Raw genomic sequence first — 72,089 nt, forward strand, 5'->3', positions numbered from 1 at the left:
ATGATTGTGGCAGAATAACCTAAAAATCATAAAATTACATACAATCGGCAAATTTATGCAGCTGGAATCACTTCCGGAATTTTAAAAAATACCGGAGTAACATTGATCAGCGGGGCTACATTGATCGTTATGACCCTTCTCGAAAAAAGTTCAAATCATCATTTATCGATGGAACATTTTCAAAGCATGAATGGTGCTGCTCTTTCTTACATACATGAGCTATTAAATATTGAGGTTTTTGTGAAAATCGCATTCAGTTCAGGCCTACATTTGTCAACTTTTTGAATCAACGATTTTTATCATTATGGATGGCACTAGTAAAGATTCATGTCCCACATGAGTTCTGCAAATAGTATGAGCAAGGAAATTTGATTGATACTAAAATTGGCATCGCCGATAACGATTCCGTTGTCAAATCTTTTGTAAGTTTGTCCAATTAAGCTACATTAACGAATTACTATTAGTAATGCAGAATTTGCTTAGGAAATTGCTTACCTTTAGGCGTATTCCGTGGCGCAAAGAGTTTTTATTTTTGATATAACTCAAAAAGTAAATTATTTGTAAGAGTTTGGTCTTCATATTTGGCTTCAGGGGCCATGATTTAAGTAAGTAACGACATTTCCAATATGATTGAACGTTGTTTACATGGGTGATCAATGTTACCCCATATCAAAAAATGCTATATAGTCACGAGCGCTGGGTGCCAGTACTTGTTTCAAAAATATAAAACTTGCGACATTTGCATTTTCAAATGAAAAATTTAAGAAATATCTCAAAAACTGATCAATGTTACCCCGGATTACGGTACTTCAAATTTATTTTAAAGTCGATTTCAGAAAGGTACTTTTTGTATGAGCCTGAAGAACATTAGAGTTTACATTTTTTTCTGTATTAAAGAGCTTATAGTTCAAAAGCATATTTTTTTACAACTGTTAAAATATATCACTGAAAATTCAATGGAACGACTCCTACTTACTTCTATCAGCACTGTCGATAACGATTTTTGTTTTGAAAATATAATTATGATGGGAATGAAGCGAATTGAAGAGGGATTGGATTGACACAAATAAAATGACTAATATATAACGATGAAACAACTTGTCAACACATGGTGTTTTGGTTTGTTTTGATAAGCGCACGAATTTTCTAATATCTGTACTACACGCTCAAAACATATGTTCACATCATGGCCTACTTGATTCGGTTGAATATGAACGTTGATTTTTTGACTTTTGTCCAAGGAACGAAGCACTGTGCAACACGTCCACGGTGTATTATGAGTCTCTGTACGTGCCATAAATTCTTTTGTTCTTTTTACTTTTACTGTGCGCCGTGTGTTGGTGCTGTCTCCACGGATAGAAATCTGATTCCCACACCATGATTTACAAGTCATGAAATTCATAAATTGATTAGGCCATGATATCAGGACGACAAATCATGGTTCCTGGAGTCATAATCATGATTCTTCATAAACGTAAAACATCATTCATCACTATAGATTGGTACTGTGGTAAGGAACGTAGCTCTCAATCAGAAGGTTCTTGATTCGAATCTTGCTACAGTAAATTTGTTTGTTTTTTTGTTTTCATTTTATCGGGTTTACTGACAAAAATATAAATAGATCCGAAAAGGATGCGCGAATCATGATTTTCGAGCATTCGATGCATGATTTCGAGCACTCAGCTGCAACTTGTGTCGCGTTACGACAATCTGACTCATGATATCGTGAGTCCAAATCATGGTGTATTTTCATAAGATGAAAACAAGCTGGAATCATGATATCCGGGTGCATAATCATGATTTTGGATTCTGATTTCTACCTGTGTCGCTCTCTCTCTCACTTGAAAACTTGTGCTGTTGGGCAAAAGTCAAACGTTTTAAAGTACGCATAATTTCATGTTGGAAAGGTGATATATTCCGAAAATTGACAGCTACTGGGCGACGTCATTCCTATCCATCTCGATCAAATGTGTAAAAAAAATGATCTAGTGGTCCGGACGGTATATGGACCAATGCACGAATTCATTAATTTGACGTTTGAGCAGTGCCGAATTCACTCGTTACCATGGTCACGTAAATAACACGGCACAGCTCAAACGTCAACGAGTGAACGGGTGCATTGGTCCATGGTACGATACGAGTGACGTCAAATGTTTACAACCAAATTCGATGTTTACATCAGTAAAGAGTCTGCCTTGTTAATTTTTATGCCGTGAACGCGTCAACTTTTGCAACACAATGTGGTGAAATGAACTGTAACCTGTTGCATTTATAGACGAAAATGTATAACTCAAAGTGGCATATTCACATCAAAATTGCAAGAAAACGAGTAGAGATAGTAAAGAACGAATAAGAGCAGAGCAGAGTAGAGCAGCTTTTTGAAGATGTTGGCTTAAAATTCATTTTTTGTATTGTAATTGACCAAACCATACTGTGAGATTCAGGTTCCGTGGGGGCGAACGTGTAAAACGGATTTGTGAAAATAACCTACGAGTCCATTCAGCACTTTACGACAAAAAAAAGGTTGATGAAAATTTTCAACCATTATAACATAATAATGCAAAAGATTGTTAAACTAACCAATACGACTTGGTATTGGTAAGTTAATGGCAATCTTATTTCGTTATTTTGTGTGGAAAAATATTGCGAGAAATAATTTTCTTTACTACATATTAGTAAACCTCCCTAACAATTGTAAAATGAAGTTAAAAAATTGTAGAACTAATTCGATGTGGACTTCAAAAAAGGTAAATTGAAACACCATCAATTTCCTAAACACGTGAGGTAAGTTAAAAATTTCTTATTAGTAATTGAATTTGTGTTTGCTTTTTTAATTGCTAAATGGTTCACAATTGTCATAGAAAAACAGAACATGCTGAATTTTCAAAATAAAACCCTGTACTCGCTCGAAGCTTTGAAGGCTAATAAAAAATAGAACTTCTCAAAAGATGTCACCGAACTTTACGATATTACATTATCTATTTTGAACAGCCGATTAAAAGGACGACGTAGTTCAAAAAGTTTCACTCTAAAATACCGCATGGAAATCCTGTGAAATGTAAATGTAAAGTAAATTTGATTGAAGGATTCCGATTCGAAGAATTATTTCTCCTGAGAGTTTATCCACCGTCACATCCGACTTTCTTGAAAACGAATTACCACCAATTCACAACATATCTGGCAATCCAGACAACCAGCAGTCACATAACAGTTTACGAACAAAGTCGTTTATTTATACAATCCATCACACCCGCACTAAATGGTGGATGATGTCGTTTGATCGATGAGTTTTTTTTCCATAAAACGCTATTTTATGCAGCCCTGTCGTCGTTAAATTTAGGCTTCTTCGTCGTCCCTTTTTGAGGGGGGCGTTGCTATAGCCCAGAGGGCGCTTCTATTCCCAGGTGCTAATGATGTCGTCTCATAAGAAATATCACAAACATTTTTTTTTAATTTCTTTATTAGTATTATTTCAAACATTACATTCATTATTTCTTATATCTAGGTGTTCTGTGTTATTAGGCATCACTATCATCATAATTTGGTAAAACAAATCTAAGATTTTATTAACATTTTGTTAACAACATATTACATTTCATTTGCCGTAGCAGTTCAGATTTTTTACAGGTGAGTTGATTTCACCTGCTTATAAGAGAAAAAAAACGTTTTCAATATACTTAACCTAACTTAACCTAAACATATAACGCATTAATCGTGGCAATAGAAGATTGTAACGATTTTTGCCTGAAATTATTGATTATTTTATTTGACATTTGTTCCAATGTTTCAACATTGGATATTCTATGTAACTCATTGGTACTATACCAGGGAGGAAGCCTCAGGATCATTTTCAAAATTTTATTTTGAATCCTCTGCAGAGCTTTCTTCCTGGTATTACAACAGCTAGTCCATATTGGTACAGCATACAACATGGCTGGCCTGAAAATTTGTTTGAATATCAAAAGCTTGTTCTTAAGACAAAGTTTTGATTTTCTATTAATAAGTGGATAGAGACATTTTACATATTTGTTAGATTTGGCTTGAATGCCCCCAATGTGATTTTTGAAAGTTAAATTCTTATCTAGCATGAGCCCTAGATACTTAACTTCATCTGACCAATTTATTGGAACACCTCTCATCGTGACAACATGTCTACTTGAAGGTTTCAAATAAAGAGCTTTTGGTTTATGTGGGAATATTATTAGTTGAGTTTTGGAAGCATTAGGAGAAATCTTCCATTTTTGCAAGTATGAAGAATAAATATCCAAACTTTTTTGCAATCGACTACAGATGACACGCAGGCTTCGTCCTTTGGCGGAGAGGCCTGTGTCATCCGCAAACAAAGAATTTTGACATCCCTGAGGTAACTCAGGTAAGTCAGATATGAAAATATTGTATAATATTGGTCCCAAAATGCTGCCTTGGGGAACACCAGCTCTTACAGGAAGTCTTTCAGATCTGGAGTTCTGATAATTAACCTGAAGTGTACGATTTGACAGATAACTTTGAATTATTCTAACAATGTATGTTGGAAAATTAAAGTTTTTCAATTTAACGATCAAACCTTCATGCCAAACACTGTCGAATGCTTTTTCTATGTCTAGAAGAGCAAGACCAGTAGAATAGCCTTCAGATTTGTTTGAACGGATCAAATTTGTTACACGTAAGAGTTGATGAGTGGTCGAATGTCCATGGCGGAATCCGAACTGTTCATTGGCAAAAATTGAATTTTCGTTGATGTGGGCCATCATTCTGTTCAAAATAACCTTTTCAAAAAGTTTACTGATGGAGGAAAGCAAACTGATTAGACGATAGCTAGAAGCTTCTGCTGGATTTTTGTCTGGTTTTAAAACTGGAACAACCTTAGCATTTTTCCATTTGTCAGGAAAATATGCTAATTGAAAACATTTGTTGAATATATCAACTAAAAATGATAAGCTACTTTCTGGAAGTTTCTTGATGAGAATGTAGAAAATTCCATCATCGCCAGGAGCTTTCATATCTTTGAATTTTTTAATAATAGTTCTCACTTCTTCCAAATCAGTCTCCCAGGCATTTTCGAAAACGTTCTCTTGATTGAGAATATTTTCGAAGTCCTGAGTAACTTGATTTTCAATTGGACTAGTAAGTCCTAAATTAAAATTGTGCGCACTTTCAAACTGCGTAGCAAGTTTTTGAGCTTTTTCGCAATTAGTTAGTAATAATTTGTTTTCCTCTTTCAATGCCGGTATTGGCTTCTGAGGTTTTTTCAAGATTTTAGATAATTTCCAAAAGGGCTTAGAGCCAGGGTTCAATTGAGAAATTTTTTTTTCAAAATTTTTGTTTCTTAAATCTGCAAAACGTTTCTTAATTTTTTTCTGCAAATCCTGCCATATAATTTTCATAGCAGGATCACGAGTGATCTCCTCACGTTTTTAAGACGGATCAAGAGTTTAAGATCATCGTCTATAATCACGGATTCAAATTTTACTTCACATTTTGGAATTGCAATGCTTCTGGCTTCAACAATGGAATTTGTTAAAGTATCAAGAGCATTGTCAATCACAAACATTTTAATCTATAGGGATCAATTGTGATGAAGGTTATGTTGCAATGGGGTTTCGACTTTCAGTCTATATAGAGCATAAACGAAAATCCGAAAGCTCTTAGCAACATTTTAATATATTAAAATTACAAATATCACAAAAACTTTAATATACATTCCTAACGAACGAAAACCAATATGCATTTGCACGTATTTAGTTTGTGTTCCATTTCTACTGAAATTTGGCACGAAGAGATCCAGTTCATTTAGTTATATGGCATATCAAGTTCATTTAGTAAATATGGCACGAAGAGATCAAGTTATTTAGTTGAAAAATTTGCTAATGTTAAAAGTGAATGTTATGTTGTCCTTGTATCAATTGAAACTACCCTAACAATGCGTACTGTATATGCTATTTGACTATTTCCTAGAGTCATACACCTAATACTTTTACGATGTTTCCTCTAAATAGGAATCCATGAAATAAACTCAGTCTTGTAGAACCTATCGCTCCGTGTAAAACGAATCATCTAGTGCCAATCTAAAAACTGCATAGAACCGTTTTTGTGTCTCTCTCAAATTTCAAATTTTTTCTCATGTTCAGCATTTCGTTTTTAAAACAATATATTGTTATAGCAGTTTATGTTTCTGGTACTATTCTGCCCGTATAAAGCTTTTCAAAAAAGCATAATATTGACAATACAACTGAATAGTATTATTTTTTTATTACTTGATATTGCATTTCTTTTTGTTTGATAAATTGACTAAGAACAAAATGACATTGTTTAAAAAATGATGTTTGCATTTAATAAGAAAATCGTTCATTCGGTATATATTGTTGTACAGTTTTTTTCTATGCTCTTTGATGCTGATCTCAGAATTCAGGTGAATCACGTTTTCCTGATAAAATTCAAGATGGAGCCAAATTCAAAATGGTCGCCAATTTTTTTTTTTAATTAGACTGCAATTTTCCTCCATGCGATGTCCCTAAGATTGCTTTATGTTTCAGGGAATATATGAGAAGAATATACGTGAATAAATACATAGAATTTTTCAAAACATGAGCTGTCAAGCTAAGGTCCAGCAATTTGAGTCAACCAAAATGCTTCTCCTGTAGTTTTATAAAATTCAAGCCAAATTCGACGCAAATTGTAATTCTTACTATATATGCCGATGGTAACCGCGTTTCAGCGATTTTTACTCAACCATAACTCGGAACAATTTTAAACGAAATATTATGCGTATTCTCAGTCATGTCAGACCAGAAAAAATGTAGACTTGACTAGACCAACAATTTCTTCAACAATACCGAATATTAGCGTTACCTGATTTTCATAGAATGAGGTCAAATTACTCCAGCGCGTTGATATTGGTCAGAATGCATGCACATTTTAACATGCAATTGATGTTCTACAAAGCGTTAATATGATCTACATGAAACAAGATCAATTACTATACAGCTTGACAATGACATGACAATGACAGGTCATTAAGATGCACCTGATTAATGTGAAATAAGGTCAAATTACTCAAGGGCATTAATACAGCTTGGAATTTTCGATTCATGCCCCACATCGTTATGTTGCACCTGATCGACATAGAATAAGGCCAAATTACTCCAGGGCGGTAATACAGTTTGGAATATTCAATTGATGTCCTAAAGGGCTTAAAGATGCATCTGACCTACATAAGATAAGTCTGAATTATTCCAGGTCGTTGAAAAGACTAGAATCTCCAATTGATGTCCTAGACGACCATAAGATGTACCTAATGTACGTGAAAGTGGAAAAAAATGATCCAGGGCATTGATACATCTTGACAATTTCGATGACATCCATCAGAGAGTTAAGATGCACCTGATCTTCATAGGATGAAGTCAAATTACTCCAGGACGTTGATACTGCTAAGATATTGCAATTGATTTTCAACAGGGCGTAAATATGCTGCAGACCTCGCAAAGATCAATATGGAATAAATTCAAATTACTTCAGACCGTTGATATAGCTCAGGCCTTCCCAACCTTTTCGGCTCTTTTTTGACATAATTGGTTGGTGCGTTAGCAAGAATAGACCAATATGAACAAAATTAGTCTCCAATGAAAGTTTTGTAATATCTGTCTAATCCATACAGACAATTTTAAATTTCTATCAAACTCTTCGCTAGCGATGCAAATAAAGGTAAAAATCAGGATCAATTTTTGGACTTAATTGCATCGGTAGCAAAGACGTTGATATAAATTTAAAATTTGCAGCATGGATTAGGCAGATATGCTACAAAGCTTTCATTTGAGACTAATTGTGTTCATATTGGTCTGTTCTTGCGAATACACTAACCAATTATGTTGAAAAAGAGCCAAAAAGGTTGGGCAGGCCTGATATAGCTTGATCGATTGCTGTTAGACAAAGCGTTAAGATGTTTCTGAACTAAATGAAATAAGGCCAAACTACTCCAGGGCGTTGCTAAAGCTAGGACTTTTAATTAATGTCCTACAGGGCGTTGAGATATACATGATTTACATAGAATGAGGTCAAATAACTCCAGGGCGTTGATACAGCTTGGAATTTTCAATGGAAACAGAGCATCAAGTTGCACATGATCTACGTAAGACAAGGTAATTGGACAAAGTCAAAAGTCAAGGATAATAGATAAGCATTGAATAGAGCGTTAATAAAAAGTTGATTTACATGACACGAGACCAAATTACTTTAGGACGTTATTACAGCATGAAATTTTCAATTGATGTCCAACAGGGCGTTAATATGCAGCTGATCTAAGATTTACGTGAGACAAGGTCAATTTAATAATCTTCGAGCTGTTAAGTAGAATACCTGTAAGTAGATGAAAACCGAATTTAGTACTATACCATTTAATTCCACTAGAGTTTGTATCCTAGTCGAGTCTAGTATACGACACTGAAGACGGCCTTACAGTTGAGGTCGAAATACGCGTATCTGTCAAAGGATACAAACTCTAGTGGAATTTAATGGTATAGTACTAAATTCGATTTTTCATCTACTTAAGGTCAAATTACTCCAGGGCGTCAATACAGATTGGAATTTTCAATCGATACAGGGCATTGAGGTGCACCTGATCTACGTAAGACAAAGTCAAATTAGTGGAGGGCGTTTATACATCTTGACATTTGTTTCTCAGGTCAACGCCCTGCAACTTATTTACATGGAACAAGGTCAAATCACTCCAGGGCGTTATTAAATCTTGGAATATTCGATTGATGTCCTACAGGGCGTAAAGATGCACTTGGTCTACGTAAAATGAGTTCATATTACTTCAGGGCGCTGATAAAGCTTGAATTGTTAATTGATGTCCTACAGGGCGTTGAGATGTATTTGATCGATATGGGATTAGGTCAAATTACTCCTGGGCGTTGATAGAGCTTGGAGTTTCTATCGATGTCATTCAGGGCGTCAAGATGCACTTGATTTGCATGGGATGAAGTCAAATTAATCCAAAGCGCTTATGCAGCTGGATTTTTTTAAATGATGTCCTGCAGGGCGTTAAGATGCAGCTGATCTATATGAGACAAGTTCAAATTACTCTAGGGCGTTAATACAGATTGGAGTTTTCAATCGATGCAGGGCATTGAGGTGCATCAGATCTACGTAAGACAAGGTCAAATTAGTCAAGTGCATTTATACAAATGTCAAGATGTCCCTTAGGGCGTTAAGATGCAACTGATGGCATGACAATTACTCCAGGGCGTTGATAATGCTTGGAACATTCAAGTGATGTGGAGCGTAAAGATGCACATGGTCTACATAAGATGAGGTCAAGTTACTTCAAGGCGTTGATAAAGCTTGAACTTTTAATTGATGTCATACAGGGCGTTAGGATGCCACGGATCTATATGGGACAAATTACTTCAGGGCGTTGATACTGCTTGGGGTTTTCGATTTTGATCTACATGAAATAATGTCAAATTACTCTAGGGCATTGATAATGCCTGGAATTTTTAATCGATGTTCTACAGGCCGATAGATATGGTGAAATGAGTCAAGGGCGTTGATACAGCTCGTAAATTTCGATTGATTTTCTACAGGATGGTAATATGCCCTTTTTTATATATGAAATTCTAGCAAATAGGTTTGAATAACTTCAGAGCGCTGGTAGGTACAGGTTGTAATTTCGATTGATATCTTATGGAGCGTTAGATTGTTGTTGATTTCGGACATTATTTTTTATGTCTTCGGGTGAAAAACTCTAAAAAAATCTGGGAATAGCTTCTTAGTCGTCGACTAAGCGCGACTAAGCAGGACGACAGGGCTGATTTTATGCATTTCGTTTCGTCTCGTATACACGTACAAAGTAAGGCCGTAGCAGCTGTCAAATCAACTCTGTTATCACAAATTAAATCGCATAAGAGTACAAACTAGTTCGAAATAAAATGTACACACTCGTATTGCATGTTATTTTTCATCATATAAAATATGCACGCATATCGCCTCCACTTTTGTACATATAAGGCCTCTTCGCAACATCTTATACCTGAAACTTAGCGCATATAAGCATCGCAGAACGTAAAAAGTGATATCGTTATACGTTCATTCTGGTTGTCTGGGAAATCAATAACAATGAGGAAATAACCAGTGAAATCCTCAAGTGCAATCTTTAATCCCAATTGGAGGAAAAATATACTCAATCTTAAATCTTCAAACCCCTTTGAATACCACACATTCCTCCTACATTGCCCTTCTACGCCTACTTGTCCCATGTTCTATGCAAACCTTATGGACTGCGGACAAATATGCGTAGAACGGCAGTAGCAATAGTCTTTGCTATTTCCTTCTTAAATAAATATTATTGAGTTTTACCTAAAACGTACTAGATAGTGTCAGTATCGCCAAATTCAATAAGCCTGTCATCGAAATTATTTTGAATATCGTCTGTTACTATACGCCATCCATGTGGACATTTAGATTTCAGTTTCGTTCACCATGTTTGCCTTGTTTATTTGTTTGTTTGCAGTATTGTCGTTCGCTTTCGCCGTGTTTTGTTTTCGATTTCAGAATTGGTCCATAACTTTCGTGATCAAAAACACTGACGTTATCGAAAACACGAACTAATTAGCAGTGTTGTTTTGCAAAAAGTGATGTTACGTCTTCTACAAATTGCGTTTTTAAATAGTTAAATTATCTGAAGGGGTAAAATAAAGAGGCAGTGACCAAACAGTTATGCTACAACTTCGTCGTTATATTTTCTTGAACTGTATACATTTTGTCAAATAAGCCATGTACGCGAGTTTATCTCGAAGTGCTGAAGTAACAATAAAAATGTTTGAATTATAATGTTGTTGATTGACTGATTTGAACAAACATGACTGAACTGAAGAAAATTGAATTGTCAAAAATAAAATGTTAAGGAAGTTACGATTTATTAAAATAATGTACATAAAGTCGTATGGAAAAAAAAATCGTTTGAAATCATTATTGTTCATAACATTTTACTAAAATTTTTAACATTTTTCATTTCTTCTACAAAGTTGTAGGATATCTTAAAACGCGTGTTTTTGCCGAACATCGCACCTCTCTATCTCTTGAAGTAAAGGAATTATCGGTAGACATCGTTTTAATAAGGCTTGTTTGTTCAATAGTAAGAACACACGAAAAGATGCTTATAGACAAATGTTATTATCATCTGCCGAAAGGGAATATATGGTACTTTTATGAGTTGTAAGAGTTGTCTGCGCCATTTTGCGCCGAAAGCAGGTAAAGGGGTCTATGCTACCCCTTGAAAAAAAGAGTAATTCATACATAACTTTGTTACTACAAAAGGAAGCGTGATGATATGTTCAGCAAAAACATGTTTTTTTATGACAAAAAACTTTGTAGAAATCACAAAAAATGTCAAAATTCTTGGAAAAAAGTTATGATTAAAAATATGATATTCAGGGGCCATTCACATACAACGGCATATATCTCAAAAAGTATAAGAGATAGAAAAATTATGTCTTCGACAAAGTTGTTTCAAATAGCCAATTCTACAACTTTGCCGAAGACACCATATGTCCATCTAAATGTTTTGAAAAAATAGTTTTTGTATCTCACTGCTAGGTGGATTGATCACAACACTTTTTTCGTCAGAAGATGCGCTCTAATATACCAAGAAACTTCTCCGAACAAACTACATCACTAAAATCAACGGTTTGGGCGCTATTCAAAAAGCGCATGAAATCGATGAAATGAATCTCAGTGCTTTGGTCATATGGATAACAGATCAGCAACACCGGATTACATTTCAGAGCTCTATCTTCGTCGATATTTCTCAAAATCAAACCAATTACTAAGGGCCATCGTGCTCGTTTATTTTCTTCGGGATGGTCATTGTTCATGCATTCACAACGTTTCATTAAGTCAGTAATATTAACCAGCATCTTCTTAAACTAGAGACGAACATTTATTTTTCTCAGGAATTCATATTGTATGACCAGCCTACTTGAGTCTGTAAGTAGGTGATACACCAAAACAAACTCTTTTCTGCAGATTTGAAACAGCTAGTTTGAACAAAGCGCAAGCACTGTCACTGTCATGTAATCTATACACAGTGTGCATTAGGGTGACCCATATCCCATATCTTTCTTACCATCCTTACCATAAAAATAGTGTTCTGTGAAATTTTCAGCTTTCTTGGTGGTGATTTAAAGATGGCCCAAAAACAAAGTAGGTTCATATGGAAATGACTATGGAGAAATTTTGGAAAATGTTCCAAACATGTTAGCACTGAAATGTAAGTACAAATTTATCATCCCATCGTAAAAACTCATGCTTCCCATTTTAATAAAGGATGTTGCTCAAGAAACAAATCTCTTTCAAGCTAATTTTGTTTAGAATTTTTGTACATATTTGCAGGGCTATAATTCCATATTGAGCTAAATAATAGCAAACAAACTCATGAATATCCAAAGGATAGTGGGTTGAATTGCTCTCATCAGCAAATTTCTTTAGTATGGTTTTAAGAATGAGTTTTTATTATGGGCTGATAAATTTGTACTTGCATTTCAGTACTAATGTGTTTGAAACATTTTTTGATATTATTCCATAGTTTTTTTTTTCATATAAACCTACTTTGTTTTTGGGCCACCTCTAAATCACCACCAAGAAAGCTGAAAATTTCACAGAACACTTTTTATGGTAAGGATGGTAAGAAAGATATGAGAGATAGGATTTTCAAACTTTTTCAAAATGCGAACCACCCTAGTGTGCATGTTTCATTATATTTTATATTATTTTCTGGAATTCCAATGCGCCATTTACCATCGCCCCTATGACAAATGCCAATATGGTGCAAGCTGCACACTATTCCTAGTAATATCATTGAAACGTGCGATGCATACGATTGGGAGTATTTTTATTATTATTTTAACAGTTTAAAAATTTATTAGAGCAATGTTCCCTATTTGTTAGACATTTTTAAAGAGACAATCCTACATTTTATACAAGATTTTCAACCAAAGATGCGGGTCCCATTAAAAAATCAAAATGTTCCTCACGAGCTTGATCTATGAGTTTCCGAGCTGCACCCTGAACAATCCTTGGGGCATGACAGATCTTTCAAAGGATTTTTGAGGATGTCTGGACATTCCTAGCCGACACTGGGAGGTTCTTGTGAGATCCTGAGAATGTATAAATGGTTATTGGGGATGCTGAGCAAAATATAATTCATAATAAACTCTAAAGATTTCCTCATTCTGTGAATTCCTAGCGGGACACTGTGGATTTTAGTGGTATTTTGAAAATATTAGTGGTATAACTGGTATTTTGAGCTCCTGTAGTTCTTGCGGTTTCATAGTAGGATCCTATAGATTTCCGATGATTTTATAATGTAGGTTTATAACATAATTTAAGTTCAACTTCTTAATCCAATGAAAACTCATTTCGAATAAGAAATATAAAAAGCTTATTTGTGTATTATACGAAAAAACGGCCCATATTTAGTTGTTTATGTTTGCCCTTTTGACTGCAGTCAATTCGTTATAAGATGCTTTACTTACCGTATTTTATAAAATTTTACGCGAGGGCCTTGAAGATAAGCTGATTTTTGAAGTTCAAATGATTAAAAAACTCATTCAGTTTCGTATAACCAAGAGTATGTTTTGTAAATACGTTCTTGTAAAAATACAGTAACCGATTCATTTTTGTTCTTTCATATTTTTACACATCGTTAAAGAAATGTGCAGTTAATGCATAATGGTCACTTGTGCGATTATTAATTTTACATGGCAAATACATACTAATAGTGTGCATAAAAATCATTGCAGCCATTTAAGCGATACGAACATATATGGAATGTATTTCACAGTTAACATCACGGGGCTATAGATTCATTGTATTGTCCAACCCAACGGAAATCGGCTTTGAAGTGCACTGCCCATAACTGCATATTTGTAACATTCAACAAAAGTAGGCATTGAGTAAATGGAATACTAAGTGCGCATTTTATGGCAATATGGGAGGAAACTAAAATTTCTAAAAATTACCAGGAAATCTCAAATGCTTATTTAAGATTGATATTTTGAGCAACTCATATCGCATACTAGGTGAATTGCCAGAAAATAATTCTGATAGAAATTTCATTACTGTCACATTACGAGACTCATTTATAATCTCAATGTGACTGTTATGCGGTTATAACTACCAATGTGACAAAACAACTTGGTATTTATTTCGAATTTTCCAGAACAATCTCACGGATTTCAGTAAGTTGATCGAAAGTATTTATCATTTGATGACTCTCCATGGTATTAACTCTATTTTGTCAAAAATGTCGAATGTGACTGTTTTGCTGTTATGGACAGTGCACCGCTTCGTAGTTCCGAAATCATAAGATTTATTTTAACCAATAGTTGAAAAATAAAATTAAAAATGGGTTGATTTTGGCAAATTAAAATTTCGACTTTGTTGCCTAAAACGGAATCCCACTGTAATGATGCAGGGATTTTTGCAGAGAATTTTCAAAGAAATCGTGATTTTATACGTTTGAATGGTTTATTGATTTGAAATTAAACAACTGATAGATCAAACCAAATAATTCATGATTTTATCAGAATATTTCAGCTATATTCCCTAAAGTGCTCCACTAATGTTATAAGAATTCATATCAATCTGCTAAGTCATTTGCTACCCCCCATATGAATTACCGAAATAAATCTGTATGTAACCTTTAAAAACTATGCGTAGTAAAATAATAAAACAATTTGTGAACCAGTTTTATTATGGCGGCCATAGAACTTCCCTTATAACATTGATTAAGATTTCCTTGTGCAGCATACCGAACCGATCTGTTTAGTGGTAGTGACTTGCTTTGCTGCGGTTATGAACCATACCAGGCCAAACCACTGCTGAACCGCTTCGTCGCCGCAACACCTGTTGATCGCTGTTTGCCGCGCATTTTAATTTCTATGGTCCGTGCCACCACTGCATCGCCATCGATCGCACAGAGAGACATACCAGCTGCGTCGCCCAAGCCAGGAATTGGAGAGCCCCATATCTGAGAGAGTACGACTAGAGTTAGTCGGTGTCCCTCTGTATTAGTTCCCCGTATAAAAGCAACTGTCCATTCTCTGCGTGCGAGCTGTTAGTAAACAAACCTTTATCGTTGTCGACCATTCATTATTTGGTTCTTCGGATTCGAGTTGAACAGTGCTCGACTTAACTCGATCCGGATCCACTTTGGGTGCAAAGCGAAAGAACAGATTGTCCTTAGTTTCGAAAACGCGCGCGCGACGACATTCGAGACGAGCCAGAAGTTCTGCGTTGGCAAAGTGATCTAATCAGTGATATTTTATACACGTTCTATCTGAAAAAAGGAAAAAAAGTCGAAGAAAAGTGCCCTCAATAGCATCGTCATCGCCTGCCCACCAACAGTTCGTGGAAAAGGCACAGGAAGGAAAACTCGAATCTCATCGGGCACTCATCATCATTCATCTCGGCGGCCGTTCGCTAATCGTTTGTTGATTGTTTCTCTTTGATTTAATTAAATCAGCAGACCGAAAAATGAACACTTTGGTAAGTACCCATAATGGTTACGAAACGTTTTATGTATACTAAGAAAAGTGTGCGATGATTTGTGGCGCTAGTGATGAAAATCCTTGAGTGAAAATAACGCTTGATATCCAACGAGCCTTCCATAACCTAGTGGTAATACCCACAGGTAACCATGCTGAGGGTGTTCGACTTCCGGTCGGTCCAATATCTTTACGTTATGGAAATTTTCTTAATTTCTCTAGGAATGAACTATCATCAAATCTGCCTCACGATATACGGATATCAATTTGGTAACATTGGCAAAGAAAATTCTTCTGGGAGTGCTCTTAGAGCACTTAGCTGAGATCCAGGCCCATTCTCAGCGGGGACGTAATGCCAAGAAGAAGTGTCCAACGTTGAGAATGGCTTGAATCCTTCTGTAAAGCATCGTTCATACTTTTGCTTGAGTTTGTGTCCTATGTGTCATGCCGTTTCTTTCTGTGGCTCATCACAAATCCAAACCGAAGAGGTGCTCTGTAAGGTGCAGTAGAGTGGAAAAGTTTACTTGGACACAAGCGAGGAAAGGAAGACTGGAAGAGCATTTAAGTTAGGTTTTTTTTTTTTTTTTTTTTTTTTTTTTTTTTTTTTTTTTTTTTTTTTTTTTTTTTTTTAATTTCTTTATTAGTATTATTCCAAACATTACATTCATTATTTCTTATATCTAGGTGTTCTGTGTTATTAGACAACACTATCATCCTAATTTGGTAAAACAAATCTAAGATTTTATTAACATTTTGTTAACAACATATTACATTTCATTTGCCGTAGCAGTTCAGATTTTTTACAGGTGAGTTGATTTCACCTGCTTATAAGAGAAAGAAAAAAGTTTTTAATATACTTAACCTAACTTAACCTAAACATATAACGCACTAATCGTGGCAATAGAAGATTGTAACGATTTTTGCCTGAAATTATTGATTATTTTATTTGACATTTGTTCCAATGTTTCAACATTGGATATCCTATGTAACTCATTGGTACTATACCAGGGAGGAAGCCTCAGAATCATTTTCAAAATTTTATTTTGAATTCTCTGCAGAGCTTTCTTCCTGGTATTACAACAGCTAGTCCATATTGGTACAGCATACAACATGGCTGGCCTGAAAATTTGTTTGAATATCAAAAGCTTGTTCTTAAGACAAAGTTTTGATTTTCTATTAATAAGGGGATAGAGACATTTTACATATTTGTTACATTTGGCTTGAATGCCCTCAATGTGATTTTTGAAAGTTAAATTCTTATCTAGCATGAGTCCTAGATACTTAACTTCATCTGACCAATTTATTGGAACCCCTCTCATCGTGACAACATGTCTACTTGAAGGTTTCAAATAAAGAGCTTTTGGTTTATGTGGGAATATTATTAGTTGAGTTTTGGAAGCATTAGGAGAAATCTTCCATTTTTGCAAGTATGAAGAAAAAATATCCAAACTTTTTTGCAATCGACTACAGATGACACGCAGGCTTCGTCCTTTTGCGGAGAGGCCTGTGTCATCCGCAAACAAAGATTTTTGACATCCCTGAGGTAACTCAGGTAAGTCAGATGTGAAAATATTGTATAATATTGGTCCCAAAATGCTGCCTTGGGGAACACCAGCTCTTACAGGAAGTCTTTCAGATCTGGAGTTCTGATAATTAACCTGAAGTGTACGATTTGACAGATAACTTTGAATTATTCTAACAATGTATGTTGGAAAATTAAAATTTTTCAATTTTACAATCAAACCTTCATGCCAAACACTGTCGAATGCTTTTTCTATGTCTAGAAGAGCAAGACCAGTAGAGTAGCCTTCAGATTTGTTGGAACGGATCAAATTTGTTACACGTAAAAGTTGATGAGTGGTCGAATGTCCATGGCGGAATCCGAACTGTTCATTGGCAAAAATTGAATTCTCGTTGATGTGGGCCATCATTCTGTTCAAAATAACCTTTTCAAAAAGTTTACTGATGGAGGAAAGCAAACTGATTGGACGATAGCTAGAAGCTTCTGCAGGATTTTTGTCTGGTTTTAAAATTGGAACAACCTTAGCATTTTTCCATATGTCAGGAAAATATGTTAATTGAAAACATTTGTTAAATATATCAACTAAAAATGATAAGCTACTTTCTGGAAGTTTCTTGATGAGGATGTAGAAAATTCCATCATCGCCAGGAGCTTTCATATTTTTGAATTTTTTAATAATAGTTCTCACTTTTTCCAAATCAGTCTCCCAGGCATTTTCGAAAACGTTCTCTTGATTGAGAATATTTTCGAACTCCTGAGTAACTTCATTTTCAATTGGACTAGTAAGTCCTAAATTAAAATTGTGCGCACTTTCAAACTGCATAGCAAGTTTTTGAGCTTTTTCGCAATTAGTTAGTAATAATTTGTTTTCCTCTTTCAATGCCGGTATAGGCTTCTGAGGTTTTTTCAAGATTTTAGATAATTTCCAAAAGGGCTTAGAGCCGGGGTCCAATTGAGAAATTTTATTTTCAAAATTTTTGTTTCTTAAATCTGCAAAACGTTTCTTGATTTCTTTCTGCAAATCCTGCCATATAATTTTCATAGCAGGATCACGAGTGCGTTGAAATTGCCTTCTCCTCACGTTTTAAAGACGGATCAAGAGTTTAAGATCATCGTCTATAATCACGGATTCAAATTTTACTTCACATTTTGGAATTGCAATGTTTCTGGCTTCAACAATGGAATTTGTTAAAGTTTCAAGAGCATTGTCAATATCAATTTTAGTTTCTAAAGAAATGTTAACATCAAGATTAGAGTCAACATACGTTTCATATATATTCCAGTCGGCTCGTAAATAATTGAAAGTGGAGCTGATAGGATTGAGAATCGCTTCATGCGATATTTGAAATGTAACAGGGACATGATCAGAATCAAAATCAGCATGAGTAACTAATTGGCTACAAAGATGACTAGAGTCGGTTAAGACCAAGTCAATCGTAGATGGATTTCTAGAAGAGGAAAAACATGTAGGGCTATCAGGGTATTGAATTGAGAAATATCCTGAAGAGCACTCATCAAATAAAATTCTGCCGTTGGAATTACTTTGAGAATTATTCCATGACCGATGTTTGGCATTAAAGTCACCAATGACAAAAAATTTTGACTTATTGCGAGTTAATTTTCGCAAGTCAGTTTGAAGCCAATTAACTTGCTGTCCAGAGCATTGAAAAGGCAAATAGGCAGCTATGAAAGTATATTTACCAAACTGTGTTTCAACAGAAACACCTAAAGTTTCAAAAACTTTAGTTTCAAATGATGAAAACAGTTGATGTTTTATACGCCTATGAATGATGATTGCAACTCCCCCACATGCCCCATCAAGTCGATCATTGCGATAAACAAAAAAGTTAGGATCCGTTTTGAGTTTAGATCCAGGTTATAAATACGTTTCGGTAATAACTGCTATTCGCGTTATTAACTGAAAGAAAATCAAACAGCTCGTCCTCTTTTCCATTCGAAGAACGAGCATTCCAATTTAAAAAAAAATAATTATTTGGACTTATTAAAAAAAACGTAATCCAATAACAATTTGATTTGTAAATTTAAAACCAACTTGGACTGCTTCAGTCATAGTGGTGGTTTTGAACATTGCATCAATCATTAGATTCAATTGTTCAGTTAGAAAATTAAAATCTGAGGCAGACATATCACTTGTACTGGTAACATTATCTGATGATGACCCGTTAGAATTATCGGTAGACGAAGAAGCGGAGTACTAGTTACCAGTGGCGGTAGGATTTTTCCATTTGATTTGAAACAAATAGAATGAGTACTCATAGTACGAATAGGGGAGGAGTTTAAATCACCTGCTACGATATCGGCAAAGGATTTACCGTTGGTAGATACATTCGAAATTGAACGAACGGCTACCCGACGGATAAAAAATTAGTTTGCTAATGAGCATGATTATGATCTTCTTGATGGGTATGATTCATGATCAAGCGATTGTTTACTGAAAAATGAGCATTGTTCGATACTCTACCAGGCAAATTCGGGAACCGACCGTTACCGTAACAGATATTATCTTTCATCAGCCTGGCACGAGCCTCAACGACTCTCTTGCGCGAAGGGCAAGACCAAAAATTTGAGTTATGATTACCCTTGCAATTGGCGCATAAGAACTTATCGGTATCTTCTTTCACTGGACAGACGTCCTTGGAGTGAGAAAAACCTCCTCAAATCATGCATTTAGCATCCATGCGACAATTTTGTGTTCCATGACTCCACTTCTGGCACCGACGGCACTGAGTGGGGTTCTGGTAACTTCCTCTAGGTTTCTGGAAATGTTCCCACGTCACACGGACATCGAACATAAGTTTTGCTTTTTCTTAAGCTTTAATATTATTTAGTTCTTTTTTGTTAAAGTGAACCAAATAATATTCTTGAGAAAGCCCTTTCAAAACAATGCCAGATTGGATTCTCTTTTTCATAATGATTACTTGGACTGGGGAAAATCCAAGTAAATCAATTAATCCATTTTCGATCTCTTCAGGTGACATATAGTCACTTGAGAGTCCTTTCAAGACGACTTTGAACAAACGTTCAGTTTTGTCATCATAAGTAAAACATTTGTGCTTCTTCTCTTCAAGATGTTTGAGAAGAAGTTCGTGATCTTCAAGAGTTTCCGGCAAAACGCGAAAGTCTCCTTTCTTTGCGATTTGGAAACCTCGAAACCTCGATTCCCCTAATGGAGTTCAAGATCTCCTGCCTGCTGGTAAGGATGGTAAGGATGGTATCGGAGCTGAACTCATAAAGATGGGTCCGGAAAGGCTGGCTGGTGGGGCCGAGCGCGACAGGGCTCGCCTAGGTAGCAGTGTTACGATAGACGGGGATACGTTCGAGGTGGTCAACGAGTTCGTCTACCTTAGATCCTTGCTGACGGCTGACAATAACGTTAGCCGTGAAATACGGAGGCGCATCATCAGTGGAAGTCGGGCCTACTATGGCCTCCAGAAGAAGCTGCGGTCAAAAAAGATTCACGCCCGCACCAAATGTACCATGTACAAAACGCTCATAAGGACGGTAGTCCTCTACGGGCATGAAACGTGGACGATGTTCGAGGAGAACCTGCAAGCACTTGGAGTCTTCGAACGTCGGGTGCTTAGGACAATCTTCGGCGGTGTGCAGGAGAACGGTGTGTGGCGGCGAAGGATGAACCACGAGCTCGCCTAACTCTACGGCGAACCCAGTATCCAGAAGGTGGCCAAGTCTGGAAGGATACGATGGGCAGGGCATGTTGGAAGAATGCCGGACAGCAACCCTGCAAAGATGGTATTCGCTTCGGATCCGGTTGGTACAAAAAGGCGTGGAGCGCACCGAGCTAGGTGGGCGGATCAAGTGCGTATCGATTTGGCGAGCGTGGGGCAGAACCGAGGATGGAGAGATGCGGCTACGAACCGAGTATTGTGGCGTGAAATTGTTGATTCAGTGTTATCTGTGTAGATGTTAACTAAATATATGAATGAATCTCCTGCCTAAATCCCCCAAATTTGGAACAACTGACCACGATATGCGGCACTCTTTGCTTTCTCACTTGAATCAAAGAGCCTGGGCTAGAGGCTGCTTCGATTTGGTGTTCGGAAAATTTGTCTAGAGCATCGAACTGATTGCTCATTTCGATACAATTATCAACATTATTCATTTCACCCTTGGAAGAAAGTTCGCATTCCTGAGAAACGTCCTTTCTTCCATTCTTGCCTCGTTTAGTGACAGTTTTAAATCCCACTTCTTTGAAGGAAGTTGTGAATTCAGAGATTCACCCTTCCTTTTGTATGTTGTTGCAACCATGTTTAGTGAATAAACTAAAGAAGACGTGACCTTCGAGAGGTTTCAAGGATCGTACAGAGATCAATAGTAGAAAAAATAGTAGGGTAACCGTCCTATTATGGAGGACTTAAGCACGGTGTTGAAATTTAAATCGTATTTCAGTGTCCAAAACCTAAATATTATAGTATATTGCAATGTGAAGTGTTAAAACTATCCTTTATCTGGAGTATAGTGAAGAAAAAGAGTAAATTTTCGAATCAATCGTATATTTTTTAACATAAATCTGAAGCGCTTCATATGTCCTGTTATTGCGGTATTTCATCCTATTATTACGGTAGTGCCGTCCTATTATTGCGGTAAACCAAAAATCATAGATTTTATTGTATTCAGTATACATTCAATGCCACACAATGTTTTAGCATTGAAATTATGCACCCTCCATGTTAATGACACTGCACGGTACTGTCAGTTTGTTTGATTTTGGACATATCTGTAAAGAAAACTATTTCATTACTTTATGTCACGATTCGACGACAAATCAATAGAATCGAATGATTTTCTGCCGGTTTCGTCTCCTCTTCCGTCGTAGCTGGACAATGTTAGCGTAAAACGACAAGGTTCTTCCATCTGAGACCACTAGTCGCTGTATAAAGAATGATTTTATTATTAGTATAATCACAATGTTGATGCTTTTAAAAATTTGTTTCACTAGTTTTCATTAATCCAATGCAATTTCAAAAGATTGTTTTCTTGCGATCATCTTGTATATTAGTTTTTCAACGCATTTTTGGCATGTGTTCAGATTTTCAATCTGTATACGTGATTTTTTGGTAAAACATTTTGTATATAGGGAATACCGCAATAATGGGCAAATTACCCTACTGAAAAATACTGTTTCAGTAGCACTGAAAAGTACCGTTTTTAGTTTTAGCACTGAAAAGTACTGTTTTTGTAGCACTGAAAAGTACTGTTTTATTGCATTAGGAAATTTTTAAGAAAACTTCCAAGAGCAGAGAGAATTCGTGTACGCACAGCACGAAGAAACGATGCGCATTGGTAGACGATATTGTCTTATAAGAGGTTAAGAGGTGAAACCAATAACAGCTATTGTGATATTAAAGCTATAAAATAGTTTTCCTAAATTATATTCTGCTCACGCAATGAATCAAAAAGTGACGAATTGCCTTGGTAAAAATATAGCTCTAGGAGCGTTAATATAGATTTATAAGGACTTGTTACCTTTGATAAAAAGTAAGCCTTAGAGATGTTATTTTTATTGGTTTTCTACCAAATGCACCATTATGAAGAGGATTTCCGTCAGAAAATTGTTCAATTTCACCTGCATCATTTTTTCTCCATTCTGTCATTATTATCATTACACCCAACAGATAACATTTAGACTTTGCGAGAAAATTGAAATTTACAAAAAATATCTGCTAATTTATGCCTATCAGATGCATTTGAAGTCACCGTTGGTCTTAAGTGTTCGGAATATGAGTAAAAACGATATCTTCAACGTTCAAGAATCTGGAAGGATTCGTAACTGCAATAAATTAAATTATGTAAATTTCCATGATTTTGATCGAAAACACTACTTTTGGAAATTATGAAAGCAATGATGGATCCTGCTCCCTCAATTCAAATAATTAGAATATTTAGTGCGTAAAAAATCATGTGCAAAACTTTAGAACTGAAAACCTGTTTTCCCACACTGGAGTTGCGTAATATTTACCGCTGCTTCCAAATGTCGACTGATTATAACATCTTCCATTCCATTTGTTTTACAGAAACAATGCAAGTCAACTTTCGAGTATACCTCCGGTGCCGTACCCGCTATCATTTGTAGTGGTAGTATACATAGTTTGACGTCAAAAGTCTGCTGCTACAATTGCTTTTAGGGAATGCGAGCATCGGAGAAGCTGCCATGCAGGGCTGGTTGTCCTCTGTCTTAACTTTTTTTTAACATTTGTGGACAACAGATAAGATTTATACTGAAAGGCTCTAATTTCAAACCAAAATTAAGTTAGAGATTGAATTCTTCTTGGATAAAGGCAATCAATGTATGTATCCCTGAAGATTACGTTTAATACTTATAATGAGTGTCACACTAGGGTGCGGAATTTTTGTTTTGGCTCGTCGGAATTCTAATCATATTAAGGAAGTTATCTCAAAACTCAAACATAAAACATTAAACTTTAGAGGTTCCGCAAGTGATTTGAGGATGATTTTTCAAGTGAGTAATGTTTTCGTTATTTGGTATCATTTCAAATTATTTATGAAAGTTTGTTGAATTTCAAGTTTGTCTAAAACTATTACTTATATTAGTAAAAGGTAGTTTTCTCCATATTTTTCTTTATTTTACAAAAAAAAACAAGAACTTTGTTTGACCAGATGTCAATGAATACTTAAAAATGTTAACATGTTTTAGAAGATAAAGAATGTGAATGAATTGAGTTAAACAATCTACTTTTTAAAATAAGAAATGAATTTGATTTTTATGCTTCGCTAAACGGTTCTTAAGGTCTTAGCTATGACTTTCAACTCATGTTGCAACAAAAATATTCTTCATACAAAATAAGGAAGAATAGGGGCCCAGATAGCCGTAGCGGTAAACGCGCAGCTATTCAGCATGACCATGCTGAGGGTCTTGGGTTCGAATCCCGCTGGTCGATGATCTTTTCGTAATGGAAATTTTCTCGATTCCTTGGGCATAGAGTATAATCGTACCTGCCACACGATATACACATGCAAAAATGGTCAATCGGCAAAGAAAGCTCTCAGTTAATAACTGTGGAAGTGCTCATAAGAACACTAATCTGAAAATCAGGCTTTGTCCCAGTTGGGACGTAACGCCAGAAAGAAGAAGAAGAAGAAGAAGGAAGAATATATGTACTCTTCAACTCGTATTTATTATAATATACCTCAAAAACTTTGTTTTAGTAGTAAAAACGTAATTTCTGACAAAAAAAAGAAAAGGTTACAAATGTATTGTCCAATACTGTGCAAAAAACGCCACAGATCTTAGATTTCTTAAATGGTGCAAGTAAATCCCACTCCCCACTAGGTGGGTTGTCTCCGGGTTTCCCAGTTGTTCGTCGTCGTTCCAACATCCGGCAGTCAGACAATGATGATGAAATTCAAAGCTGAAAATAATATTTTTACGAGCGTAATTGTGGCCTTTGTCTGTGACCTCGCACACCGTTGTTGGCTTTCTCTAATGAGCGACAGGATTTACCATTCGGGAGAAACAAGCAAGCGCAGGGAGATGGCCCAAGTAACACCAAATACTTCTTCATCAACCGCAGTGTTTGAGCTTGTTATACAAGAGCTCTATTGGTGAAATCTATAACTACATGTGTAATATAAATGCTAAAAAATAGTTTTTGAAAAACATGTTTTGTCAAAGTATTAGATCGCAATTTAACACCATTCTGAGGTATTATTATTGCTATATTAATGTTAATATAACTTCATATTGGAACCTCTTCAGTAAACAATGTTAAAATTTAAGGTCAAAACATGTATTTTTAATGTTTTTTTCAACTACGTTCAAACATTAGTAAAGGCCCCCTACTTCTGATAATTTTATCTGTATTTTGCGAGGAAGAAGCTGGTACAAGCTCTATAAAATGAATCTTTTTGAAACACTCAAATCTCTGCAGGGTTTTTATTGTGTTGTCAGCTCTGCTAGAGGATCACAAATTTGCATGCATGTCAAATCCAAGATCCTGATTGGAGAAGTATAACAGAAGTATGTTCGTTTACGCGGATACCTGGACATAGTCAGACTAAAATCGAGATAGAAAATGCACTACTGACCTTTGCTCGGTGATCGATGAATGCATTTTTTTCAGAGCCATCGGTAATCGGTGAACAGGCGATTGGCGTTTGTCCATACAATCTTGATCGTTTTATTTCGGCTCCAGACGTGAAATACCTGTGTCTTCATTGATTTAATGACTTGCTTATTCCAATCGCTAAAGTATCAAACAATCGCTTTGAATATAATTTTAAACAAATTATAGATCTACTGTGCTAGTACGCCCGTCATTATAATTGCAATATTTATAAACAACTAATATTTTGACGTTTAGAAAGGTTTTGATTTGCAAAAACAAGAAGCTGTAATGAAGTTATTTTTGTGTTATATTAGTAATCGCAAAACAAAATAATAGCTTATTTGAGAGCAAATTGTGAGTATGCTCTAAAGATGTTTTTTAAACGTATATTAGAAATATTTTCAAAACCTACTATTGTTGTTGAACTGCAAGCCGTATAGATTACAGTACCGGCCAAGATTATTAAATAATCATAATTTCAGAGATGAATACCCTACTTTTTTGGTTGGAGATCTTCATTCAATTTGGTGATGCTGTGAAAATATGTGATATTTAAAATGGATCAAAAGTATGAGTCAGAATCAATGTGGCCGATTATTGCAAATTATTTAAACGTATTTTCTCATATATGTATTACTTTTAAATTATTTTAAGATTTCATCACAAGCTTCTGCTTGAATCGTAAGCCCTTTCATCAATTTATGAACGGCACTGTATACTTCGCATAGAATCCGCCATATTATTCATCCACAACATCACAACAAATCTTATAAAATAGGAAAACTTTGTTGTTTCTATGTATCGTCTTTCATTTGCATTACTGGCGCATGAATTTTAGTGAAATATAATTAGCAGTTTCACGATAAATCTTTCACCGCAATGAACATATAACTACTGGTATGGATTGAAATTTATTGTAATGAATTGTTTATAGGAATAACAATTGTGGTAATTTATTTCACCACTTGTGAATAATTTATCGGGTCAATGTAGCCATATGATTCTAGGCATATAGTAAATTTGTCAGTTTTCTATGAGACTCTGTATAAAGTATAAAATTGTATTGTCAAATGATAAGTTTGTAATACATGAGTATTTTGTGGGTTAAATCACTTGCAAATAGCTACATTTCAACCAATACAACTGACTGCATTATATATTGATGAGATAGTGGTATAACTGCATTTTACAAGTTATATCACTTATGATCTGCTTGATTTCAACAAATAAATGCCGATGAGTTATACAAGTTTTTTGCAAGTGCAAATAGCTACCAAATAACTTGATTATAACTTATAATTATTTCTGATTCAATGAATGCTTACATTATGTTGATAATACGTTAATGAATCGTCCATTGAAACGGTCTTGCAAAATCTTCGAGATGTTATATAAGGCGCCATTTTTTGCGCTTTTTCAGCTATATAGGTGTACGATATTAACTAAATAATACTAAAAAAATACAACCGAATAAGTATAAAACGTTAATTTTAAACTATTATATGACAAGCTGTGTTACTTGGGCGGTTTTAATCAGGGAAAAGTGGGTGGTAGTTGCCTGCAGTCTGTTTTTCACCTTGCTTTAATTTACGCGTTTTATGCCTTGATGAACGAAATCGCGGCTTGGATGGAAGAGGAAAATTGAATTTATTGTGCCGAGCGGGACAATATTGTGTATGACCCTCATTTAAGAATTTATTTGCCCCAAGTGATTGCACTGTGCGTGTTAAACTAACGCGTACAACATTTATCGTGTCGCTTCCCAAGTGAGATAAGCCGAAACTGGAAAACATATTTGAATGCGAAACTTTATATCCTGATCCGAAACCTGATGACTTTTTCGTGATTTTTCCATTGAATTGTGTGAAAATTGTGAAATTCCTCTTATTTGTTCCTGTCGGTGTGTTCAAACTGGATAAAGCCTGCTTATTAGCTTAGTGTTAAACGATCACGTTTTCTACTTGAGATGTTTCTTTTTCAAATGACTATTTTTGATTTTTTTTTTCATCAATTAGTCTACATAAAGGAAACCTATTCCAATCATCTATTTATTTTCTGCTTGCAACTTTATGTTTTTTCTAAAGTTCAACTCCAAATTCTCAAAAAATTGCATCGGATAATTCCTCTATAATTCATGAACGAATTACAATCGAAATTCCTCTTAAAAATTATTCAAGGATATTATCATGCATTCCAGGAAACAATTCAAGATTTTTTCAGCGAATTCTTGGTAAAGATGCCGGGGCTCTGGCATTAGATTTTCATGGATTCCATAGAAAAACTAAGAATTTCTTTCAGACTACCAATATTCCTACATTTTAACATTATACAATTACTTCACGGATTTATTTAGAAACTGCTGTAATATATGGCTCCACGCTTTCTTGTGCCAACCGGATTCGAAGCGAACACCATTTTTGCAGGGTTGCTGTTCGGCATTCTTGCAACATGGCCTGCCCATCGTATCCTTCCAGCTTTGGCCACCTACAGGATACTGGGTTCGCCGTAGAGTTAGGCGAGCTCGTGGTTCATCCTTCGTCGCCACACACCGTTCTCCTGCACACCGCCAAAGATCGTCCTTAGCACCCGACGTTCGAAGACTCCAAGTGCTTGCAAGTCCTCCTCGAGCATCACCCACATTGCATGCCCGTAGAGGGCTACCGGCCTTATAAGCGTTTTGTACATGGTACATTTGGTACGGGTGTGAATCTTTTTTGATCGCATCTTCTTTCGAAGGCCATAGTAGGCCCGACTTCCACTGATGATGCGCTTCCGTATTTCACGGCTAACGTTATTGTCAGCCCTCAGCAAGGACCCAAGGTAAACGAACTCATCAGCCATCTCGAACGTATCCGCGTCTATCGTAACACTGCTATCTAGGCGAGTCCTGTCGCGCTCGGCCCCACCAGCTAGCATGTACTTTGTCTTGGTTGCATTCACTACCGTTCCAACTTTTGCTGCCTCGCGTTTTAGGTGGGTGTACAGGTCTGCCATATTTTCAAATTTTCGGCCGACAATGTTCATATCATCCGCGAAGCAAACAAATTGACTGAATCTCGTAAAAATCGTACCCTGACTGTTAGGCCCGGCTCTCCGCATAACACCTTCTAGCGCATGCAATTTTGCACACCCTCCATCGTCTCTCTTATCAGTCTCGTGTGCTTCGCGGGAAAGCTATTCTCAACCACGATTTTCCATAGCTCTACAAGGTCGATACTATCGTATGCCGCCTTGAAATTGTTGCAAAGGTGATGCGTTGGCCCCTGGTTTCCGCGACATTTTTTGAAGATTTGCCGTACAGTAAAGATCTGATCCATAGTCGATCGGCCGTCATCAAAGCCGGCTTGATAACATCCCACGAACTCGTTTACTACAGGTGATAGACGACGGAAGAAGATCTGGGATAATACTTTGTTGGTCGCATTTAGAATGGTGATCGCTCGCAAGGTCTCATAATCTAACTTGACGCCTTTTTGTAGATAGGCCATATTACCCCTTCTTTCCACTCCTCCGGTAGCTGTTCTGTTTCCCAGATTGTGCCTATCAGCCGTTAGAGACAAAAAGCCAGCCTCTCCGGGCTTAGCTCCTATACCAGCCTTACCAGCAGCTCCATTGTTCTTTAGCTGGTGAATGGCATCCTTAACCTCACTCAAAGTGGGGGCTGGTTGGTTTCCATCGCCCGCAGTACTGACGAAGGCATTTCCTCCGTTGTCCCATCCTTCATTGCCTGTGCTATCAGCGCCATTCAGGTGTTCGTCGAAGTGCTGCTTCCACTTTTCGATCACCTCATGCTCGTCCGTCAAGATGCTCCCATCCTTATCCCTGTACATCTCAGCTCGCGGCACGAAGCCGTTGAGATGCGTTTAGCTTCTGATAGAACTTACGTGTTTATTGAGACCGGCACAGCTGTTCCAAATCACCGCACTCCGTCTCCCACAGGCGCTGTTTTTTCTCCCGAAAGAGGTGGGTCTGCAGTTGCAGTTTCCGTGTATATTGTTCCACGTTCTGCCAGGTCCCTTGCTGCAGCATGACCGCCCGCGCTGCATTTTTATCCTCCAGAATCAGGCTACATTTCTCGTCGAACCAATCGTCCCACGTACCCGACGTTGCTCTCAGCTGCATCGTTGATGGCTGCTTTTACTGTTCTCCAGCAGTCCTCAAGAGGGGCTTCATCGTTTTCCGGCTTCGAGGTGCTGCGCGTACGCAGTTGCGACATCCGGTTGCTTAAGCCGCTCTAGGTCATACCGCTCTAGGCCGTCGATACCGTACGTTTTTAACGACGGAGAGTTTTGTGCGCAGTTTAACCATCACCAGATAGTGGTCGATGTTAGCGCCATGATAAGTCCTGACGTCGATTATGTTGGAGAAGCAGTGTTGAAAAACTCACACTCAATTCTCAATCAATACACTCTCCCGTGAGAGTAAACTTATTAAAGATCTGCTGCGCAAATCTCATGCTTGAGATTTTGATGCAAAATCACTCAAGCAACTCAAACCGTAAAAAATGATTCAGTCGCAAAACTCGTGAAACTCGAATGTTGTTGTTTACGTTAGAAAGGATTACTACAATTTTACCAGACTAACAAGAAATTATTGCCGTGTGTGAATAAACTGTGGAAATATGAGACAATGAGCCAAAAAGGTGAGCCAACTTATCCATGATTTTTGACTGCTGATTTGCGTGATTGACGACTCACGCATGAAAAAAAAAACAAGCGTGAGTTATGAGACATTTACACTACACGACGCGAGACTGGACACAACACTTATTGTTCTTACAAACATAAAAAGGAATTAAAATATACCTTTTTCGTCGACCGGTTTCGGGTTCGATGTTGCCCATCTACAGGACGATGTCCACGATGTTTTGGACATCGTCCTGTAGATGGGCAACATCGTGGCCGAAACCGGTCAACGGAAAAGGTATATTTTAAATCCTTTTTAGAAATTGAGTTTTTCACAACACTGCGGAGAAGTGCCGTCCATCAATCAGAACGTGGTCGATTTGTGATTTTTCTGCTGTGGTGATCTCCAGGTGTATTGGTAAGGAAGGCTGTGCTGGAAGTAGGTGGTACGAATGGTCATGTGATATAAATTATTGGCCTATTTATTGGGGCGAATTATTGGTGGAATTTCAATGAATTATCCTGTGAGTTTTGGTAGAACTGTTGATACATTCCATGAAGCCTTGTGTTTTGAAGAATGTCTGGCATAAATCCTGGAGTAATTATTGACGAAATCCTTGCCAAATTGCAAGAAATCATCAAGAAAACTCGTAGGAGGAATTCTTGAGGAATATGTAGAGTTATATCTTTTTCATTTTTTTGACATGCTCTTCGATGAATTCCTGGATGGATTCGTTTTAAGATAACTTGTCAGATTTTTTTGAGTTCCATAGAATATTAAGGACAGATTGCTCCTAAGATATATTGCAGATTGTTGATAATATTGTCGAATGTTTCTGGTACGATCTTGGACAGACTGTTTGGTGAAGTCAAAGAATTCTTCAAGAAGTGAATCAGAACTCGATTATTTTTGAAATATGAATGCTGGGACAATTTTCGAGAAAAACAAGATCAATTTCCATGGCACAAATGTTTCCAAGGCGAATTTTCTGAATGTTATCTGTGGAAGATTTTAGATTACCAAAAAAAGAAACGCAACTTTTAAAAATGTGAATGCTGAAAATAATCTTCTCCTTAGATATCAAGATATTAGCTTATAATACTTTCATAGCCCACTAGTTGATCTATATTTTTTCCCGCCGGCCAGGAGGGGACCCGAACATTCCGATTTTGCCAATGAACAGTTCAGAAGCTCCACACCACTCACCTACTTAAATGTATAGAAAAAGAAGTGTAGAAGGTGTGGAGAAGAAGGCCATGAGACGCAAGACTGCCAGAAAACACCGAACTGTCTGATCTGTGCCAACAACGAGGACAACAAACAGGAGGCCTAAGATTTCCGGCGTTTAAAAAAGTGTCTGCAAACATGTCACAGTGGAGATAGTGCAAATAAACTTGAACCACTGTGAGGTTGCACAGAATCTGCTGTGGCAGCTGGAACACTAGAAAACGAAACAATCGTTACTGTCGAAGTTCGGGATGACAATCAGATGGTTTTAATTTATTCCAAATAAATCGGATATGAAAAGTAATTTTTTTTTATCAAAGATAAAGCTATTTGACAATATGATGCCAAGGAATATTACATGTCTTACAATATTAAACCTTAAATGATGGATATTTATTAATTGGTTTCAGTTTCATAATGTGCTTAAAATGTAAGACAATACAGCTTTTTAAAGAGTGTTTCAAAAAGGTATTTATACCTGCTCTTTTGGTCATCATAGCCCGGAAATTATCCATTCAACACAGTTTCACCTGATCGCGTGTAAATTAATGCGCCACAGGCGCGTCCTTTTCCCCATCACCGGTGTTTCTTCTTTTATCTTTCTGGGCATCAAAAGCCCAACACCCTACTAATTATGAAAGGTGTGCCTGCAGAGAAAAATATAGGGGGGGCTGGGGGCAAGAAGGACACCTTAAGATATATAGGTTCAAATCATGGTTGATTAGCACGATTTTTGAAGATTATTCCAGTGTAGGGGCAAGCTCACCTCTTGTTCTAAATGATGATATCGATAGATTTCAAAAATATAAGAAACACATGATGATTTGAGATTTTTGAAAATGTCCCTTCTTATGGGGTTTTTAAACGAGGCACGGGGCAAGAGTGCCACTCGTATGGGGCAAGAAGACCACCAGAGCAAAATGCCACAAATTTTGTATATTATTATTTCCCCGCCTAAACGATAATTTCTAGAGTAAGTAAAGATAAAAACTGAGGGATAAAAGTTGACTTATAGTTAAAAAGTAATTTTACGAAATTAATTTAGTTTTCATCTTATTTGACTGTAACAATAATAGTAAAAATTTTCAGAAACCATTTTGAATGTCCAAGATGGTTTATTTTGATTTTATTTTGTAGAAAACGTTGATTGAATGCAATATTAAACAAGAAAAATAAAAGTTCATTTGATTTTATATGAGAAAATTGCGGTGTCCCTCTTGCCCCATAAGACATACTATTATTATATATGTAAAATTTAATGTCAAAAGTACTTTTTCGAAAAAATTTCCTCACAGCTATATTAAACAATTGAAAATCATCAATACTGTGCGGAAAAATCAATATGTTTTGCATTTATTGGGAGTTAAACCTTGTTTTCCAGTCCTACAGTCTTATAATATTTCGCATATTTTGCGTTGGTGAGTTAAAAACATTTTTCTAATTTTTTGTACTAAACATTTTTAACTGTAATATTTACACAACCCTCAATTAATACTCAATTTATACTTATCCTGCGTTAAACATCAAAAAATTGATTTGAACTACGTGAAATTAGAGGTGGCACTATTGCCCCGGGTGTCCTTCTTGCCCCATGTCCCCCTACTGCTCGTTGCTTTTCAGGGACGTTTAATTCGAAGTAAAACAAAGAATATCCCACTTGAATACACAATTAATTTTCGGGATCTAAGAGAACAGTGTCGTCATTGAGAATTTCTTATCTGAGGGAAAACCTCAGCCCCAGATAAGCGAAAAGCATTTATATGCTAGTAATATGAAAAATCAAATGTAATAGAATGATTTTATTTAAGAATCAATCAATTACTACACAATGATAACGTAGCTTTAATTTACCAGTTTAATTATGAATTTTCAATGCCATAAATAAAAGGGGACCAAATTTTAATATCTTCCAGGGATGTGAATTTAACAAATAATTAGCAAAGAAAGCTCTCAATCAATAACTGTGGATTTGAGCATAAGAACATTTAGCTGAAAAGAAGGCTCTGTCTCAGTTGGAACATAAATCATAATAGAAAGCGATATATGAGGCAGACAAAAAATCATGCGTAGCACATTCATCCCCATTGCAATTGTTACACGCGTAGGTAGTGGTAGGTAGGTAGAGTGGTAATGACATTACAATTATGTTTGCATTACATAGTCTTCCACTGAGAAATACACAGTTGGCTCATATATGAAATTTGTTTATCATCATGAGTTCAGCGGAACCGCCTTTCCCAGACGTGCAAAAATTTTGACGGGAATATAATTTGCAAGCTCAGAACACCCAATTGCGGGAGGAAAAATTCTCCAAATGAAACGCGGTTCACTTTTTTTTCTTATTGAAAGAAGTGAACGATGATTGATGTTGACACATTTCCCGCCCGGCGAAGCATGAAAGCGACGAAAAAGCGTTGGAAAAGTTCATATTACGGTGCGGATTTAATCGGATTGTTTCGGCTTTGTTTTATCGACGGGTTGTGTTGTTGCAATAAAATTAACTTCCGTTAAGCCTCTTGTTTGAGTTTTGTTTGGACTTCATGAACTTTGTTGGTGGATTAATTATAATTGTAATCTGAGAAAAACTTTACAATTTGGAATCAGAGTATAATTCAGAAATCCTATATGCAAAAGTTTACCGGGCGATAAATTATAAGCATTTATAAACGCAATATATAACAAGAGAATTACATGCAGCACATGGGGCCTTCCTTAGCCGAGTGGTTAGAGTCCGTGGCTATAAAGCAAAGCCATGCTGAAGATATCTGGGTTCGATTCCCGGTCGGTCCAGGATCTTTTCGTAATTGAAATTTCCTTGGCTGCCCTGGGCATAGAAAATGGCAACTTTGACAAAGAAAGATCTCAGTTGATAACTGTGGAAGTGCTTATAAAAACACTAAGCTGAGAAGCAAACTTTGTCCCAGTGAGGACGTTAATGTCAAGAAGAAGAAGCGGATGCTCAATACAGCTTAACACACAAAAAACATGCAATTTTCATACCGAACGCTTTCCAAGTAAATGCCTGCAGCAAATAGGGCTAAGTTGGGGCCCAATTATCTGTGGCGGTAAGGTGCAGCTATTCAGCATGTCCATGTAGAGAAAAAAAGGTTCGAGGCGAGGCTCACCGATCGAGGATTTTTTCAGGATAAACATTTTTGGTCCCCGAAGGAAGTGAGGCATTCTCCACAAGCTTCATGTTTCAAGCAGGTGCATACGTCTGAAATTTTTACAAATCTTCAACTGGCACTGTTTTCATATATCATTTACGGAACAAACAAATTGAATGGATCTGTTGAAATTTTTTCCTCGGCTAGGCTATTAGATGGTGTATTGGGATAAGAAAGTTTGTCTTATAGAAAAGATCAGATACGATATCCGCGAAGCTGATTTAAAAACTTCTAATGAACTCGAAACATGATTTGGAAAAATATTTTATAGGCCGCCTTTAGAATGGAAATAACTCTAAAGCTCATACAATCCGATTTGTCCCCCTGAAATGAGGCACATAACCCCCTTCTTCCACTCCTTCGGTAGCTGATCTGTTTCCAAGACAATTGGTCAGCATCTTCAGACCCATCTTAAGGAGTTCTGTTCTGTCGGGTACCCTACTGCAGCAATCTCCCCATTGACTCCATCCCAGGTACACGACGTTGCTTTCAGATGCATCGTTGATGGCTGCTGGAGTACAAACAATTCATTAGCTGTACTTCATAAAGCTTACCCTATTCCAGTTATGGAGCCTCTAGTTGCTTCTTGACGTTAAAATATAATGTCGGAGAAGGATCGGCCAACTAACAGTGCGTAGTAATATGTGATTTGGTCTGCTGTGATGATCTCTATTATATAGGAGATGTCGAAGTCTATCAGGCATCGAATTTATTTTTATTAATGTATTCGAATCCTCTGAGCAGAATCTCAATAGAGAAACTTAAAAGTAGATGGAGTACCGTGTATCTTTTAATTCCGCTCCTAAATGCTTATATTTGACAGATACGCGTATTTCGACTGCCACTTGCAGTCTTATTCAGTGTCAGTTACTCGTATCCACTAAACGTGTATCGAGCCCTTTTGGGCAAAGAGCTGCAAAGAGACAACGAAGAGCTCGCTGGAAGAAGAGCTCTTCCCCGAACTAAGAAAGGAAACAAACAATCTTTTTCTTTCTAAAGCACTGAGGTTGTCAAAAAAACCCTTTGAAACCGTGGGAATGAAAATAAGCAAACATAAGCGTGTAAACTCTTCATCCCGCAGAGTGCGTACGCTCAGTTTGTGTGTGTGTGGGTAAAATCGCTTCTTTTATGTAGTTGATCATTGAAAGGGGAAAAAAGAGGCTAGGTCAAAAGCATGGAAGAAGCCTGCTCACAAATTAGAACCTCACACGTCCATGGGCCAAACAATGACAAAGACCACCAGCTAAGGGTTGCGTACTTAGCTGGTAGTGCAGCCTGGGCATTGTTGTCCTTCTGACATCAGCTAGATGGAGGAGGTACGTCTCGAGCGTCTGTTCACCAGGAGGTACGGCTCAAACAGCGTCTGTTCTTGTTTCCAGCAGCTGAGTGAGAAATGCTGCATCGCACACAGTCAAATCCAAGGAAGTAGTACCATCGTCTTAGTGTTAGTTGGGGCGTTAAACAGAGCTGGCACGATGGCGCTCCGGCGAGGCAGAAGTGTTGGCGTAGGCCCAATAAGCCACCCACAAAAATGCCTTATTGCGAATAGGGGGGCTGGGGGCAAGAAAGACACCTTAAGATATATAGGTTCAAATCATGGTTGATAAGCACAATTTTTTAAGATTATTCCAGTGTATGGGCAAGCTCAGCTCTTGTTCTAAATGATGTTATTGATAGATTTCAAAAATATAAGAAACACATGATGATTTGAGATTTTTGAAAATGTCCCTTCTTATGAGGTTTTTAAACGAGGTACGGGGCAAGAGTGCCACTCGTATGGGGCAAGAAGACCACCAGAGCAAAATGCCACAAATTGTGTATATTATTATTTCCCCGCCTAAACGATAAATTCTAGAGTAAGTAAAGATAAAAACTAAGGGGTGAAAGTTGACTTAAAGTTAAAAAGTAATTTTAAACTTAATTTAGCTTTTATCTTATTTGACTGTAACAATAATAGTAAAAAATTTCAGAAACCATTTTTAATGTCCAAGATGGTTTATTTTGATTTTATTTAGTAGGAAACATTGATTGAATGCAATATTAGACAAGAAAAATAAAAGTTCATTTGATTTTATATGAGAAAATTGCGGTGTCCCTCTTGCCCCATAAGACATACTGTTATTATACATGTAAAATTTAATGTCAAAAGGACTTTTTCGAAAAAAAATCCTCACAGCTATATTAAACAATTGAAAATCGTCAATACTGTTCGGAAAAAATCAATATTTTTTGTATTTATTGGGAGTCAAACCTTGTTTTCCAGTCTTACATTCTTATAATATTTCGCATATTTTGCGTTGGAGAGTTAAAGACATTTTTCTAATTTTTTGTACTAAACATTTTTAACTGTAATATTTACACAACCCTCAATTAGTACTCAATTTATACTTATCCTGCGTTAAACATCAAAAAATTGATTTGAACTACGTGAAATTAGAGGTGGCACTTTTGCCCCGAATGTCCTTCTTGCCCCATGTCCCCCTAACTACCCGGAACAATCGGCAAAGACCCACACGACAAAATAAGGATAACGATTGGAAACTTGGAACGTGGAACTGCAAGTCATTTGGTTTTGCAGGTTGCGACAGGTTGATCAATGACGAACTACATGCCCATAACTTCGATACCGTAGCGCTACAGGAACTTTGTTGAACTGAACAGAAGGTGTGGAAAAGCGGGCACCGCGCGGCTACCTTCTACCAAAGTTGTTGCTTCATAGTATTGGGCAAGAAGCGGCAACACGTTATTGGGTAGCAGCCGATCAACGCAAGGATGTGCAAGATTAAGAGTCCAGACAACAAGAAGAAGCCGTTTTACGCACTGCTGGAGCAAATATATGATGGATGCTCGTTGCGTGATAAGGGTATGCGAAATACCGAATGATTCCGTCAAACACGCTTCGAAATGAAATTCCGCGGAATTCCACGGAACTCATACAAGCGGAATTTTTATTTTACGATTTCGTTTCATTTCGCGAAATTTCGTGTTAAATTTCGAACAAAAACGACATAGTACACGCTTCTACTCCTATGTAGTATATCACCCTCACATATGTAAAAAAACCTATTTACAATAATTGCGGGGCAAGAGTCCTCAATGTTCAGCTTGATCATGAGCGGTCATCTGTACAATTCGTAGTTTCTATTTCGTGATTGACCAGAACAATCGAAGGTGCACACAGATTTAAGGAATGGGGCTTGGGATTAGCTTATCATTCTCAATGTGCACATATAGAGCTCAATTTTTAAAAGTCAATAAGGGAGCCGGCCACGTTCTTACGGCCTTCGGGGAAGGGATGAATCTATGATTTATCTGGTCTGCATAATTTTCAAATAAATTTTTAAAATACTTTCGAGGCTCAGTAGTCATTTTTAAATTAAGAATCTTAAATGAAAAAACCTCAAAACACCTCAAAAACTCAATTCTTACTGGAATCGTCTAGGAATTCCTTCACAAATATTTGAATACGACCGTTTCTACATTATATGCTGCCAAAAATATAAGAAGTCACCCAATGTGCATGTGTACCAAAATTCGCGGAATATTCGTTCGAGATTTCGTGTCGTTTCAAAACATTCCGTGAGGATTTAATTTCGTATCGGTTTACGGAATATTTCAATTATTCGTTTCGTTTTGCTAAGAATCATTTTAAAAATTCCGCATATCGTTTCGCTTTGTATCGTCATGAAAAATACTCATATCGCATACCTTTATTGCGTGACGTGAAATAATTGTTGGTGACATAAACGCACAGGTAGGACGAGAGGAGATATACTGACGGCAGATCGGGCGGAACAGCCTGCATGTCGTATCGAAAGACAACAACCAACGATGCGTCAACATTGCAACTTCTCGTGGTATAGTAGTACGATGCACCTTCTTCTCTGCCAACTGGAGATCACCAGATAATCACATCGATGTATGTTTGCACATACCGCAGTACGAATAAAGATTCAGTAGCCCGAAAATCTAGTCGCTGTATGTCAACTCGCGTCAAAGCCGAACGCCGCCGTGGATCAACATCGAGCGGCTATGGGACCCAGACGTAGCCCAAGAATACCCACAGCAGTTGAAGGGGGCCTACCAACGAAAGAGCAGCTTGGTGCCGCCACTCTTGAAGATGGCTGGAAGCATATCCGAACCGATAGATAGCACCGCAGCAGCATCATTAGATTCAGCGGCTCCGAATCGGGAAAACGATTGATACAACGGCGAATGCGAGCAGTTGAAACATGAGAAGAATGCAGGAGAGCGAACGAGGCACGGTATAAATAAGTATGGAACAGACAGATCTCGACTTTCCGGATAAATAAGAACTAACAAGAAGAGCAAGATTGAGAAACACTGCAAGAAATGTACCGCCCTAAAGACACACGTAAGTTTTACGAGAAGTTGAACCGTTCGCACAAAGGCTTTTGCCATAAGCTGAAACTTTGCCAGCACGTGCGGATGATGAAAGACTTCTGCCTCCAGATCTTCAAGAGATAAAAAACGGAGAATGGACGGTTGAAAAACAACAAAGCCGCTGTAGTGGGTCAACTACCGAGCCAGCTGCTAAAATAGGTTGTGATGCACTGGCAAGAGTGCTGTACTGTGGTTATTTCTAAGATTTGGGAGAAGAGATAATTGCCGGAGGAATGGATAAATGGTGTCAAGTTGGATTGCAACAATTATCGTGTGATCACAATTGTGAGCGTCGCCTACAAGGGACGCTCTCAAATTTTATGCCGCTGTCTATCACCAATTGGTAGAGAATTTGTTGGGCAATATCAGCGAGGATTTATGGGCGAACGAGCTTCAATGGACCAGACATTCGCCACACGTCAAGTGTTTCAGAAATGCCAACATCATTTGTTCATCATCGATTTAAATCGACATATAATACAATCGGTCGAGATCATCTATGGCAGATTATGCACGAATACGGTCTCCCGGACAAACTGATAGGATTGATCAAGTCGACGATGGAGCGAGTGATGTGCGTAGTCCGAGTATCAGGGACACTCTCAAGTCCCTTCGAATCTCCCAGAGGATTACGTCAAGCTGGTGGCCTTTCGTGTTTACTGTTCAACATTTTGTTAGAGGGTGTGATAAGAAGAGCGGGGATAGTGGTCCGAAAGTCCGTTCAGCAACTAGGTATCACCGACGACATTGATATTTGGGTTAATTCTACGAGCTGCGTGAGGTGGCAATTGCCGGTGTCGTATAGCGAGGTGACAATTCTCGACTCGAGTGAAGTGACTCGCCGTGCAAATCAACTGGAGAGTCACTTCACTCGAGTCGAAAATTGTTACTTTGCTATACGACACCGACAATTTTCACCTCAGGCCACTCGTAGAATAAACCCAATTGTAACACGGAAATTTGAAACGATGGCGAATACGCACATCCGACTAAGGGCTGAAGGTAGGCGAATCCAGCTGAACATCAATGTGTCTTTGACGAAGTACATGATAGCGAGGGGCTCAAGAGAAGACACGGCACGCCCCCCACCTCGAGTTCATATTGACGGTGATGAAATCGAGGTTGTCAAAGAATTCATGTACTTGGATTCACTGGTGACCGCCGAAAACAATACCAGCGGAGAAATCCAGAGAAGCATCGCGGTTGGAACTTTTGACTTCGCAGAGCAGTTCGATCGAGTAAAGTTCGCCATCGCACGAAGTCAACAAGACGCTGATTAGACCGGTACTCTTCTATGGGTACAAAATATGGACCCTGTGTGCAGAGGATCAACGTGCCCTTGGTGTTTTCGAACGTGGATAAGGATCATCTTCAGCGGAGTGCAGATGGAAAACGGTACTTAAAGAAGGCGGACGAACCATGAATTGCACCAGGTGCTGGCTGAACCAACCATCGTCCACATCGAAAAAATTGGGAGGCTACGGAAGACCAGGTATGTCACCAGAATTTCAGGTAACAACACGGTGAAAATGGTTCTCTAAAACAATTCGACCGGCCCAAGACGCCTGGTGCGCAGCGGGTTCTAGATTTCTTGTGGATCATTCCTTTAAACCTTTTTAAGGGCCATAGTTTAGCTTACATAACTTCGTTGGCACTCGGAAGATGATCGGACGCCTCTAACGATGTTTTTAATGCTTTTTGACATGGATATCAAACGCTCTAGGTTTGTAGCTACTAACATCCTCTTCCCTGTGAGCATACGACCAAAGCTCCCACCGTGGATACCCGATCTTCCCTAAGGTTGCCCATACACGGCCAGTGCGGTGAGGAGGTAGGGATAGGAGTTGCTCTGCAGAATGATGAGAAACACACAAGGGGGTCTATTTCATTCCTTCAGGTATGTGAAATACAAATGATACGTTATACCCAATATTTACCAGCATTGTATTGCTTCCATGCTGAGGAAAGTTCCTCTCACCGTTCAGAAAGGCAAAGTTAGCTCTGAACAGGAAGTCAAGAATCGGAAAAAGAAATGTTTCAGGGTGGTAATAACTAAGACTAGAGGTGCCACAGTGCCCCACGTGAAGTCACCAAAGTTGCTGCAATCGATGATCGATATACCCTTGCAGCATTACGTCACGATACCAAGCTACCAGCATCGTTATGTACTCTGCATGCGTCCAGATATCTGAGGTGACGGAAGAGTATTCGTTACTGCGCGGTTGTCACTCAATACCGCATGCTAATGCGCGGTTGTGGGTCAATACCGCAGACTAATGCGATCGGTAGCACATGTATTTTACCGCCTCATAGTTACAGAGCATTTCTGTAAGCTCGTTAAAAGCTATTTTTGCCGGAAAGCATCAGAATTCTTGAGGAAGTGTAGAAAACTCAACGGCTTCATAACGTTCAACGCTCCGTCATCGTAATCATCGTCATCATCAAAAGCAGTTTTTCTGTTCGAAACTAAAAATTATTCGATGAAAATGTATTCACTGTGTTTCGGTTGGAGAATAGAATACAGTGAACACATTTTCCTGCAAATTTTATTAATTTTGAACGAAAAAACTGTTTTTGAAAATTTTAGAATCAATGACGGATCCTGCCCCTCAAAAGCAAGTAACATCGTCAACACTTCCTTCCCGTCCCCAAATTAACCTGCATTTGGCCTCAGTGGGTGCCATTATTTTTTGTTATTATAATGAGAGCACCAGGACTTACACATTGACGATGCTAATTCCCTATGCAATTACAGCTGTTCTTGCAATAACGGAGCAGCAACTGCGGGCGGTCTATCATGCTCATTTTCATGCTCAGTCCTGGGACTTGTATTATAGTTTATTCAAATATGTGATAATCTTGTGAATTCGATTTCAGAGAGATACGAATTTTGGGTTAAATTAGCAAAGATATGCTATTGAAACCCAAAAATAAATCTATTTGAACAACTTCCTGTACAAAATCACAATATGATGCATTTACCTATCCCATTTCTTTTGAAGATATGCTTCTCACATATGACGTTCCATATGAATAAATAAAAAATAAGACATTTATTTATTAAAATGCAAATTGTATAGTAACGAGAACAAAGGATTTGACTTATTCTTTGTTTTATCCATACCATCAAAATCCAAAATGTATTCCTGGATCTGTGTGCATTCGCGTCGATTAATTACAAATGAATAAACACAGAATCCTAACGTGACCCCTCATAACAATTTCGACAGTAACAATGCCCAAATTGGATCGAAAAACGAGTGTGATTCGGGTTCATGAAATACTTAATTTATTCTTGGAAGTACTTAACTTTCCTCAACAGTTAGCCGCACTCACTTGTCTCCTGGAAGCATACTTCACCAGAGAACCAAATTAAAAGCAAACACCTATCTACGAACCGAGTCAGTCCGGGAGGAATATCACGGCGCCCAAGTCAAATAGTTGTCGACTTAATTGAGAGCTCGCCTAATCCTGGTTGTTTTTTCTCATTCTCCCTCTCTCTCTTTAACAATCCAACAGCTCATATTGTCCGCACTTGTGACAGTCATCGCAGCACAGAGGGATTACACTACGCCGGTGCCCATCCTGAAGCAGATCAACCGACACAACGAGGATGGAAGCTACAGCTATGGCTACGAGGCGGCGGACGGGTCTTTCAAAATCGAAACCAAATATCCAACCGGGGAGGTGCAGGGGAAGTACGGTTATGTTGACGACAGCGGAAAGCTACGTGAGATAGAATACGGTGCCAGCAAACGAGGATTTGAACCAGCCGGTATGAAAAAAATAGTAAACTTTTCTTTCAAGATTTCAACTTACAGTTCGTTCCCCTTTTAGGTACCGACATCAACGTACCACCACCAACTCTGACCAACACCAACTACCCACCTTTGGGACCAAACGAAGAGGACGATGGCCAATACCGTGAAGATCCAAGCGTCTACTACAAAGACGCACGATACAACTCCAAGCCAGCATCGGCCCCTGCTTACCAGCCACGACCTGCTCCAGTTCAGTATAACCCAGCTCCTCAGCAGTACTACCAGAACAACGTAACTCCAGCCCCTGCCCCAGCTGCTCCAGTTTACCAACAGCCTCAGCATCGATTCCAGCCTCAGCCACAGTACTACCAACCAGCTCCTCAACAGCAACGTTCTGAATATTGGCATCCGAACGCCAGGGTGGACATCAACACTGGGTCGTACTCGCTAAGCTATACCGGTTAATTCATCCATACTACCATTTATTCATAAGTGTATGTGTATGTGCGTGTGTCCCTAAGTCAACTTTCCGTGTATGCCAAGCGCTTTCCTTGTAAAATTAATCAACGAAGACAGGCACTGAGGTATCGTTTACAATGTATGTCAGTTTGCGGTACACAGATGTTTCTCCATAAGCTGAGATGAGTTTTCAGGGTACGTCCTTATCAGGATAGAATAAAACGACTTTTACAATTAAAACATGCGTTTTAATGTCTTATTAATTGTAGCGTGTTGCTTCGAATCGCCGGACACTTCGAAAGCCGGGCACTTGCCTTTGTGACGGTATTTTTGGAATAAATTGCAATTGTTTCGCCTAGGATCAACATACGCCTAGGATTTGCTAAGAGGGGGTGGGACATTTTGCATAAAGACGTTTCGCATAATTTTATGGGTGGACGTTTTGCATAATGGTCGTTTGGCATAAAGAGCATCATAATCTTTAAAATGCTACCTGTTGTAATACGCAATAGCTTTATGCGAAACGTATTTATGCGAAATGGGTCACCCCCAGAGTAATTTAATTTTTCGTCGATATTTAAATTCACTACAAAACCTTGCCTTACCATCTAACCAAAGCCTTTGCAACTTGCCCCGATGTAGTGCTTGGAGTCCGCGGCTACAAAACAAAGCCATGCTGAAGGTGTCTGGATTCGATTTCCGGTGGGTCCAGAATCTTTTCGTAATGATTTTTTCCTTGACTTTCCTGGGCATAGAGTATAATCGTACCTGCCACACGATGTACGAATGTAACAATGACAACTTTGGCAAAGAAAGCTCTCAGTTAATAACTGTGAAAGTGCTCCTAAAGAACACTAAGCTGAGAAGCAGGATCTGTCCCAGTGAAGACATTAACACCAAGAAAAAGAAGACAATTTTACTTCTTTGTCGCATAAATAATATCCCACAGACTATTGTTTACAAGCTAATCTTCATCTTAACACCTTTTTAAACAAATTGAAATCAAACAAGTGGCAAACATGATTGAAACACTGACAACAAACATCTAGAGGATTATGCAGGCTAGATTGAGTCCGATGCACGGCCTGTCGGAAGAAATCGAATCTACTAATCGACCGTCCTAAGGCGTTTATACGCAGTCTTGCTAAGAGCTCAAAGTAATCTATACTATTGTTCAGTAGGTAAAAGATCAACAGTCGGTTTAGTAGTTCCAGTCTTTTTTGTAGAGTTGGCTATTTTATAAGTGCACATTGGTGTAAACAAGACGGAGGCAGGGGAAGCCTGAACCCCGCTTTTCTCTATCCTCGACTGCGACCACGCTCTCCAGGTCCTGGTGCACCTTGTCAATCCACCTAGCTCGCTGCGCCTCACGTCTTCTTTTTTTGACCGGATTCAAAGCGAACACCATCTTTACAAGGCTGTTGTCCGGTATTCTTGCAACATGCCCTGCCCATCGTATTCTTCCAGTTTTAGACATCTTCAAGATACTGGGTTAACCGTAAAGTTGGGCAAGCTCGTGATTCATTCATCACTGTTTTTTTTCTGTTTGGATGCGCCACTGCGACCAGTATTTAGATCTATTGTGGCATTTTCATCACTGTTACACATCGCCAAAGATCATCCATAGCACTCGGCGTTCAAAAACTTCAAGAGCTGCAGTGGAGTTTTCGAGGCCCGGTGCAGAGACATATACGGAGGCCCTTTAAAATAGGGGTGTTTGCTGCTAACATACAATTGACATGTTACTATAGTCAAGTAATCGAAATCATAATATCCTTTCAATCAATATTAATATTTGCGTTTGAAAATAATAGAACTTGTGTTTTTCTAATTGTTGAAGAAATGTCAATTAATGAAGAGTAGCATGACACTACACGCAAACAAATTTTGTTGTATAATTTACCGAATCCATGGTAAAATTAAGAACTGCACCAACGTTTTTCAACCGAATACAAAAATCTGTTAAGTTTACTATAATCTAGTACAAATCACAGAGCAGTGCAGTAACCATGCCCATAGTAGCATCCACTACAAAGCATTGTATTTCAATCAGTGACACCCACCGTACAACACAGTGTGGTCAAAAGTAGAATGCCAAAGTTGTCAAATCAAGAATGTTTCTAGTCATAAATACTGAAACTGTGGTTGAATAAACGGAATATATTTTCTAGTGTGGTGATGTTGACTATGTTTTGGTAGAATTAACAGATAAATGTAGTTGGTTGAAATGCGTTGGTGCAGTTCTTAATTTTACCATGGATTCAGTAGTTTCTACAATAAAATTAAGTTCAGTATGTGACCACTTCAGGGCTGATAGCGGCTAAGTGTCTTAAAATATGCACTCTAAAGTCCTCATGTCAGAAAAACGTGACCAAAAGGTGGCTAAACAAGAACCACGTTTTAATAAGGATTTTTCAGAGAATTCTACACAACATCTCTCAAAGGAACTAAATATTTCTGGAAGAATTTTTCGTGACGTTACGCTATATATTAGTACACGTATTTTATTTTCCAAAATTTCATCAGAATGTAATTTAAGAATTTGATGGAAGTTTCGTTCAGCTATTTATTCAAACATTTCTTCAGGAGTTTGTTAAGTGATTCATTCACAAATGTTTAAGGAATTTTTTCCAGATTTTTTTTCGTGATACGTTTAAGAATTCATCCAGAAATTCTTCCAAGAATACACTCAGAAATTAATCGAAGGATTTCATCAAAAATTTGTTCCAAAATTTGTCAAACAATTGATATTTCTCGGAAGTCATCCACCGATTCTTCCATAGATTTAAGAAATTACTCTAGAGATTTTCTCGTTCTTTTTTTAAATTCTACTCTTATGTTTATTCAGTTTTTTTTTTATATTCCAACTAGAAATTTGTCCAAAGCTACCTTGAGTGATTTCTTCCAAATTTAATTTAGGAATTCTTCAACAAGCTGTTATTTTCAGATAATTCAAGGAGATACTCTGGATTTTTTTTCAGAAATAATGTGGGAAATTTCTGAATAAGAGATAAATCTTTTGAAATTTTTAAGAGTCCAGAACTCTTGGGAAAGGGGCCCAGATAGCCGTAACGGTAAACGCGCAGCTATTCAGCAAGACCATGCTGAGGGTCATGGGTTCGAATCCCATCGGTCGAGGATCTTTTCGGGTTGGAAATTTTCTCGACTTCCCAGGGCATAGAGTATCTTCGTACCTGCCACACGATATACACATGCAAAAATGGTTATTGGCATAGTAAGCTCTCAGTTAATAACTGTGGAAGTGCTCATAAAAACACTAAGCTGAGAAGCAGGCTCTGTCCCAGTGGGGACGTAACGCCAGAAAGAAGAAGAACTCTTGGGAAAGTCTTGGATAAGTCTCACGAAAAACTGAAGAATCCAATGAGAATTTACTTCAAAAATCATTCAATTAATCTTTGAAAAAAATCCTAAATTCAGGAGAAAATTATGAGAAATTTTGTTATGAAAATTATGGAAGATTTCATAATAGATATTGTGAAATGATCCCTAATAGAATTTATGGAGCCATGCCAAAGATAATCACTGGGGTAATTTTTGAAGGAGCAGTTCTAAAAAGACTGAAGGCATTACTGAAAAAAACGACATCACAGCTTTTCGAGGAATTCCTAAATGATTCGTCTGAAAAATTTCTACATGAATTTCTTCAACCCTAAAATAAACCTTTGTGATTTTTCCTGGAAGCAGTCCTGTAGTAATATTTATATATTTATTATTCTGAGAAAGTAAAGACGGGGTTGGTGGTCCAGTTGCTACCGCTTCGTAAGCAGAAGGTCATGTGTTCAATCCCAGACCCGTCTCTTTCCTCGTACTTTGTAGTTGTATTTTTCACTTGCTTCTGTCTTTCACTAATCTATCACACAGTTCTTAGCATTAGCTAGAACCAGTGTTCCAACAAAACTGAAGGCTACTTTACTGGTCTTGCTCTTCTAGACATAGAAAAAACATTCGACAGTGTTTGGCATGAAGGTTCGATCGTAAAATAAAAAAAACTTTAATTTTCCAACATACATTGTTAGAATAATTCAAAGTTATCGGTCAAATCGTACACTTCAGGTTAATTATCAGAACTCCATGTCTGAAAGACTTCCTGCAAGAGCTGGTGTTCCTCGAGGCAGCATTTTGGGACCAATATTATACAATATTTTCACATCTGACATACCTGAGTTACCTCAGGGATGTCAAAAATCGATTCTATGACACTACCCCGAACGCCACTACCCCGAATGCCACTACCCCGAACGCCATTACCCCGAAAGCCATTACCCCGAATGGGTCATTACCCCGAACGCCACTACCCCGAATGGGTCACTACCCCGAACGCCATTACCCCGAATGGATAACATTTTGAGACATATTCTAGTTAAAGAGTGGGAAGATAATTGTACGATTCCTTTTGAGTATTTCACGAGTTTGGGTCAAAAATATATTTTTCAAATATTAGAAGATAAAAAAGCAGCTTAGTTGTTCAGCAAATAATTTTTACACACTAAGTTTTGTCCTCTAATTTTGGGAAGATTCACACAGCCACATAGAAATGCTCTGAAGAACAGCCTATTTCGAAAAGAAGGGTGAATTTATTATGAGAAGGATAGCTATAATATGCACAAAATTAGAATGTAGTAAAGTCTCTTATTGGACGTCGGTAGCCACTTCCTTTACTCATTTTTATAGGTGTCGGGCATTAAGATTAAGATCTTCTTAAAGATTTTGTTTCGTAAACGATGGTAATGGAAGTTCACCCAGAGATAGTCGCTGCAAGTGTTGTTCTATGGAACCCGCCTAAAAACCAACGAAAAAGACGACCGTTCCGCTATCGCACTTGTACACTTGTACATGTTAGAAAAATCGGCGGCCTCTGATTGACGCTACAGTAATAACTTTTGTTGATTTGTGGGATCATTAATTTGAATTACTGTGAGATAACCACAAAAAAAATATTTTTCTGATTCAAGATAATGAAGAAATGATGATGACAGAAAAGTGGTGAGTAAATCCATAAGAGACCTGTCTGTTTTAATACAAGAAGATAAAAAAAGGGAAAATTTCCGATTTGAATTATAGAAGGAATCACTTTAGTGAATGCCTTCAAGATATATTCCTCTATAAAAAGCTGTTCTATATGGAAATATTAGTGACTAGCTTATCCAACAAAATCGTGAAAGAACAGCCTATTTAAAAAAGAAGGGCAAATTTCTGGTGAAATGTTTGCAGCTATGACGTGAATGATCACTGTAACAACGTGATGCTATGACACAACCTATATTCATAAGAAAGAAAAATATTTTTTCAAAAACAAAATTGAAATATGAACACCACCAACAAGTCCAAATACCGGTGATTACGCATCTGTTAAGCAACACCATATTGAGGGTTATGGATTCGAATTCCTTTCAGTCAATAAAAGGCTTATTTTATTAAAGCCCCTTCACAAATTTCGTAATGCTGAAGGGAGCAAAAAAGTTTGTGGGTGGTTGTCCTCAAAATGTTACAGCCCATTCACAATATGTAGAATTTCCATACAAAAAAGTACGAGGGGGTGGGTAGGTGTTAAAAATGGCAATTTTTGGCGAAATGAAATTTGTGAATGAACCCTTGAATTGCGAAGGTGCCCACTGAGCTGATAAACTGGCACTGTCTCAGAAAGAATGAGAAGAATATAGTTGCCATCAAGATATTTCGAAAGAATAGCTGGCATATACAGTCATCTCTCCCTAACTCGATATTGAAGGGACCATCGAGTTAGGGAGGTATCGAGATGCAGAACACAATTTTTTTCAATTTTTGAAATTTTTATTATTTTGACAAAGTACATTCAAAATAGTAAATTAAATGTGAAAAATAGTAAATTTTTAGTACATTTAGCAACGTGACACTTATTGCATAAACCCCAAAAAATCTTTTTTTCATCATCTGGAAATGACTTGCCAACCTTCATTTAACTATCACTATAATCATAATTATCAAATTAACGAGATTTATTAACATTTGGAGAATATTTGAAAATTTTCATGGAAATATCGAGTTAGAGAGGTAAACTTGCATAGGAAACTGAAACAGATCGCATCGAGTTAGGGAACATCTAGTTAGAGAGGTATCGACTTACAGAGGGATCAAAGTATGCTAGATTGAAGAGACCGCGCATTCCATCGAGTTAGGGGAAATATCGAGATACAGAATATCGAGTAAGGGAGAGTTAACTGTAAAAGAAGGAAAAATATATGATGAACATTTTAGCGACGAATTTTACGTGCCATTAATTACCAGCCTTCATTAAAGACGCATTTTTTCACGCAAAACAAGATACTGTACTGTATCTCATACTATTCGGGGTAATGGCTCATTCGGGGTAGTGGCGTTCGGGGTAATGACCCATTCGGGGTAATGGCTTTCGGGGAAGTGACCCATTCGGGGTAGTGGCTTTCGGGGTAGTGGCGTTCGGGGTAATGGCGTTCGGGGTAATGGGATGGAGCCCAAAAATCTTTGTTTGCGGATGACACAGGCCTCTCCGCCAAATGACGAAGCCTGCGTGTCATCTGTAGTCGATTGCAAAAAAGTTTGGATATTTTTTCTTCATACTTGCAAAAATGGAAGATTTCTCCTAATGCTTCCAAAACTCAACTAATAATATTCCCACATAAACCAAAAGCTCTTTATTTGAAACCATCAAGTAGACATGTTGTCACGATGAGAGGGGTTCCAATAAATTGGTCAGATGAAGTTAAGTATCTAGGGCTCATGCTAGATAAGAATTTAACTTTCAAAAATCACATTGAGGGCATTCAAGCCAAATCTAACAAATATGTAAAATGTCTCTATCCACTTATTAATAGAAAATCAAAACTTTGCCTTAAGAACAAGCTTTTGATATTCAAACAAATTTTCAGGCCAGCCATGTTGTATGCTGTACCAATATGGACTGGCTGTTGTAATACCAGGAAGAAAGCTCTGCAGAGAATTCAAAATAAAATTTAATTTTGAAAATTATTCTGAAGCATCCTCCCTGGTATAGTACCAATGAGTTACATAGAATATCCAATGTTGAAACATTGGAACAAATGTCAAATAAAATAATCAATAATTTCAGGCAAAAATCGTTACAATCTTCTATTGCCACGATTAATGCGTTATATGTTTAGGTTAAGTTAGGTTAAGCTTGAGCTTGAGCTTGAGCTTGATTGGCCGCCCCCCTGGATGCACTCCAGTATCGCCAGATCAGCTGCACTTACACAAGAAACCAATCGAATGACTGCTTGGGACTAACAGGCATCCTCAGTGTATAAGTGCTGGTGATCTTCTATTTTTAGGCAACAATGGCACCTGCCACGTCAGAATGCAGACCAATGAGGGGAAGGGGGAGGAATTGATGATGCATTGAACTGGCTCCCACGTAGACCGTATATTCCACTGCATCCACGCCAGTTCATGCGGGAGGGTATGGATGGGGGGAAAGGCATGGCAGAGAGGTTTGCTTTTGTGGTTAACAGACTGCCTATGTATCAGGCGTGCGCGTGGAAGTAGGAAGCGTTAGGGAAACGGTTTCTTGTCCGTCTCTGGTTCTAGCGTTTGCTATGAACGAATAGTTTGAGTGTGATATATTTAGAATGGAAGATAGAAGCAAGTGAGAGATATACAACTACAAAGTACGAAGAAAGGGACGGGCCTGGGATTGAACCCATGACCTTCTGCATATGAAGCAGAAGCGGTAGCCATCAGACCACCAACCCCGTCTCATATGTTTAGGTTAAGTTAGGTTAAGTATATTCAAAACGTTTTTTTTTTCTCTTATAAGCAGGTGAAATCAACTCACCTGTAAAAAATCTGAACTGCTACGGCAAATGAAATGTAATATGTTGTTAACAAAATGTTAATAAAATCTTAGATTTGTTTTACCAAATTAGGATGATAGTGTTGTCTAATAACACAGAACACCTAGATATAAGAAGTAATGAATGTAATGTTTGGAATGATACTAATAAAGAAATTAAAAATAAAAAGCTGGAACCAGTAATGGACAAAACAACCGTTTCCCTACGCTTCCATTCTTCCTTCATTAAAGCACGCCATTTCTTACGACTGATACCTAGGTAGTCTGCTAACCAAGAGCAGCAAGCTTCTGAACTGGTGTAGATGCAGGAGTTTATACGGTCTACTGTGGGTCAGTTCAATTCATCATCAATTCTTCCCCTTCTCCTCATTGGTCAGCATTCTGGCCCTAATCATTGAAGATCACCAGCACTTAAACACTGAGGGTGTCTGTTAGTCCCAAGCAGTCATCTGGTTGGTTCTTTGTGTAAGTGCAGTTGATCTGGCGATATTTTATTAGCCAATGAATCTAAAGCTGAAGCTCAATTTATTATTCTGAGAAAGTAATCCTGAAGAAAACGGTACAAGAATTTATGAAAGAATCTTCCTAGAAAATCCTGTAAAAATAACTGGATGAATTTGCGGAGTAATTCAATTGTTGGATTCCTGAAGAAATTCCTGAAGCATATCTTGAGAAATTATTTAACAATTCTCAACATTTCCTGGGAGAATCGCTTGAGTAATCTTTATAAAAAAATTTAAAACATATTCCTGAAGGAAGCTCTAGCTCAATCACTAATAGAAATCCTGATAATTTTCCTCTGGAATTTCCAGAATACATCAGAATTCATCTCAATGCGAAAAATAAAACAAGTGAATTCAGATACTGTTTGTGTAAAAAAGAGACTATAGAGACTATTGTTCGCGCTATAGTGAAATGTTTTGATATCTTTTAAAAGGCATGGACTTGGTTCAGAATATGGCTTATAATGAATAAGTCCCCGGATATTCGATAATGTATATTTGAATCCAAAAACTATGTACTGTTACAATCAGGAGCCCCTACATATTATCAATTCAAATCATCTATATATTAGACAGTATATATTTTTATTAGCTAAAACCGAATACCTATCGCTATGATAAATTTTCATCATGATTTCGAGGCCCCTAAGATCTCGAGGCCCGGTGCGGACCGCACCCACCGCACCCCCCCCTAGCTACGCTATTGAAGAGCTGGCAATTCATCCTCCAGCTAAGTCGACGTGTCGTGCCCGTAGAAAATTATCGGTCTTATGAGCGTTTTGTTCAACTTGTATTTGATGCGGGTGTAAATTTTTCTTGACCGCAGTTTCTTCAGTTTCCCATGATCTTCCATAGCTCTACAGGTCAATACTGTCATATGCCGCCTTGAAATCAATGAGCAGGTGATCCGTAGGGGCCTGGTGCTCATGGCATTTCTGGAGGATTTGCCGCACGGAAAAGATCTGGTCCGTTGTCGAGCGTCCATAGATGAAACCTGCTTGATAACTTCTCACGAATCCATTTGCTATAGGTGATAGAAAACAGAAGATAATCTGAGATAGAACTTTATTGGCGGCGTTTAGGGTAGTGGTTGCACGATAGTCACCCTCCAGTTTGTCGCCCTTTTGGATGGAGCATATAATACCTTGCCTCCACTCCTCCCGTAGCTGTTCCAATTTTCAGATTCTAACTATCAGCCGATGCAGACAAGCAGCCAACTACTCCGGGTCCATCTTGATGAGTTCGGCTCCTATACCATCCTTGTTGTTGTTGCGCTGTTGAATGGCATCCATAACTTCCCCCATCATGGAAGCTGGTTGGTTTCTTGTCCCGGAGTTGGCGGGTCAGTCTATATCGTTCCACGTTCTGCCGAGTGAGTACCATGCTGCAGCATTGCAGCCTGCACTGCATTTTTCTTTTTTTTTTTTTTGTATAAGTTTTTGAATACCGTAATCCGGGGTAACATTGATCATTTTTTTTAGTTTTTCTTGAATTTTTCATTTCACAATACAAATGTTATAAGTTTCATATTTTCAAAACAAGTACTGGCACCCACCGCTCCTAGCTATGTACTTTATTTTGTTTTTCGAAAGATTTAAACATGTTTAAATAAATGTTTTAAGTGATTTTTTGATTCAGCTGATATGGGGTAACATTGATCACCCAAGTAAACATCGTTCGCTAATATTGGAAATGTCGTTACTTACTAAAATTAGGGCTCCTGAAGCCGAATATGAAGACCAAACTCTTACAAGTCATTTACTTTTTGAGTTATTTTAAAATTGAAAACACCTTGAACCGCGTAATACGCCTAAAAGTAGGCAATTTCCTCAGGACATTCTACATTCGTAATAGTATTTAGTTGATGTTGCCTAAATGAATAAACTTATGAAAGATTTGACAACGTAATCGTTTTCGGCGATGCCATTTTTAGTAACACCCGCATTTTCCTTGATCACATCGTCTGCAGAACTCATAGAAATCATTGCTTCAAAAAGTTGACGAATTTGCGCATGAACTAAACGCAATTTTGGCAAAAACCTTAATTATCATTAGCTTATGAATATACGAAAGAGAGGCACCATTCATGGTTCAAAAATGCTTCATCAATAAATCTTTATTTGAACGTTTAACAAGATGAGTCATCCCGATCAATGTTACCCCGCTGATCAATGTTACCCCGGATTACGGTAAGTGCTTAGAAACTTGCTTTTTTTCTCCGCACACCATTGACAGATTCGTAGAACCGTCTCATATCATTCTGTTTCATAGCTTCTTGCACCTGAGCAATTAATGCCTCGTTATGCTCCTTTTTCTTTTTGTGATGGATCCGTTTTTTTTGCTGCCCTTGCTTCTTGGTACCACTCTCTGCTCTGATGGGTAGCCCATCAGACCACCAGCATCCGGCGTCTAGCCACGTTCTTCTCGTTCGTCATTCTCTGCCACTCCTCGTCGAACCAACCGTTTCTTGGTCTTTGTTGAGCAGTACCAACCACTTTTCGCGCTACTGTGCTTACCGCTCCGTGGACTGACTCCCACAGATCGCTGAGGCTGATGTTTTCGTTGATCTCGCTAATCCGCTCGTTGAGTTTTTGATGGTAGTTCGCTGCTACACCATCTGCTGACAGGCATTGGATATTGAAACACAACGATTGTCGATTTCGTGTACTCGAAACGTACTTGTTAACTGTGCTCGAATTTTGCTTACAACGAGATAGTGGTCTGAGTCGATATTAGGACCCCTGAAAGTTCTAACATTGATGACATCGGAAAAATGTCGGCCATCTACCAGAACTTGGTCGATTCGGTTGCAAAGTTCGCCATTTGGGTGTCGTCAGATGCGCTTACGGATATCCTTGTGTACAATGTAGAAGCTACTGATGGCCATCCCCTTGGTGTCAGCAAAGTTCACTAAACGTAGGCCGTTGTCGTTGGTAATGGAGTGAAGGCTCTCCATACCAATGATAGGACGGAGGTCCTCTCTTCCGACCTGCGCTAATCGCCGATGACAATTTTTACGTTGTGTTTTGGGCATTCTCCATAGGTCTTGTCGAGACATTCGTAAAACGCATCCTTCGCATCATCGGGTTTGTCGTTTGTCGGTGCATAGACGTTGATCAGGCTGTAGCTGAAGAACTTGCCCCGAATCCTCCATACGCAGATCTGCTCGTTGAACGGCTTCCACCTTATAACGCGCTTCATCTGCTTCCCGATTTTATATTTGAATGCAATGTTAGCGACGAGGTGTACCGCTCTAAATTCACGTTCTCCAGATATTAGCCAACGAAATTCCTGAATAGATACCATGCACACGCATACTTTTAGCAATTCACGAGCCAAAAGGCTTACTCGTCCAGGTTAATTTAACACTTCAGTCGTCGTGCTGTTGTATTTTGTTCAACACTGTAGAAAAAACCTCGTTTTTCGTTCACAACAGCAGCGTGGTGGTTCTGATGGTGGAAAACTGTGCGATGACTGAATGGTTAAGGTCCTAACGTTCCAGGTTCCGAGTTTCCAATCATAGTCTTTATTTCATTGCCAGGTTGATTGCCGAAAATAACGTTCGTTTCTTCTTTTTTCATTTTTCGTGGTGGATAATGAATTCAGTATACCGTAATCCGGGGTAACATTGATCACTTTTCTGAATGTTTCTTCAATATTTCGTTTTAAAATGCAAATGTTGCATTTTTAATATTTTTAAAACAAGTACTGCCACCTATAGCTCGAGACTATATACTGTATTTTGTTCATTGAAAGATTTAAGCATGTTAAAAAAAATGTTTTATGAGATTTTTTGATTTAGCTGATATGGGGTAACATTGATCACCTATGTAAACAACGTTCGCTGATACTGAAAATACCGTTACTTACTTAAATCATGGCCCCTGAAGCCGAATATAAAGGCCAAACGCTTACAAGTCATTTACTTTTTGAGTTATTTTGAAATTAAAAACACATTGAATCACGGAATACGCTTAAAGGTAGGCAATTTCATAAGGAATTTTACATTATTAACATTAATTCGGTATTGTTGTATAATTGAGCATACATATAAAAGTTTTGACAACGGAATCGTTTTCGGCGATGTCATTTTTAGTAAGAATCTCATTTTCCTTGCTTATATCGTTTGCAGAACTTATGTGAGACATGAATCTTCGGTAGTGTCATCCTTAACAATTAAAATCATTATTTCGAAAAGTTGATAAATTTACGCAAAAGGCAAACACAATTTTCGCAAAAATATTAACTTTTATTAGCTTATAAATATAAGGAAGAGAAACATAATTTATGATTTGGAAATGTTTCATCAATAAATGATAATACGAACTTTTGATGAGATGAGTCATTCCGATCAATGTTACCCCGCTGATCAATAATACCGTAATTTCGGGTGAAATTGATCATTCTTTACGTTTTTTCTAGTCTGGAAAACAAGTACGAAGGTGAGCCTCATCGACTCTTGTACCGAAATTTTCTAACAAACGTCATTTTAGTGTTAAAAATATATCTAAAATAAAAAATCAGGGGATCTCATTTCGGGGTGAAATTGATCACTTGTCAATGCCATTATTGTTAGTTTTCAAAACAACTCTACATGATAAATTTGAGCTCCCTGAATCCGAATATGCTTGTCAAATTCTTAACAATGCAATATGTATATAAATAACGAATAGTTAAATATCAAGAATTACGCGGAAAACGCCTAAATGTATGCAATTTCCTTAGGATTTCAATGATGTCTAACAGAAATTCAATTTTTTCAACCAGTTGAACTAATTGGTACGAGTTTTTTGGTGATGAAATCTGGTTTGGGGAAATATCTCAAGCATCCTCACAAACTTTCAGGTTTATACCATGTTCAAATCCTTACTTAGAAATAGAAGTTCATAGGTGTTTGTCAATACTTCACCGTGCATGATTTCGAAATTTTACATTATTTTCATAGTAATAAACATTCTCTAACGCAAAAAACTTCACAACACACAATTCGACAATAGTTACGACAAACAACGTTCACTTACTGCAGCTTACATTGATATTTGTGCTCCATTACGAATAAATAAAATCGTGTGATACGATGATCAATTTCACCCTTCTGATCTATTAAACCTGATTTTACGGTACCCCGGATTACGGTACTACCTTACCAAGGTCGCGCTACCTACATCACGTTGATGAGGCTGCCATCTTAGGTGTAGCCAACATGATACAGCATTTCATTCTCAGCCGCTGGATGCCAGTACAGACGCGGTTTGAGCCGCACCTTCTGGTGTACAGACGCTCGGAACGTACGTCCTCAATCTAGCTGATTTCAGTAGGACAACAGTGTCCAGGCTGTACTACCAGCTAAGTACGCAACCCTTAGCTGGCGGTCTTTGTCAACATTTTGGGCAAGCAAGGGAAATGGGTTTTATCATCGCTCTCTCTTTGGAACTCTCCTTTGCTTGTGCTTATCAAGCTTGTTACAACTTGCAAAACATTTCCGATAATGAAGCGATACAGATGCAGAGCTTTTTTTATCGTTCTTCAAAACCGATTGAGAACAAATTCTGCAATACAATGGATAGTTTTGAAAGCGGTAATAGATTAATACTAAGTAAATAGCAATCTCATATAAGTCGCAATTTACTTAGAGTTTTGTTGCTAGAAACATAATCTGGCTTCGCTGTGTAATATATTCCATACTGCTTGATATAACCATCACTTATTGGAATATAACATTTTTACATATTCACTTATATTTACTTTTCAAAATGATGGCTCTTATATACCGTTATTGGTTGACTTTTGGGTGCAAATTATTTCTTATTTTCGAACAGATGTTAATTCTGTGCCATATGTTTGTTGATAATGAAAACCTTCCTCAACTTCTCGCAAGACAAACATTCTGCCTTTGACCCCTTTGTCGAGCAAAACATCGCTGCGTAGGTGGAAGGGTGTGGCGCATGGGCTTGCAAAATATCCGACTGACATGCCCCGGTTGCTGCTAAACACACATTGCCCATATAGACACCGATCGTTAAATGTTTGTTGTTACGCCATTACATCATGGGGAAGGTACAAAGGGGATAAAATTACCATGATGCCAGTCTTCACCGTCGCACCACATGTATCGTATCTTGGCTGATGGCGATGAAGATGCTGGGCGACGGTAATACGTCTGTCAAATATCCCAATGTGTCGACCTAACTGTAGCGAGAGCCACATGGGAAAGGGCATGCTGCAGTATCGTTAGTAAGGCTAAGGTTAATAATGACATGTATTAGGCAATTTGTGGTTCGGCTGTGCCTCGCAGTGCCACATGTTGGAATGTAATTAGAGAAGCTATGGGAGGATAATATTGCAACCTTTAGGAGTCGCCAGATTTAGGAATAAGTTTTAGCCTAAGTAGAGCATGGTTGGTTAAACGACGCTATCATTTTCATAACCATCTCACGGATGTGGAACTGACATTCTAGAAACATGGGCAAGAAAATTAATAACAGCCTTATGAAATTAAACACGTGAAATAACCGCGATACTATTGCACATAAACTAAAAGATTTTTATTAGAATTCTTTTGTTCTTTCATGTTCTGATGCGAGGAGCTCATAAAATGAAAAATAAGTATCTAGCACTAATATTAGATAAAAAATTAGCTTTAAAAGTCACACAGCCAAATGCAACACTCTTTTAACAGAAAATATAAACTTTACCTTGGCTGGCCTTGCTGTGTGCTGTACTAATATGAACTAGCTGTTGTTGTAGGTAAAAAGAAAATTTTGAAAATGACTTTGAAGCTAATGAACTACATACAATGTCTAACATAGAACACCGAGATATAAAGAATGAATGTTATGTTTGATATTATATTGATAAATGATTTAAAAAAATATTTTTATAGGTATAATGCAGTCTAATAGAATGTTTGATTATAAAATTAAAAAACAAATACTTATTAATGTGCAATATTTCATCACTTCATCAAATGTCCACATTGATCCTAATTATACGTTTGATCGCATGAAAGTTTAATGCGTTTGTACACGCTAGGAATGCAATTCAAAAATGTGTTTATTTCCATTCCAAAAAGCCAATCTAATGGGCTGAATAAAAAGTTGACAACCCAGAGTACGTTCACACGAGCTTGGCCATCGGCTGCTTTGAGAGCTAGATAAGCCGATTCTCTCCCCCAGATTCTTGCTGAGTGATACTAATCGTCGATACAGTTTACCTTTACTATATCCACATATGTACACGGTGGCGGCGGCGGCGGCGGCGGCAAGCAAACAAGTTGTCCGGCCACTCCACAGTCGATTGTTGCTTTGTTGAATGGTGAGTGAGAAATCTACCAGCGTGGAGCAAAGTATGAAACATAAATTTAAAACTGGTATTGTATACACAGTCAACCACTTGGTAAAGAGGTCCAGAGGCAGTCAATATACACTCAGCAAAAACGAAGTAGTGTCACCCTGTTTTTCTGATGTTTTACAAAATATATTTAACTTATCTTCCTGATGGCTATGGTCCCTTGTCATAACGGTCCAATGCTTATTTCGATATTTGTAAACTGATTACAGTGGCAGGTCAAAACCTCAAAAGTGTCTCAGTTCGATTGATCAACAAGTGTAGTAGTGTGGGAAAAAATCCAATATTGCTATATACAGTCGAAGCTCGTTACAGCGACATCGCAAAGGACCGTCGGTATACGGAGATGTCGCTATAAAATCGTCGTTATAAAGAGATTGGATGTCGTTATGGAGCATGTAGGAATAAAACGAACATAATATGTACTAAAATAGCTAAACGGATGTCGTTATATTGAGTGACTATAGAATATAACACTAATGTCGCAATAGAGAACGGTCGAAACAGAGAAATGTCGCTATAAAAGTTGAAATTAGTATGGGAATCTGAAGGGACCATTGGAAATGTCGTTATAGAGAGATTAGTCGTGATAAAAGTTGTCGTTATAACGAGCTTCGACTGTACCTATGAAACTAATATGTGCTCTTTTTACAATGCACATCATAATGACTCACCAAATAGTTGTAAAGAAGCGATGGAAAAACAGGGTGGTGCCATTTTGATTTCCCTGAGTGTAGATAGCATGCTTTCGATTTCAATCAGAAGGAAGGTTTTCGCTAGCATTTACTGTATGCTGTTTGACTTTGGTTTGATCTACATTTATTGTGTGTGAAATGCCGCTTTCAAAATCATTCGAGGACGTGGAAGAAAATAATCGAAAAAAACAAACGAGTGGAAAGTGGCCAAACTGTTTCAGGGTTGGTTAGTTTTGGGAAGGACGTGGGATGTTATTTTTTGTGAACGAAATTTGTTTAAATACAATTTTATTTACGAGTTAAGGTTGCTCTCAATGATTGCGGTTGTCCTGTTCTGTCCTAATTATGAACCTTGTTGGCCTCAATTTTTTTTTTTTTTCAATCTGAGTTGCCATAACACCTCTACTGGAAATAAATGCACATCTACCATACGAATATAATTAATTTGCAGTGCGATTACTATCATTTGGCAATAAATCGACATCGACTGCTATTTAACTTCCTGTATATTGATATTAAAATCGAAACGCATAATAGCAACGAATATGTTCCCTCCGTCGCTATTGATAGGTATAATGAATGTGAATTGGAACGAGGAGTCTATCTGATTTTGGTGGTTTTATCTATCAATTACTCAGCCGCTCAGCTGTAACGCATTCGGCCGTTCAATTGATATCGGTTAGGAGCCAAACATTTACATTAGTATCAAGCGACTATCAAGGCGAAATAATCCCACAATATGTGGTTATTTGGCTTTTGCACAAATTGACCCCTTTACATTGGATTGCGATGGGATCATTGGAATAAATGATTTATTGACAGGAAGGGCCTTCTTTAGCCATTGCCACAAGGTCCACTGGTGCAAAGCAAAGCTATGCTGAAGCTGTTGATATATAATCGGTTCAGAATGTTGTAAATTGCCAAATTTTGCGTAACGTTATTTTTGGACTTCACCATGAATTTGTAGCTCTTATTATTCGAAATGGTCTATAAAAAAAGAAAAATGAATCATTACCTTTTCATCCCCCAAAAGCAAGGTGCATGCATTGTACTCTATTATGTACTTTTTAGAGTAAAGCCAATGCGTATCAGTGCGCATAGTTCCTTCGTGCTGGGCGTACACGAATTATCTCTGCTCTTAGCAGTTTTTCAAAACTACAATAAAACAGAACTTTTCAGTGCTATTTTTTCTACTATTGACCCCTTCTTAATCCTTGTTTGGACACGTGCCGTCGATTTTTTGTTGGACCCGTTAGCGAAAGCTAGCGGTGGTAATCCTTCTTGGCCATCGTTTTGGGAGAGAACCTTTTACGACACGCTATGTCTAAACCAGCAGATTATGCAACTCGAATGTACCTCGGATTTTTTTCCACTAGAGTTCAGTAAGTGGGTTATATTTTCATAATCGAAAGGTAATGAAATATTCCATCGGTGATTTTTTTTTTATATTTTCTACTTTTCAGCTATTTTTTCTCATTTCAGCTCATATGTATGGGAAAAAATTCACCAATATAATATTTTGCAACCTGCCGATTATAGAATTATAAACCAAATACTGATATCTAGCGGTAAAAAATCCGAGGTACATTCGATCTTTATAATCAGATGGTTTAGACATAGCGTGAAAAAATCACTTCTTCTCTCGTTTATTCGCTGAATATTGTTGTAGCCACAACAAAAAAAGAAACGATGAGTTTCTGAATTCACAATTTCTTTCCAAAAAGGTGGGTTTTGAAGCTGTCACTAAACGTGACAAAAAAGGAAGAGAGGACTTTTCTCCGGATGTGTGCTTTCATGGGCTTCGTGGTCGTGTTTTTTTTTTTTGTTTTTTACAAGGGGGAAATCTGCAAACAGATCCCCTGAGAAGATAACTCAGGGAATGCGGGGATGACGCACCAACGACGACCCGCTAAAACCAGCCTATGCACTGAGCATGAGCAATTCAATTAGAATTGCTCAAGTGGTGAACAGTGCATCGACATGACCCTTGGACTCAGACCCTCATCTCCCCGGAACCACCTTACGGTATTTCTTCGGGAAGGGACCAGTGCATATAGCACAACACGTGTAGCAGAAGTAGCCTAGGCAAACTGCTTCTCCTAGCCGACTTAAACAATTTTACAAGGGACCAGCCTCGGCAGGGCTAATCCTCTGCAGCCAACTCTTGGTCGGCGCGCCATAGACGCTGCAATTCTAACATAATGTGAGTGACAGCCGTAGTTACTGCATTCCAGCACTCGGCATCCGCACACATTCTCTCTATAATATTGTCGGGGGACGTGTCCCCTCCGCATGTAGTGAGCATGCGACCTCTCACAACAATGAAACGGGGGCAATCGAACACGACATGCTCCGCTGTTTCCTCTACACCAGCACAATTGGGGCACGCAGGAGATTCTGAGTGCCCGAACCTATGCAGGTACTGTCTATAGCAACCATGTCCTGACAGAAACTGCGTCAGGTGGAAGTTCACTTCCCCATGGCTTCTACCATACCAATCTGACACATTTGGTATTAGTCGATGGGTCCATCTACCCTTAGTGGAGTTATCCCATTCCTGCTGCCAGCTTCTGAGCGTTTCCTCTTTACACGTGTCGCGGACTCCTCTGGTACCCCTTTGGTTGAAGCATTGAACATCTTCCTTGATGATGAGCCCGATGGGCGTCATCCCGGCTATGATGCACACGGCCTCTTTAGATACCGTCCGGTATGCACTTGCTACTCTTAAGCACATTATCCTGTACGTGCTTTCCAACCGCTTTAGGTTTCTGTTCGTTCTAAGCGCTTTTGACCAGATTGGTCCTCCATACCTTAGTATGGATAGCGCCACGCTTGCATGCAGCTTGCGTTTGCTGGCAATTACAGCAGAGCTATTAGACATCATCCTCGAAAGCGCCGCTATAGCCGTAGATGCCCTTTTACAGGCATATTCAACGTGGCTAGCGAAGCTCAGCTTGTCATCGATCATTACCCCAAGATGCCTAAGGGATCGCTTGGACTCTATGGTGCAATCACCTACCGAGATAAGCGCCCGTTGCTCGGACTTGCGGTTGTTGACCACCACCACCTCAGTCTTGTGACGGGCCAGTCCTAGTTTCCTAGACTTCATCCATTCCTCAACCAGGGAAATAGAGTGCGCTGCTGTCAACTCTACTTCCTCCATCGATTCACCATAGACCACTAGGGTGATATCGTCGGCGAAGCCAACAATCTTAACACCCGTCGGAAGGGGCAGCCTCAGTACGTCATCGTACATCGCATTCCATAACAGCGGGCCCAGGATTGAACCTTGAGGTACTCCCGCGGTAATTCGAACGCTTTTCTGCCCCTCCTCTGTGTCATACAGTAGAATCCTACCATCAAAATAGCTTTCTAGAAGCTTACACAACTGCACCGGTACCTTGAGGCGGTGAAGCGCGTGTGCTATTGCTTCCCAGCTTGCGCTGTTGAACGCATTCTTCACATCCAGAGTGACAACCGCGCAGTAACGGATGCCGCTCCTTTTATGCTCGATTGCCACCTCAGCTGTTTGAACGACCGACTGGATGGCGTCCAGAGTAGATTTACCTTTTCTGACCAAACTGGTTGTTGGACAGGCCGTCCGCACTCTCCGTATACGGTACTAGTCTGTTGAGAATCAACCTCTCCAATAACTTGCCCGTCGTATCTAGTAGACAGATAGGTCTATACGCCGACGGGTCACCTGGTGGTTTCCCCGCCTTTGGTAATAGCACCAATTTCTGTCGCTTCCATACATCCGGGATGATTTCTTGATCAATGCAGCGTTGCATCGTGGTTCTGAACATGTCCGGATCCGTGTTCACTGCCGCTTTTAAGGCAACATTCGGGATACCATCGGGTCCCGGTGCCTTGTTTGACGCGAATGATTTCACGACTTCTGCCAGCTCTTCGTTCGTCATCCCCGCCACTTCTTCTGCTTCATCTGCCGCATACGGCGCTGGGGGCCATGGGCTTATGGGATGGTGCGGGAAGAGTACATCGATTATCGATCGCAGCAACTCAGGCGATTTCTCTTGGGGCACTATGGCTCCTTTGGTCTTAGCCATTACCACTCTGTAGGCGTCACCCCATGGACTAGAATTGGCACTCTCGCATAGACTTTCAAAGCATGCCCGTTTTCGACTCTTGATTTCCTTTTTGAGAGCCAACTTTGCCTCTCTGAATGCTGCACCGCGTTCCTCTCTTTGTGCTTCTGTGCGTGCGCGTTGCATTCTTCGTCTAGCCCGAATGCAGATTGCTCGAAGATTTGCAATTGATTCGCACCACCAATACACTGGCGGCCTGTTCTCTCTAGGAGGGGCTTTTCTCGGCATGGAAGCATCACACGCTCGTGATATCATAGCAACTAGCTCTTCACCGTTTAGGTCCAGAGGGTTTCGTTCGCGCCTCAGGGCTTCAGTGAATACTTCGCCGTCGAAGCGCGCTGTTTTCCATCCTCGGGCTTGGGTCGAGTTACATCGCGCTGCCTTCTGCCCGCCTGGTATTATACTATAGCGAATCGATTGATGATCGCTATGAGTATAACCGTCATCAACGCGCCAGTTCATGGTACCTAAAAGGTTAGGACTACAAAACGTCACGTCGATGATCGATTCTGCACCATTTCTGCGGAAGGTACTCACTGTACCCACATTTGCCAGCTCTACATTTAATGCGGCCAGGGATTCCAACAATAGCTGGCCTCTTTGATTGGTGCAGCGGCTACCCCACTCCACTGCCCATGCATTAAAGTCGCCAGCTATCACTACTGGCTGCCGATTAGCTAGTTCGGCTATCATCCTGTCGACCATGTGGGAAAATTCCTCAATCGACCACCTTGGGGGCGCGTAACAACTGCAATAGAACACGCCGTTGATTTTTGCTATCGCAAAACCGTCATTTGAGCTAGAGACTACTTCTTGGATTGGGTATCGTCCTGTCGTCCCTATAGCTGCTAGCTGTTGAGACCTATCCGCCACCCAGTTCCCGTTGTTGGCTGGTATGCGGTATGGGTCCGATAATAACACCACGTCAGTCTTGGTTTCCGAGACTGACTGCCAAAGCAGCTGCTGGGCTGCATCACAGTGGTTTAAATTTAACTGTGTTACTTCCGTTTTGGCTGCTTTGATACTCCGCTTGTGCCCGGACATTTGGGTCCGCCCGTTAAGTGTCCGTTGTCTGCTCTGTCGACACATATTAGGCACTTAGCGATTTGCTTACAATCGCTTGCCCTATGGCCTTCAGCGCCGCATTTTCTGCACATCTTACTTCTGTCGGGACCATTGCAATTCCACGACTTATGGCCCTTCCCGAAACACTTGAAGCAAACTTCAGGAGGCTGTTGTATGCTCAACCGGCAAACCGACCAGCCTACCTTGAGTATGCCCAAGTTCTTCGCTTTGTTGGCCTCTGCGACCGGCAGCCTGATCGCCGCCACCTGGGTGCCCTGCGGGCCCTTTCTAAGGTGGATGGCCTTACTGGCTACGTCGATGTCACACTGCTCTTTGAGGGCAGCCGAGACCTCCGCTGCATCGGTGACCTCATCCAGATTTTTACACTGGAGAGTCGCTTCAGCAGTAAGGGATCTTACATCAACCTCGTCACCAAGTACTTCTTGTGCCAGTTGCTTATAGACTGCACCCTTTTCCTTGGCGTCCTTCTTTAAGACTAGGATTATTTCACCAATCCTAGTTCGCCTTATGCTTCGCACGTCTGCGCCCAATGGCGATAGCTTCTCTGTGCTTCGCATCGCCTTCAGAACCTCGGCGTATTTTGCTTCCTCCGTTTTGATAACGAGGGCTTCGCCTAAATTCCTACGTTTCGCTGTTTTCGGTTTAGCGCTCTCCTTGGGCTCCGTTTTCGGTTTCCTCTGTTTTTTCTTATTTCCAACTCGTATCCACGGGTTGCTGTTGCCTTGCGCCCGTGGTTCCTGTGGATGCACTGCCTGGTTCCGGTTAACCCGTGGCTCCTTTTTCTTGGCTTTCTTGGCCTTAGGATTGGTGTTGGCCTCTCCTTTGTTGCCATGTCCTCTTGATCGCGGGGCTTGGCTCGTGCCAGCTTTTCCGCTTTGGAGGACGGCCGCGTAGGTCACTTTTCCCTTAGCAACCATACGTCTTTTCTCCACGTATTCTTCCCCGGAAGCTTCCCTCTTCCGCATCGCGTATCGAATAATATCATCAGATATATTCGCGTTGCCTGTGAAGTAAAACACTTCGGTCTGACACGACCTAGTGTCTTTTTGGCCTTCTACCTTGCCCAGTTGTTCCTTGGCTTTCTCGTAGTCCTGCTTTGCAGCTAGGACTGATTGTCGCAATTTCAGTAGACTTGTTTTCAAGTATTTGCTGATATTTGTTTTGCTTTTAACATATTCGATGATGACATCAAGTTGCTCAGCAGCTACCTGCAGGGAGGTACTCCCTATTGCGATCCATGGCCTCGATTAGTCCCGGGCCATCGGTCACCACACATGTTGCACTGGAGCGGCCAGTGCCTGCCGTCGTCACAGTATCTAGGCTTTTGCCCACACTGTTTTCAATAAAGTTGGTCGCCTCCTTCCTTGGCGGGAACCTTAGCCGGTTATTGATAGGTCCAGAAGCCTCTCCTTCACATTCCGCTAGTTGTTTGTTTTGGTTGATCATCTCTTATGGGTCCCCCTAAGAGCCGCTATCCATCTCCGCTGGAATAGTCGCCTTTATAATCCCATGGTTATCTATGCAAGCAGGGAGGCCATGCTAGGGTTGACATAGTCCTTTATGGGGTACTATGTTCAGAGCCGGATCGGCGCAGGTCAGGTAATGGCATCTGAGCCTATTCCCGCCCAGTTGGAACAACCAGGCGACGGATTTGGAACGTACTCTAAGGCCTGCCACGGTTTTACGGGACGGGGGCAGCCTGCGCCATTAACCCACTCGCCGTTTCGGGTCGTGTGGTTAGCGGCGTCAGTCGTTTAGGCGTATTGTGAGTGCCACGAAGCGTGGGTTCTATTCCCACTCTAGACGGTGGAAACTTTTCGTCAAACGAAATCATCACTGGGCTACTGGGTGTTCCGTGTTGTCATTTTTTTTTTTTCTTCCAAGGCTGATAATTGCATTGAAATGAGCAATCAGTTTGATAAATACTTAAGAAAATTTTCCGAACATCAAATTGGACCAGCTTCTACTAGCCTGGCTTTATGATTTAAATGAGGAAACAAAGGAGCCGCGTATCATGGTCAGTTGTTCCGAAATTGGAGGATTTATGCAGAAGATCTTGAGCTCTATTAGGGGAATCAAAGTTTCGTTCTAAAGAAAGGAGACTGTTATGTTTCGCGGAAAATTCTTAAGGCTCGCGAACTTCTTCTTAAACATATTGAAGAGAAGAAGTAGAATTTTTAACTCATGACAACAAAACTGAACGTTTGCTCAAGGTTGCATAGTAAGGTCTCCCTAGTGGAATAAATGGATTAAATAATTGAATCGAATGTTCCCCAATCTGAAAAATAACTATCAAAAAGAGATCCCAATCTGGCATTTTTCGGAGAGGGCTTTCTTACGAATATTATTTAATTTACTTCAAAAAACGTTCTAAATAATATTTAAGAAAAGCGCCGATCGTTCCTTCGTGCTGTGCGTACACGAATTTTCTCTGCTCTTGGAAGTTTTCCTAAAAACTACCTAAAACAATAAAAAAGTACTTTTCAGTGCTTTAAAAAAAAACAGTACTTTTCAGTGCTAAAATTAAAAACGTTTTTTTTTTCAGTACTATTTTTTCTACTATTGATCCCTCTACAATACTTGTTTGGACCCGTGCCGTCGATTTTTCGTTGGACCCGTTGGCGAAAGCTAGTGGTGGTAATCCTTCTTGGACACCGTCTTGGGGAAAAACTTCTCAAAGGTCTCGTCTTCTTTCGTTTATTAACTTAACATGGTATCAACAGCAAACAAAAGGAAGGATAAATCTCTGAATTCACAACTTCCTTCCAAAAAAGTTGGATTTAAAACAGTCACTAGACGTGGCAAGAATGGAAGACAGGAAGTTTCCCCGGAATGCGAACTTTCTTCCAAGGGTGGAATGAATAATTGTATTGAAATGAGCAATCAGTTCGATGCTCTAGACAAATTTTCCGAACACCAAATCGAAGCAGCCTCTAGCCCAGGCTCTTTGATTCAAGCGAGGAAGCAAAGAATGCCGCCTATCGTGGTCAGTTGTTCCGAATTTGGGGGATTTAGGCAAGAGATCTTGAACTCAATTAGGGGAGTCAAGGTTTCCTTCCAAATCGCAAAGAAAGGAGATTGTCGCGTTTTGCCGGAAACTCTTAAAGATCGCGAACTTCTTCTCAAACATCTTCAAGAGAAAAAGCACACATTTTTTACTTATGATGACAAAACTGAACGTTTGTTCAAAGTCGTCTTGAAAGGTATCTCAAGTGACTATATGTCGCCTGAAGAGATCAAAAATGGAATAAATGATTTACTTGGATTTTCCCCAGTCCAAGTAATCATTGAGCAATTCTCGCTGAAACCAGGCCGCCATCGGCACCCATCGTTAGAATTCCAATTTTACGTCTCTGATCGCTAGCTTTCGATAAAACTTAAGGGTGGTCCGTTTTGTTTTCTCAAATTGGTGGACCCCTCGTACGCCAGCTAGCTAAACAGTTTGCAAAAAAGCCCATTTTTTGATAAATCTTGGGTATTTCTTCACGTGATATGTCTCATATTTCCCTTGGAACACATACCAAACTTAATGGCATCGTATAGAGAAAGGATATAGCTTTCATTTGAAGTTAAAAAAAATCCGGCGGCCATTTTGAATTTGGCCGCCATCTTGAATTTTGTTAGAAAAATCGTTTTTTCACCATTAGCGCACCGCTCGTTTTGAATTCTGAGATCACCATTAGAAAGCTGAGGAAAAATTGCGTAAGATAGGCTACAGAAACTAGGTGTGCAATGGTATTTACCCTATGAAATGAACGATTTTCTAAAACATGTTCCACGATTTTGACGTATATGGCGAGTGCAATCAATGCAAACATCATTTTTGGAACAACAAAGATACAAGTTTTCAATAGTTGGTGTATTTTTCGATTCAGCTGAAGAATAGGAGTATTATTTAGAGTGAAAAAATCTGGCGGCCATCTTGGATTTTGACGCCATCTTGGTTTTAAGTAGTAGAACGAGTTTTCACCTTGATAACACTCAACATGTTGAATTTTAATGCCACCGTTACACTTACTATTCTTCTTGTTCTTCTTTTTCCTGACGTTACGTCCCTACTGGAATAGAGCCAGCCCCTAAGCTACAAAAATAAATTAACAAGTAGAATTTTTGAACGCTTATTTGCCACCTCAATGATTGTTCTGCATATCTGCGAGTTGAAAAATAGCATTAATTCTTTCATTTATTTGGTATAAACCATTGATAGAAATGAACAATCTGTTGAACAGCTAAAATAAGATAAGACATAAAGAATCTGTTTGTTTTTTAACGGAGATTATTATTATTTATTAACTAAACATGAAGAGCGCTGAGATGGTAAAAAATCATTCTACTGCTAAAAACTAAGATGGCGTCGAAATCCAAGATGGCTACCAGATTTTCCAAACTCAAAATGATTCACCTGAGTTTCGGCATTACGTCCACATTAGAACAAAGCCTGCTTCTCACCTTTCAATTTCGCTATTTTTCACATGCATGTTGGGTGTTAGTAAAAACAATAATTAATGATTCAGAAAATCAAGGATTTTTTTTGCTTAAAAATTTAAGATTTCCATTCTAAATTAATGCACTTTTGGAAATGTTTTAGGTTAAAACTACAGATATTACCACAAAACTTACTAATGTCCCAAAGCACAATTTATAAACTTCATTCGATGACAAAAAAGCATATGGTAAAAAAAAAATTGTTTTTTTTTTTCAATCAATGTTTTTGGACGGTTTTTATTCATTAAATTTATTTATTCATAATAACTGAATTCAAAGATATGTCGAAGAAATATTCTGTTATTAAAAATCGTATTATAAAAGAAAATTCCTATTTAATAACCTGTATTTATAACTAATAAAGCTGAGTATCAGGCTCGGTTCCACTAGGGACGTAACGTCAGGAAAATGAAGCATAATAAGAAGAAGAGTATACGTAACCTTGTTTTTATTGGTAACCTCTAAATTCGACATGCTGAGTGCTATCAACGTGAAAAATTCATTCTACTAGTCAAAATCAAGATGGCGTCAAAATCCAAGATGGCCGCCAGATTTTATCACTCTAAATAATACTCCTATTCTTCATCTGACTCGAAAAATACACCAACTATTGAAAACTTGTATCTTTGTTGTACAAAAAAAGATGTTTGCATTGATTGCACTCGCCATATACGTCAAAATCGTGGAACATGTTTTAGAAAATCGTTCATTTCATAGGGTAAATACCATTGCACACCTAGTTTCTGTAGCCTATCTTACGCAATTTTTCCTCAGCTTTCTGATGGTGATCTCAGAATTCAAAACGAGCGGTGCGCTAATGGTGAAAAAACGATTTTTCTAACAAAATTCAAGATGGCGGCCAAATTCAAAATGGCCGCCGGATTTTTTTTAACTTCAAATGAAAGCTATATCCTTTCTCTATACGATGCCATTAAGTTTGGTATGTGTTCCAAGGGAAATATGAGACATATCACGTGAAGAAATACCCAAGATTTATCAAAAAATGGGCTTTTTTGCAAACTGTTTAGCTAGCTGGCGTACGAGGGGTCCACCAATTTGAGAAAACAAAAAGGACCACCCTTAAGTTTTATCGAAAGCTAGCGATCAGTGACATAAAATTGGAATTCTAACGATGGGTGCCGATGGCGGCCTGGTTTCAGCGAGAATTGCTCCATTATGAAAAAGAGAACCCAATCTGGCATTGTTCGGAAAGGGCTTTCTCAAGAATATAATTTAGTTCACTTTAACGAAAAAAGAACTAAATAATTTAAAAACTTAAGAAAAAGCAAAACTTATGTTCGATTTCCGTGTGACATGGGAACATTTCCAGAAATCTGGAGGAAATTACCAGAACCTCACTCAGTGCCGTCGGTGCCAAAAGTGGGGTCATGGTACAAAAAATTGTCGCATGGATGCTAAATGCATGTTTTGCGGAGGTTCTTCTCACGTCAAGGACGTCTGTCCAGTGAAGGAATTTACCACCAAGTGTATATGCTCTAATTGCGGGGCAAATCATAAGTCAAATTTTTGGATCTGCCCTTCACGCAAGAGAGTCATTGAGGCTCGTGCCAGGCAGACGAAAGATAATATCCGTTACGATAACGGTCGTTTCCGGAATTTCCCTGGTAGAGTATCGAACACTGAAAATCCGATATCGTAGCAGGTAATTTGAACTCCTCCTCTATTCGTAATATAAGTACCCATACTACTTGTTTCAAATCAAATGGAAAAAAACTCTACCGCCATAGGTAACTCCTACTCCGCCTCTTCATCTACCGGAAATTCTAATGGAAAATCATCAAATGTACCCACTTCAAGTAATATGTCTGCCTTTGATTTTAATTTTCTAACTGAACAATTGAATCTAATGATTGATGCAATGTTCAAAGCCACTACTATGACTGAAGCAGTCCAAGTAGGTGTAAAATTTACAAATCAAATTGTTATTGAATTACGTTTTTCTAATGGATTAAAATAATAATTTAAATATTTTAAATTGGAATGCTCGTTCTCTGAATGGTAAAGAGGACGTGCTGTTTAATTTTCTCACAGCAAATATCGTGCATTTAGCAGTTACTACCGAAACGTATTTGAAACCTGGATCTAAACTCAAAAGAGATCCTAACTTTTTTGTCTATCGTAATGATCGACTTGATGGGGCATGTGGGGGATTTGCAATCATCATTCATAGGCGTATAAAACATCAACTATTTTCGTCATTTGAAACTGAAGTTTTTGAAACTTTAGGTGTTTCAGTTGAAACACAGCTTGGTAAATATACTTTCATAGCTGCCTATTAGCCTTTTCAATGCTCTGGACAGCAAGTTAATTTGCTCCAAACCGACATGCGAAAATTGACTCGCAATAAGTCAATATATTTTGTCACTGGTGAGTTTAATGCAAAACATCGGTCATGGAATAATTCTCAAAGTAATTCCAACGGCAGAGTTTTATTTGATGAGTGCTCTTCAGGATATTTCTCAATTCAATACCCTGATAGTCCTACATGTTTTTCCTCTTCTAGAAATCCATCTACGATTGATTTGTGCTTAACCGACTCTAGTCATCTTTGTAGCCAATTAGTTACTCATGCCGATTTTGATTTCATATCCCTTTTATATTTCAAATATTCCATGAAGCGATTCTCAATCCTATCAGCTCCACTTTCAATTATTTTCGAGGCGACTGGAATTTATATGAAATATATATTGATTCTAATTTTGATGTTAATATTTCTTTACAAAATAAACTTGATATTGACAATGCTCTTGAAACTTTAACAAACTCCATTGTTGAAGCCAGGAGCATTGCAATTCCAAAATGTGAAATAAAATTTGAATCCGTGATTATAGACGATTATCTTAAACTCTTGATCCATCTTAAAAACGTGAGGAGAAGACAATTTCAATGCACTCGCGATCCTGCCATGAAAATTATATGGCAGGATTTGCAGAAAGAAATCAAGAAACGTTTTGCTCAATTAAGAAACAAAAATTTTGAAAATAAGATTTCTCAATTGGACCCTGGCTCTAAGAACTTTTGGAAGTTATCTAAAATCTTGAAAAAACCTCAGAAGCCAATACCGGCATTAAAATAGGAAAACAAATTATTACTAACTAATTGCGAAAAAGCTCAAAATCTTGTTGTGCAGTTTGAAAGCGCGCACAATTTTAATTTAGGACTAACTAGTCCAATAGAAAATCAAGTT

The 72,089-nt window shown here is 38.5% G+C and overlaps 1 protein-coding gene across 1 annotated transcript; it reads left to right on the plus strand.

Moving 5' to 3' along the window:
• Window positions 1–15,089: 15,089 nt before the first annotated feature.
• LOC5576873 (DNA translocase FtsK) lies at window positions 15,090–43,053 on the plus strand. Its single transcript, XM_001662921.2, has 3 exons — window positions 15,090–15,543; window positions 42,113–42,368; window positions 42,431–43,053. The coding sequence occupies exons 1-3, from the start codon at window positions 15,532–15,534 to the stop codon at window positions 42,817–42,819; spliced, it is 657 nt and encodes a 218-aa protein (XP_001662971.1). The 5' UTR covers window positions 15,090–15,531; the 3' UTR covers window positions 42,820–43,053.
• The last annotated feature ends 29,036 nt before the right edge of the window (window positions 43,054–72,089 follow it).

The sequence above is a fragment of the Aedes aegypti genome, chromosome 1 (assembly GCF_002204515.2).
Source record: "Aedes aegypti strain LVP_AGWG chromosome 1, AaegL5.0 Primary Assembly, whole genome shotgun sequence".
NCBI classification, from domain to species: Eukaryota; Metazoa; Arthropoda; class Insecta; order Diptera; family Culicidae; genus Aedes; species Aedes aegypti.

What these genes read in the sequence shown, in the direction of transcription:
- LOC5576873 (XM_001662921.2), top strand. An exon ending in ACGAGGATTTGAACCAGCCG is followed by an intron (nt 42,369 to 42,430) that starts GTATGAAAAAAA and finishes TTCCCCTTTTAG; the next exon opens with GTACCGACATCAACGTACCA.